Raw genomic sequence first — 72,089 nt, forward strand, 5'->3', positions numbered from 1 at the left:
TGTCAGCGGGCGTTTGAAAAGATCAAGGATTACTTGCAAGAGCCTCCTATCTTAATCCCTCCTGTTCCTGGAAGACCGTTGTTCATGTACCTTACCGTTCTTGAGAAGTCTATGGGTTGCGTACTTGGGCAACATGATGAGACTGGAAGGAAGGAACATGCCATATACTATCTAAGCAAGAAGTTCACTGATTGTGAAAATAGATATTCACTCTTGGAGAAGACTTGTTGTGCGCTAGCATGGGCTGCTAGACGTCTCCGGCAGTACATGATTTGTCATACCACATTATTGATTTCGAAGATGGATCCAATAAAGTACATTTTCGAAAAGCCGACTCAGACGGGGAGGCTTGCCCGTTGGCACATGTTGCTATCGGAATATGACATCCAGTACGTACCGCAGAAAGCTATCAAAGGAAGTATTTTATCAGATTATCTGGCAGATCAGCCCGTAGAAGATTATGAGCCTCTCAAGTTCGACTTTCCTGATGAAGACATCCTATTGATAAAGAGAGATTGTGAAGAGCCAGGTCCTGAGGAAGGTCCGGAACTGGGTCTCTGGTGGAGGATGATGTTTGGTGGTTCTTCAAATTACAGTGGGCATGGTATAGGCGCATTTCTGATGAATCCGAAAGGTGGGTTCACCCCTTTTACAGCAAGGTTAGACTTTGAATGTACAAACAATGTCACAGAGTATGAAGCATGCATTCTTGGCCTTGAAGCAGCTATCGACCTCCGAATCAAACTTCTCAAGGTAAGTGGAGATTCAGCCTTGGTTATTTATCAAGTAAAGGGTCAATGGGAGACGAAGCACGAGAATTTAATCCCTTATAGAGCCTACATCATCGAGTTGATTAAGTATTTTGACGAGATCAAGTTCGAACATGTTCCGAGATTTGAGAATCATGTGGCTGATGCTTTAGCCATGTTAGCATCCATGTGGAAGGTCAAATTGGTCAATGAAGCACCTCTCATTCGAATTGAACGCAAGACCGAGCCCGCGTACTGTCAGGTGGTCGAAGAAAATGAGGTGGATGAAAAGCCCTGGTTTCATGATATTAAGAATTATGTGCTCAAACAGGAGTATCCCGAGGGTGCTTTCTGTCTTGACAAGAAGACATTGAGAAGACTGGCATCCCGTTTCTTCATCAGCAATGGTGTGTTATACAAAAGAAGTTACGACATGGTTTTGCTCAGATGTGTTGACAAGCATGAAGCAGACATGTTACTTCAGGAGATTCATGAGGGAACCTTCGGGACTCATGCCAATGGTTATGCGATGTCTAAAAAGATGTTAAGAGCTGGATATTACTGGTTAACGATGGAGTCTGACTGTATCCAATACGCCCGGAAGTGTCCCAAGTGCCAGATCTACGCTGACAAAATGCATGTTCCTCCTGCACCGTTGAACGTTCTGACTTCACCGTGGCCTTTCTCCATGTGGGGCATTGACATGATTGGGGCAATTGAGCCAAAAGCTTCCAATGGTCACCGGTTCATCCTAGTTGCTATTGACTATTTCACCAAGTGGGTAGAAGCTGCTTCCTACGCCAATGTGACCAAACAGGTGGTTGCCCGCTTCATCAGGAAAGAAATTATTTGTCGTTATGGAGTTCCAAGTCGGATCATAACTGACAATGGTACCAATTTGAACAATAAGACTATGAAGGAGTTGTGTGATACCTTCAAGATTGCACATCATAATTCTTCTCCATACCGTCCTAAGATGAATGGAGCTGTTGAAGCTGTGAACAAGAACATCAAAAAGATCCTACAAAAGATGGTTAAGACTTACAAGGATTGGCATGAGATGTTACCATTCGCTTTGCATGGATACAGAACTACTGTTCGGACTTCAACAGGGGCAACACCTTTCTCACTAGTATATGGAATGGATGCCGTCCTCTCCATTGAAGTTGAGCTACCTTCCTTAAGGGTATTGAGGGAAGCCAAGCTAGATGAAGCCGAGTGGGTTCAAGACAGATTCGACCAGCTAAACCTCATCGACGAGAAGCGTTTGACGGCTATGTGCCATGGGCAGCTATACCAGAAACGGATGAAGAGAGCCTTCGACAAGAAAGTCTGAATCCGTGAGTTTCAACAAGGAGAACTTGTACTCAAGAAGATCTTGCCAGTTCACAAGGACATGCGCGGGAAGTGGATGCCCAATTACGACGGTCCATTTGTTGTTAAGACAGTCTTCTCCGGAGGATCGCTAATTCTTACAACAATGGATGGAGAAGAGCTCGCACATCCTGTGAACTCCGATGCAGTCCGAAAATATTATGCCTAAAGAAAAAAATAATACTATGGCTCGCTAAGTTGAAAACCCGAAAGGGCGGCTTAGGCAAAAATGAGCGTCCCGGTGGATTGAAAACCCGAAAGGGCAGTCCAGGTAAAAGTTAGGGACATGGCATTTCACTGCATCGGATGACACCAAACATCGCAGATACATTTACAGAAGTCCACTTCAAATCCAATCACTCTCTTCATGAGCAAGGTTTTGGGTAGTCTTGGTCATTAGGGATAGTAGGTCGTTGGATTCAATGTAACCTTTCCCATATTGCCAATTTAAAATTGTAATTTTCCATGGAGCTATGCCTTTAGCAAGTTGCCATTCTTCAATAAAATTTACCTTTCGCTATTCAATTTCCTTGTTCACAGTATCTCCGTTTTATTTTGTTATGCAATTTGCTTTTGTTAATAAAATTTGAACGTGAAAAGTGTTTTCAAAACCAAAATAATTTTCTCGGAAATACATTTGGAAACAAAAGTTACTTTGACTCATGGAAATCTGTGAAGGATCTCTTCGCTCCCCGGTAAGTCTCAGTGTTGCATAAGCATTTGATCATTACCATCATATTCCCAGAGACAGTCCCCAGCGAGATTTTAAGTTGACAACATTTTTGTGATTCATTCGATAATCCCCAGTGACTCTCAAGACTGCAGAGCTATCCCCGGTATCCTCCAAGTGATATCTATTCTGGAAGGCCCATCCTCAATGGGATCATATGTTCTTAAGTAGAATTGCCTTACTTGCCTTAGGAATACTTCCCCCAGGAATGTCTGTTGAATTCTCCCCAGTAGGAAGCCGAGGTACTATTCCCAGGAAGTTGCTACGTTGTCTCCATGAAGTTGCCTAATTCCATATCGTCCCCGCGAAGCGGATATTTATCCCCGGAAGTCTCTGATCCTAAGAGTTCTTTGGCTGACTATGGTTCATGACAGTTATCCCCCACGGATAGTCCTGACATCGTATCCGCATGTATAGGTCAAAGATCCCCAGTGGAAGTCATGATATTCTCTCCCTAGGGAAGTTATAATTTGAAGCCAGATTCGGTTCTCCCATCAGCTCTTCTTATCCCCTGAGAGGGGTACTACTGCGGAGGTCCCCGAATATTCCCGTCGAAATGCTTATTTCATCTCAGGTCCTCCGCTCGTCGGTTTGGTCAGCATACTGTTGATTCCTTAGGATTGGCAGTAATTTTAGAAAACAAATAATGTAATCATCTCTGTTGTTTTAATATGTTGGGTTGAAGAAATTCAACATCTGGACCAACATGTCATGTACGATGTCACGACATCAGGTCTGTGACATCGCACATGTGTAGAAGACTGAATTAATTAATTCAGTATATGTCAAGGGATCAGCAAGGATATCTGGTGAATATCCTAACTCCCTTGTGGAGGTCTTGAAGACTAAATCAGAATATATATAGGCTCTAAATATGGAGATATATATGGAGAGAGTTTAGGAACTTGAAGACCTTGTTTGTAGCAGAATTTTTCTGCTGAAGTTGCAACAACAAAGAACAAGTCTGCTGCAATTTTCTGAAGGCCCAAATCCAGTTGGGTGATTAGGTTATAAATAGCTGATTGTAATCTAGTTTTTGTAAGCCTCTTAGAATGAATTTTTAGGGGTGTGTGTAAGGTAAACCTCCCAATCTGTGGGAAGGTTACCATGTGTTTCTCAGTGGTAAACCTGAGAGTGTTTGTTACTCAAAGCCTGTAGGCAAGAGTAATTATGTTCTTGAATGAAGCTGTGAAGCAAGTTCAAGGTGTTTGCACATTACATTGTATTTGTAGTGATAGGAATGGAAACTGGAGGTTTCTATCTAGGAGTTCCTAGGTATAGATTGCATTGGGTAGGGATTAAGTGATGAGTTGTAAACGGGGGAGTTTAACTCTGAATTGATACTACTAATAGTGGATCTTCTTCCTGGCTTGGTAGCCCCCAGATGTAGGTCATGTTGGACTGAACTGGGTTAACAATTTCCTGTGTTTGTTTTCCTTCTGTATGATATAATCATGTCTGCCAAAACTGAGCATGTAATTCAGTCTGTTCAGCAAGATAATAGCAGACCTGATACATAGCCTTCTGTTGGAATGTCAAGCAGAATGTTTTGACATTCATCAACAACAGCACATACTGTATAATAAGCTGATGATTTCAGTTCAGTGTGTAGTGAAGTCTGGATTTCAAAAGCATCACAGACCTGGCCACAAGATCATTGTGAAACTGTCAAACTGGGTGTCTTGACAGTTCTTCCAGTAAGCTGATACTGAAGTAGAGACTGGTTGGTCTTTTACAGTACAGCAAATTTAGCACAGTCTGTTTTCAGGAACCAAACAGACTTAGCATATGGTTCTGGACTTGGATGTCAAACGGAATGTTGTGACATTCACTCCTGACTGCATATGCTAACTTGTTGGATGGTTAGTTTTTCTGTTTCAGGATTTTTCTTAGGCTATTCTTCAGGAATACACCAGCTGATCTAAAATCTAGGAAACTAACAACTAAGCTACAATTAATGAACCTGGCAAATAATCTATTTGTTAGCTCCTTAATAAGTGGAGATTAGTTTAACTTGTTACAACCTTTAATTTAGGAAATACAAGTACATGACCAACAAACTGGAACAATGTAACAGATGATGTTCAAAACAGGATTGAGACATCGTGCAGATATCTGTGTAGGAAAACAACAGAAGTGAAGATTATGGTGCACATAACTAAGTGTTCCTCCTCTCTAGGATGACATAGAAGGAGAGGTCGCGACACTGTGAAAAGGTGCACATTAGTACAGAGTGTAATAACTGTCTTGCTGTAATAAGTACAATGTTAGATCAGATGTCATGACTTGGAGTAGAACATCTGAATACTGACTACGCCAGAATTTCAATTGGTATCAGAGCAGGCATCCTGTTCTGTCTCTGGATGAGATCCATGGGTGATACTTTCTGGTAGCTGGCAAGGAGTTATGTTAGTACTGATGCTGGAACCTGTGTAAGGTTCTGTAATTCCCTGAATGGTCCCTTGAAGTAGGTGGATGGACTGTTCATGACAGGAACGGTGTGTACCTGTCTCTGGAGGTTGGCAATTGGCCTGTGTGTGGGACAGCTGTGCCAGTACTAAATCACATTCAAACCTGGTATGGTCTTGGAGGCCTATCTGGTGAAGTGTGTGTTCATAGGGTGAGTTGTATTATGATTTCCGCTGCATAATACATGGCAAAACTCAAACTCTGATGTAGTTTCCCCTCATGTGGATGAAAGGCTGCTGTGTTCAAGATCTCATCATAATCTACTGAAGATGTCAAAGATACTTGAGTCTCCTCAAGTCCACTCATCATGACGTTCTCACTTCAGGATGGTAAGAGTCACTCAATCACTGATTCTCTTACTCTCTTGAGTAGTGTATATGAAGACCTTGAAGACCTTCAAGGAAGGGTTATTCCAAGGAGGTGGAACCAATGTTCTATGTGATGTTAGAACATGTTGTTCAACAAGTATGCAGCTACTGGTTGAAGAGCAGATGTTTTTAGGGTTCAAACAAAGGGATAATTCTGTTTGGAACCTACTCCTGACCTGGAAGAGGAGACATCTGTGTGTGCTAAGTTGACAAGAGCAGGGTCAACTGGGTGTGTGCTCAAGAAGGTCATCCCTAGAAGTTGAGCTGGTTGAGATGTGACATTGTGCATCTCCTGCTGTTAGGCATCTTCCTGCAATTTGATCAGGATTGGATAGTTGTTCCCTGAAGTACTATGGTGTGTTGGAAGACAAGTCTCCTGGATGTTAGCAGTCAATAATGGGGTAACCTGATTGTGATATCATTTAAGGGGGTTGGAACCATGAATCTTGTTATTCAAACACCACGTTCAGAAGTGGCAGTTCTTACTAGGAGTGAGAATATGAAGATTCAGAGGTTGGTTGAGGTAATATGCTCTGGCAATGCATATCTACTACTGACTGGAGTTGTGTGTCTCACAAGTACTTATGGTCAGCTGAAGTCTGATTGGTCTGATTGGAGGAGTTAGTTGCCACTGGTAGGGATAGTGTATGTCATATTGAGACATATGTACACAATGCATGGATACTAGTGTGGAGTCTCCATGATTGTTAAGTTGAGGGGGAGTTTTGGTTAACCTCTTCAAGTTTGGTCAGCCTTGGGTCTGGTTGGCTGTTGACCTGTGTCACATGGGTTCTGGTTGATGTGTGACACATTTGCAAGGAAGGATTCATCTCTCTCATTCCTAAGGGTGAATCTAATCTGGAAAGAGTCTCAAGACTGTTGAGGTGCTTGCAAGCAGAAGATGTTGACACAAGAAGAGTACTTTCAAAGTATTCCTGTGGTGGAAGTATCTGAAAGGATAATTGGGAAAGGATTTAAGATCAATGTCTACTTGTGTCAAGTACAAGTATTTAATTGATTATCCTTGGAACTCAAGATAACTGATGTTCTTAAAGATGTTGGAACATCTCTTCTTCAAGACCCTGTGCAGAATCACAGGAAGGATAGTACATTGGCTTATGATCTATCTCTTTGGTGGCAGCAAAAGCATATGATCTCTGAAAAGGTTTCATGGCAAGAAACATGTTCAGCCTTGGTATGTACAAGAAGAAGAAGACATCATAGTCTTGATGGTGGTTACTTGGATCAGTTTATTTCTGATCTAGGTAAGGAAGTGCATTAGCTTATGCACACTGTGAAGTCAAGAACAAGTGGCAGCAGTCTTGACATCATGGAAACAGCATTGCCTTAGGATGTGGAATCCTTGGTAGAGCTGAAGGGCTAGTTTCTAACTGGTCCTTCTGAAGACTCATACATCAGAGTGTCTGATGTCTTTGGAGAAGAAGCAGGGATTCATCAAGGTGTGAACTTGGATGACTTAACTGCAAACCTGCAGGATGGAGGTTGTTTACTCAAACTTGGTTCCACAATCAAGTCTATGAGAACATTGAACTCTTGTTCTGTGAAGGGAGGAAGCTCTTTCAAGTGGCAGACGAAGGAGCTGAATTCAACAGCTGGATGTCAAAACACAGTGTTGTGACATTTGGTTCAACATCAGATTCTTAGTTGATGAAGTGACACATCAACTTGAGATAGAAGGGGCTGCAGGGTTGTAGATTGGACACTTCAAAAGGCTTGAAGTTCGAATCTCACCTGGAAGGTCAGAATATCTTTGGGAGAAGTCTGATACACGTGGAGAGGTCAAAAAGCAGCATTTGACTTTTTCATATGAGAATTCATGAAGGAGGTAATCAACCAGTGGCATTTGGTCTATCTCAGAAGTGAGTTCGAAGAATCAAGATAATCAACATAAGGCAGCTGATTATTCTTGAGGAAAGTCTGAGACAAATTACTTTTGAACAGAAAAGTATTAAGTTGAAGACAAAAGGAGGTGTTCCCTGTTATGTGTGAAGGATGTCCTAACGAATGTTAGAACATTTTGTAAAATGGCTTTCTGTTCTGGTTAGAAGAGAGATTGACACAGAGTGTGGATGTGTTCAACCAAGAGGGTTGAAAAGAGGGTGCGCTCTTGAAGACATGAAGATGAGTCTTATGTTTTCCATTCATCAAGTGGATTGAGTTCTTTTTGAATCAGGAAGAAGGTGAAGGTCCAACCATGTTGGACATGTGTGACCTCCAAGAGAGCAGGTTGTCCATGACAGGGGGAGTTGTGCCTTTGTGCTGCAAGCAATCACCAAGCTTGTGGTCTGTGTGTTCTCAGATGACAAGGTAGTTATCAGGATGCTGTGATGTATGTCAAGGCTGAGTGAGCAGAAGAATGTCTGACCGGATGTCATGACATTGCCCTGGACAGTGCTGTTAATTCCTTCTGAATCTTAAAGTCATTAGGAATTATGAGGGTGATGTGGCTAAGTCTGATAAACCAGGATAAGCCTGTTGGCTACAGCTGTGTGGCACAGGGGGAGTAACCATCAACTGAAGTGTGGAAAGTTGGCTGTAGCAGTGCTAGGTGTCAAATCTCTACTGGAGGTGTGACAGAGGTCTTGTTGAATACTGGCTGAATGCAGGAATGTTAAGACATCGCGTGCAACGTGTCTGACTGCATATATGGAATGGTCTCCATGCACTGGAACGGCTGTTTTGGAAAAGAAACAGTCAAGAGCTATAAAAGGTATTCAAAGATAATCTGAGATTTTGTTGGTGATTCTCTGACTGTTTCTCAGCAAAAATAAATGCATCTTGACCAAGCATTTATTTCTACCGGAAATCCCTAAGCACAGGCTGGACTATTTAAAGGATGCAAGAGCCCTCCTCTCCCCACAACAGAAACACTCCAATCTCAGAATCATGGGGTATGTTAAGGTCTGGGCAAGCTGCGCCTGGATCTGGTTTTGTGAAGGGTGCCTTTACAAATGTTTAGCTAAAAAGGGGGAGAGAAAGAAACATAGTCCTGGGGTCGAGAAGCAAACAGATCACTGTGGTAGCAAACAGAAAGTTGGGGTTGGGGTTAGACACAAAATTCACCAACTGAATTGCCACTTGTGTCTTGTGATCTGAGTTAAGAGAACAGTTGTGCCCTGTGATCTGAGTTACATTGTCTATGTACTCAGCATTACATACTCTTCAGGAAGCTCTCCTGTTGAAGGGAAGGGTTCTGGAACAACTGAGCCTTGTTCCTCTACCTCCTCATGTACACCAACATTGGTGTTTGTGGTGGTGGAGCCAATGACGGAGATGAAGAGCATTCCCAAATTGGGATGCTTTGTCCAGTGTATTTTTTATTTGTTTTAGCTAAAATTTGCCAAAGGGGGAGATTGTTGATTCCTTAGGATTGGCAGTAATTTTAGAAAACAAATAATGTAATCATATCTGTTGTTTTAATATGTTGGGTTGAAGAAATTCAACATCTGGACCAACATGTCATGTACGATGTCACGACATCAGGTCTGTGACATCGCACATGTGTAGAAGACTGAATTAATTAATTCAGTATATGTCAAGGGATCAGCAAAGATATCTGGTGAATATCCTAACTCCCTTGTGGAGGTCTTGAAGACTAAATCAGAATATATATATAGGCTCTAAATATGGAGATATATATGGAGAGAGTTTAGGAACTTGAAGACCTTGTTTGTAGCAGAATTTTTCTGCTGAAGTTGCAACAGCAAAGAACAAGTCTGCTGCAATTTTCTGAAGGCCCAAATCCAGTTGGGTGATTAGGTTATAAATAGCTGATTGTAATCTAGTTTTTGTAAGCCTCTTAGAATGAATTTTTAGGGGTGTGTGTAAGGTAAACCTCCCAATCTGTGGGAAGGTTACCATGTGTTTCTCAGTGGTAAACCTGAGAGTGTTTGTTACTCAAAGCCTGTAGGCAAGAGTAATTATGTTCTTGAATGAAGCTGTGAAGCAAGTTCAAGGTGTTTGCACATTACATTGTATTTGTAGTGATAGGAATGGAAACTGGAGGTTTCTATCTAGGAGTTCCTAGGTATAGATTGCATTGGGTAGGGATTAAGTGATGAGTTGTAAATGGGGGAGTTTAACTCTGAATTGATACTACTAATAGTGGATCTTCTTCCTGGCTTGGTAGCCCCCAGATGTAGGTCATGTTGGACTGAACTGGGTTAACAATTTCCTGTGTTTGTTTTCCTTCTGTATGATATAATCATGTCTGCCAAAACTGAGCATGTAATTCAGTCTGTTCAGCAAGATAATAGCAGACCTGATACATAGCCTTCTGTTGGAATGTCAAGCAGAATGTTTTGACATTCATCAACAACAGCACATACTGTATAATAAGCTGATGATTTCAGTTCAGTGTGTAGTGAAGTCTGGATTTCAAAAGCATCACAGACCTGGCCACAAGATCATTGTGAAACTGTCAAACTGGGTGTCTTGACAGTTCTTCCAGTAAGCTGATACTGAAGTAGAGACTGGTTGGTCTTTTACAATACAGCAAATTTAGCACAGTCTGTTTTTAGGAACCAAACAGACTTAGCATATGGTTCTGGACTTGGATGTCAAACGGAATGTTGTGATATTCCTTCCTGACTGCATATGCTAACTTGTTGGATGGTTAGTTTTTCTGTTTCAGGATTTTTCTCAGGCTATTCTTCAGGAATACACCAGCTGATCTAAAATCTAGGAAACTAACAACTAAGCTACAATTAATGAACCTGGCAAATAATCTATTTGTTAGCTCCTTAATAAGTGGAGATTAGTTTAACTTGTTACAACCTTTAATTTAGGAAATACAAGTACATGACCAACAAACTGGAACAATGTAACAGATGATGTTCAAAACAGGATTGAGACATCGTGCAAATATCTGTGTAGGAAAACAACAGAAGTGAAGATTATGGTGCACATAACTAAGTGTTCCTCCTCTCTAGGATGACATAGAAGGAGAGGTCGTGACACTGTGAAAAGGTGCACATTAGTACAGAGTGTAATAACTGTCTTGCTGTAATAAGTACAATGTTAGATCAGATGTCATGACTTGGAGTAGAACATCTGAATACTGACTACGCCAGAATTTCACATACGCATGAGCCTAAGCATGGCATACTCATTGCATGACTTTTTCATACACATTTACATACACAGTAGTATACACTTTGGCATGCGCATTAGCATGTTTGCTATTTATCGTCATCCTTTGTCGTTACCTCCGAGTAACTAGGTTAGTCCGCTCTCTCCAAGTAGATCGTCAGCCTAAGCATAAAATACTATTTATTTCCAGCTAATCGCCACAGAGTTCAACCCTCATGGACGATGGTTATTTCAGCTATCTTTCCGTGTTAGGATAAGATAATCCCCATTTGAGGTTATTTCCCCAATGGAGTCTTTCTAGCCCAGTTCTAGATCGAACTTCGGTCCCGTCGGTCACTGAACCTACCTGGACGTGCATTTATTTTGCACTATCACTATAACAAACAAGACCTTAGACAGCGCTTTTTTTAGCCTTAGACAGCGCTTTAAAGCGCTGTCTAAACCTCCGCTGCTAAAGGTTTAGACAGCGCTTTTTTAAATCTTAAAAGCGCTGTCTAAGCCCCCCCCCCCTCTTAGACAGCGCTTTATAAGACCCTCTTATTTTAAATTTTTTAGGTATACCTTAGACAGCGCTTTTGAAAGGCGCTGTCTAAGCCCCACCCCCTTAGACAGCGCTTTGGCCAAAAGCGCTTTCTAAGACCCTCCTATTTTAATTTTTTTAGGTATACCTTAGACAGCGCTTTTCAAAAAGCGCTGTCTAAGCCCCCCCCCCCCCCCCCCCCCCCTTAGACAGCGCTTTTGCCTAAAGCGCTTTCTAATCCCCCCCTTAGACAGCGCTTTTTACAAAAGCGCTGTCTAAGGTATACGAAAATTTTTGAAGCTTTTGTTTTAAACCACATTTTTTCCAGGTTTATAAACCAGAATTTCTACCTGTTTTCAACCAGATTTTGACAGACAATTATCACATTTTATATATGCCATTTTGGCCTTTTTTCTACCAATTTTTGGCTAACAAATATATATATATATACCAATTCAAACCAATTTTGCCTTAAATGTATCAAAATATATACAAATTTATGTACACATTTAAAAGTCATAACATATACTACAAATGTACACATTAATTACACAAATTTATGAACAAACATTGAGCTTTATCATGAATTGACACCACTCCTCTTTGATTTCGTCCACTTGATCCTTTGTATAAAATGCACACTTGAATTCATCAAAGTACTACATAATAATATAACATATTTTGAATTAATTCCAACTATTTAATTATATGAGATATGTGTAAATATAAAAATAACTCATAAGTTAGAAATACATACATCGGTGGGAATCTTTAATCGGCCCAAAGCAAGAGTATCTCGCATAAACCTCAACATGAAATACCCGCAATCTATTTGATTACGTTGTTGAGGACACTACATATGAAAAAAAAATATGGATTATAAATCCTAATTTTTATCAAGTGTCATCACTAATATAATAAAAAATATGGTAATTAAAAATATACCGCCACTTTAATCCATGTAATGGAGTTGGCGCCCCTCCTTGAGGTTTGGATATCTCGTTGGGCCCGAAAAGCTTGTAGGACGCTAGTAAAATAAAAATGAAGCAATTAGAACAATTCACATAAACTAAGAAAAATTTTGAACATTCTCACTTACGTGTCAATTAGGACCTTCATATCCGGGTATGTTGTCCAATCATTTCCTAACGAGTCAAGATAATACACAATTTCTCGGATAGGATTGATTGCGAGCAACAACCAATGTCCACTGTAATGATTAGGCAAATGTTAGATGGTAACTTGGAAAATAATTATAATAGATGAATTTAGAATGAAATGCTAACCCGGTATTAAACGGTATAAAAAACAACTTCTCCGCATCTTTATTGTCCATGAGGATCCGAAGAACGTACTCTGTCACGGTATCCGGTCTACTTAAGATTAAACCTAAGTTGACGGTCGTGGGTGCTAAGAATCCGAATGACACGTCCAAACCATTGGGGCGCATCAATTTGTCATACAAAAACCTAATATAAAAACATCATTAACACCTCTTTTGAAACATAAAGTAAACCGGATTAACATAAAGTAAACATCATTAACATAAGTTGTTTAATTAATAAAACAAAGTAGACCGGATTTACCTAATATATGTATTGACAACGGTGACGCCGATTTCTTCATGACTAAAAACTTGCATGAAGTCTTCATTACCAATCATTTGGTCGTAATCAAAGCCGAAAATCCCTACCTCCATATGTACAGTCCGAACACCTCCGGTCGGTATATCGGTCATCTCTAGAAATGTCCTGAGGCACGACCTATACTTGGTGGTAGGTTTTTTCCTAGCTACGGTCTTCTTAGCACCAGAACTTTTTACCCGTGCGGAGGCGTTGCTAACCTCCTTTTTTTGTTGTGCGGAGGCATTGCTAACCTCATTTTCTTGAAGCTACATGTCATATAAATAGTTAGATCAAATTAAGAATGTAACAACTTCCATGAATATATGTCATAATTGTATATTACCTCTTTTCTTGAAACCGTGGACTCGGTATGCCGTGGAATCGCATTATCTTTTTATTTGGATTTTGTGGGAGTCTATTTAACATAACCAAGGAAAATATGTAAGTAAAATTTTAAGCATAAATTTTAAACTTTGAATATACACATTAAAGTTAACATAAGTTTTAAGCATACCTCATATCCTACGCATATGAGGTTTGTCGGCCATGCAACAAACGAACCTACTGCTTCGTGCACCGTTGTTGCATCCGAATCATCGCTAGGATATGGTAATGTTGCATTCGGCTCAACTGCAATATCAACTGATACCTTCAAACATCCAGCAGGGAGCTCTCTAGTGTGGAGTAATACTCCGCTAACGTTATGCATTTTTCCCTTGCCAACCATCCGATAGTATGGTGACGACAAATACAGCTGACAATGGGAAATGCCCTAAAACCAATAATAACAAGAAATCGTTAATGTGTATATATGTCAAATACATAATTTAAGCAAATAGTTCAATTTAAGACAATTATATGTAATTACCTCTGGAATGTTCGGCTGAAAGGTACAGTTGATACTGTCTTTGTCCGAAGCATCTCTGTATACTGTTGAGGCGCTAGCCTCTCTTTCTCTCCTCAATGCATCAAGCTCAGCTTGCATGGCTTCCAATCTTGCATGAAGCTCCCGATTACTAGGAGCCTTTCCTTTTTTAATACTCAGGGAGGTCGGAGTGACTCCAAATCCCTTACCCCTCACCCGACCAGAATACTCAGGGACATCTAATGCCCGACTAAGTATGCCCTTAGTATCATCGGGAGATAAAGACTGAGATAGCTCCTCCTGAAAAATCAGATGAATACCGTATACTTGTCAAATATTTGTGTATAAAAATGTTATTCAATTAATGAAAAAATGTTATACTTACACATTTCTGGTATACGTGTAAAACTTCTTCTTGAGGAACTCCAGATTTGCCCACACGGGCTTCCTTCCACAAAACATGTGCAGGAAGAGATGTTTCTGAACTTTCCTCCTTCTGCAGCTACACATTAAGTCATACAATTTGATCAGATAAAACTAATATATGATGAACAAATTTGTTATCGCAATTTATAAATACTTACCATGGATTGTTCTAAGCGTCCATATCCGACACGTCCTTTTCGGTACGGATATGCGGGACTTGATGCTCTTTCCCGATTTGTAGCACTTATTCTTTGAAAAACCGGGTCTTGTCTTTTGGATTTGAAAGCTTCCCATTCTTCAGCCGATATCAAACTTTCATATTTTTTAGGAAGCTCCGCATCCACAAAATTACCATCCGCATCCTTAAGGAACTTGGATGATAAAAATGTCTGAAACCCTCTTAGAAGCTTTCCGGCCAATTTCATACAAAAACCTCTTCTTTCTTCTTCGATGTTAAAACATCGCTAAGAAAAACATACAGATTGATAGTTAGTATCGGTAATTGAAAAAACATAATTGATACCGTATAATTAAGGGCCAAATGATTGTACCTTTATCTCACTCCAAATTTTTTCTTTGGACTCATTCAGCTCTTTGTTTCTCCAATCATCACATGTAATGGGAATTTCATTCCTTACTAGTGCACCGATAAAACTAGTTAAGGTATGCCCATTAGGTTCTATAAGCTGTCCCTGGTTGCTCCAATAGACATCTAGTATGATGCCTCGAGATCTTCCTTGGACCACCCTTCTCATTACTGTGATGCCTCTTCGAATTTCTTCTTCCGCGGATACTTTTTTACTAACTTCCTCATGTTGGTCATCAGCCATGTCTAACCTGTAATAAACCAAGGAAACCATCAAATATCAAATATAACTTATAATCAAAGCAATTGAAAACAAAAAATAAAGAAATCATGCATTATCAGATATAACTTATAATCAAAGCAATTGAAAACAAAAATATAACGAAATCATGCATTATCAGATATAACTTATAATCAAAGCAATTGAAAACAAAAAAAATAAAGAAATCATGCATTATCAGATATAACTTATAATCAAAGCAATTGAAAACAAAAATATAATGAAATCATGCATTATCACATATAACTTATAATCAAAACAATTGAAAAAAAAAATAAAGAAACCATGGATAATTTACCTAAGTCACTAACATCTCTTTCTTTTCTTTGTTGGAATATTAATCACTTGTTTCTTAGCAATGCGTACGGATGAATTGATCCAAATTCCCTCATTATGATCGTTTCTTATATATGACTCATCCGGTATAAGATCCTCAACTTCATCATTTCTATTCAACTCATTCCGTCTAATGCATGACTCATTCTCAACATCAATATCACATTGATCGACACCGCTATCATCAGTCACTTTGTTAGAGAAAAGCACTATAGACCATTTTGTACTCTTCGGGTCATTCACATAGAACACTTGTTTAGCTTGAGATGCTAGAATAAAAGGTTCATCTTTGTACCCCACCCTAGTAAGATCAACTTGCAAAAATCCAGACTTATCCATTCGTATGCCACTACTATTCACCCACTTGCAACCAAAGATGGGAATCTGAAACTTCTCGTAATCAAACACCCAAATGTGCTCAATAACTCCAAAATATGACAAATTTGCATATTTGGGATTTAAGTCCTTCATACTTGATATATGCATTGCTTCAGCTAGCACGGTGACACCACTATTTTGCATAGTACTCTTATCATCTTGTTCTTTGGTATAAAATGTGTATCCATTAATTGAATATGCGCTATGAGAAAACACATGCAAACTTGGACCATATGCCAAACATCTCAACATTTCTGTTACCGAAGAAGGATCTGAAGAGCGCTTCAAATAAATATGATCCTTCAACCATTGTATGAAACTTTGATTGTGCTCTATAACTATCCAATTTTCATTTCTGTTCGGATTTAACCTTCGGAGTACATCCTTGTGCATTTCAACATATGGCTCAACCTCATTATTATTGTGCAGAACATACAAATGAACTTGATCCCGTTCATCCCTTGATATTGTCACAATTTTATTCCCAATTAATTTTTTACCTTCCATTTTGTCGAAAATCTGAGCTCTGGGGAGTCCAATCGATTGAACGTTAGACAAATATTCAGTACAAAACTCAACAGCTTCTTCAATAATGTATCGTTCAACAATACAACCCTCTGGTCGACTTCGGGATTTCACGTACCCTTTTAATATTTTCATATACCGTTCAGCAGGGTACATCCATCTCATATAAGCTGGTCCACACAACTGTGTCTCTTTCACAAGATGAACAACTAAATGAACCATTATGTCAAAAAAAGACGGAGGAAAATACATTTCAAGCTCACACAAGGTAATTACAATCTCTTTTTGTAGTGTTGGTAAGATCTCGGGATCGATCACCTTACTACAAATTGACCTAAAGAAAAAACACAATTTAGTTATGGCACTTCTTACTTTTTCTGGCAAAATAGAACGTATACCTATCGGTAGAAAATGTTCCATTATAACATGGCAATCATGTGTCTTCAAATTCTTCAACTTGAGGTCTTTCATAGAAACAAGTCTTCTGATATCAGATGAGTATCCTTCTGGAACCTTAACTTCACTCAGAGACTTACACAAAATTTTTTTCTCCTTTCTAGATAAAGTAAAAGCAGCAGGTGGTAGATATGTTCGTCTTCCTTTCTTCACGGGTGCTAATTCAGTTCTCATTCCCATTTTTAACATGTCCTCCCTTGCTTTAAGGCCATCCTTAGACTTGCCTTTTATATTGAGTAATGTACCGATAACACTTTCAAATACGTTTTTTTCAATATGCATAACATCGAGAAAATGTCTCACGTACAAAGACTTCCAATATGGCAATTCAAAAAATATCGACCTTTTCTTCCACCCACCTTTCACAATCTTATGTGCAAAAGGCTTGCCAAACTCAGTACGCACATCTTTCACCTTTTCAAAAACTTGTTCACCTGACAATGCGGGTGGAGCTCTACGATGTTCGGTGTCTCCATTGAATGCTTTTCTCCACCCACGGTAGTGATGTTTAGAATGTAAGAATCTACGATGACCGAGAAACACATTCTTCTGGCAAAGTTCCAATCGAATCGTATCGGTTCCGTCTTCACAAACAGGATACGCACGTTGACCTTTAATGCTATACCCAGATAGATTCCCGTATGCTGGAAAATCATTAATTGTGCCAAACAACATCGCCCTCAAATTGAAACTTTCTTTCCTATATCCATCATAAACCTCCACACCGTTCTCCCACAAAATCTTTAAATCTTCGATCAGAGGTGTCAAGTATATGTCTATGTCATTCCCTGGTTGTTTAGGCCCAGAGATTAATATAGATAACATCATGTACTTACGCTTCATACATAGCCACGGAGGTAGGTTATAAATCATAAGAATCACAGGCCATGTGGTATGTGAGATACTTTGAAGACCATGTGGGTTCATTCCATCAGTAGATAATGCCAATCGAAGGTTTCTTGCTTCTGATCCAAACTCAGGATAATCATTATCAATCTTCGACCACTGTGGTGAATCAGCCGGATGCCGATACTTTCCATCAATAATTCTTTCATCTGCATGCCAAGTAAGATGTCTTGCATCGGTTTCACTACGAAACATGCCCCTAAATCTCGGAATTATCGGAAAATACCATAAGACTTTTGCGGGAGATAATCTTTTCTTATATCGAGACAAACCGCATTTAGGGCACTCAGTTAACATTGCATATTCGTTACGAAACAAAATGCAATCGTTAGGACAAGCATGTATCTTATCATAGCTCATGCCAATAGAGCACAACATTTTTTTTGCCTCATAGGTTCGATTAGGAAGAACATTATCATCCGGTAGCATTTCTCTCATAAGGGCCAACAACTCTGTGAAACTTTTATCCGACCATCCATTGCCCGCCTTTAAGTTGTACAACTTTAATACCGCAGAAAGTCTTGAGAATTTAGTGCAACCTTTGTACAACGGTTTCTCTGCATCGCTTACCATCCTCTCAAACATTTCAGGACAATCATGAAGATCTTCTTCCAGTGCTTCTACAATCTCTTCAACTCGATCACAATCGTATGTTTCCGTGTCTTTGTCGTATGAAGCATAGGTCGTATTACTTTTTCCACTCGATTCAACATTCTCGTTAATTTTCTCACCATGAAATATCCAACACTGATAACTTTGATCAATTCCATGCCTCAGCAAATGCGATTTCAATCCATGTGCGTCAACCTTACCAATATAACAACAACGCAAGCAAGGACAATGCATTCGTCTGGGGTTTTCAGCGTGTTGAACAGCATACTTAACGAATTCCAAAACCCCACTCTCGTACTCTTTGGTCATTCGATCGGCACAGATCCATGTTTTATCCATGGTTTTCCTACTTATTAAAGTAAACAATTAATCCAGACGAAAATACATAACTAAGGTAGTATCTTTGAATATCCTAACAATTATAAAGTTCAATTCATTTTAAACTTCAAAAACCTATACATAACCAATGTTAATATAAACTTCAATAACGTATCCGATACGCCAATATACCAACTTTAATTACCTCATCACTTTCATTTTTTATATTACAAGAATCAAACTTTTTCTATTACAATATACCTATAACTATACCTATAACTATATTAGAGTTCGTTCAATCATTTTATGGGAGAAATCTTGTTCCTTTAGAATGAAAGTGAGATGAACAACACTTTCACAGTTAAAAAGAAAAAAAACTACCTATTCAATCTTCAAGTATAATCACTAAGGAAACATGAAGTTTGAACAATATTGAACATCTAAATCCAAAATGATATTTAGAGTTTAAAGTCAAGTAGACACAGACACTGTAACAAAACAATGTATGAAATTTAATACTACCTACCTACCTTTTTATGTGGGAAAACCATGTTTCATGTCCAAAATCTTATGTGTTCAATCTAAAAGTCTATAAATGGACCCCATTACTCGCCTAAACTTTATATTCAAATATTTGGACAAAATACTTGATGTACATGTAGAATAATGCAACAAAAATAGTACTCATAATTAATGTGATATTGTTAGGTATTCATATTTGCATATTAGATGATAAAGAAAGATGCTTGCACTTACATAAAGACAAGAACAAGAATTTTTATTTCTCATTCAGTTAGGGTTGGCAATTGAGCATCAACAGTGTATTTTACAAACAAAAAGAGCAAGCATTGAACCAAACAAAATAACAGAGCATGAAAAATACTGATGAAGTTATTTACAAATACTGATATTTCCCTAAATGAAGAACATACCGAAATGAAGGATTCTTCAAACACTTTCAGAAATGAAATATTCTTCAAACACTTGTAATGCCTGAAACCAAATGAATGAAAATGTTAAGAAATGACGAACAAAACGCAGTAGAAATGACGAACTGAATCAGAAATGAAAAAATGCAGAAATGAAGAACATACCGCAGTAGAAATGACGTTCTGAAACCGATTCTTCAAACACTTTCTGGTATTGAAACCGAATGATTACAATGTATTCTCGTTCGCTGTTAGGGTTCGCTGGAGGGGTTTAATCGCAGGAGGGAAAACAAAAAGAACTGAGAACAAAAATAGAAGTCTGAAATTTAATTTTAATTAGACCTTAGACAGCGCTTTTGTGGAAAGCGCTTTCTAAGATATGCCTTAGACAGCGCTTTCCAAAAGCGCTTTCTAAACCCCCACCTTAGACAGCGCTTTTGGTTTTAATTTTTTTTTTAATTGAAAGACTTTAAACAGCGCTTTCTCAAAAGCGCTGACTAAGGTCTATATTTAAAAGCGCTTTCTAAAAGCGCTGCCTAAGGGGGGGGTCTTAGACAGCACTTTCTAAAAGCGTTGTCTAAGACCCCCCCTTAGACAGCGCTTTCATTATTTTTTTAGAACATTTTCCGTGTTTTATTTTTATTTTAACCTTAGACAGCGCTTTCTTTTAAAAGCGCTGTCTAAGATGCGCTGTTAAAAAACCTTTTTGGCGTAGTGTATATCTTTCAAGGAAATCATTTACAATCCTTTGCAGACAAGCGACAGTTCCCAGCCGAGGAGCGTATCACCTACATCAAACCTTAAGACGTTGAGTCGCCGCACTCATTCTTGAGCATCCCGCCGTGGACATATCCTTTCCTAAACCTTGAGAAGGTGAGTCGCCGCACTCATGCTTGGGTGTCCCGCTGTGGACATATCTTTTCCTAAACTTCAAAACGTGGAGTCGTCGTACTCATTCTCGGGCCTCCCGCCGTGGACCATTTTATCCTTTAGTAAAAGAAGGAGCGGGATCATGTTCAGGGTGCCGACCTTGAAGTATGAAGAAGTCCATTTTATCCTTTAGTAAAAGAAGAATCTGAATCGTATTCCGGGCGCCGACCTTAGATATGAAGAGGTTTATTTATCAGATGAGTGACAATTCCCTCCAGCGGAGCTCATCAATCAATCAATTTTTCATCTATTATCCACAGATAAGCAACAACCTCTTCATTGGAAAGCTTATTTAGTTTGGCATATAAGTCCCTTCCAACGATAAGTGGCAGTTCTCTCTCGAGAAAGCTTATTGGGGCATTTCCCGTTAAAGTCCATTTATTTTGGCATACAGCTGGTTTTACCCCGTATATTTCCTACGGATTCCTAAAAATTCAGTTTGATCCTGTCACGAGGGAGAGTTTCCAGAAGCTCGAAGGTTATGCTTTGCTCAATGCCCCAGCATCTTGTTAATCGATCCTACAGTCGTGCCGATCCTACTTTTTTACCCTAGAGTATCAGCCGGTCACACCTGAACCTGTTGATCATTTACTCTCAGATATTCCCCAGCGGAGGCCGTTCCATCGGTGCCATCTCCATTGAGGATCCCGTTTTACCATTCCCTTTCTAAAAATTACGTTTGGTCGTGCTCGCACCAGTTGACCATCATCTTTAGAATTCCCCGTGTCACGCTGTTTCCCCAGTGCGTCATATTCCCCAGTGTGGTTCGTTCATTGCGTCTGTCCCCTGTGTCGTCGTATCGTCTGTATCATTGCATTTATCATTCCATCATCCGCATCATACGCATCATATCATGGTCAGGATTATTCTATTCCGTTTTGTCCCTAGCAGTGCATATCGCCGCATCTAAGGGCAAAATTTTCGGTTATCTATATTTAAATCCCTTTCACCATGATTTCTCGAGCCTACGTCGCTCAAATCATTCGGCGAAGTTATTTAAATAGGGGCAACTGTAACACCCCAAATTTTGCCCTAAGATTAGTCGAACCATCTCGCGTTCTGTTGCATTTTTGCATTTAACTAATTACTAACAAGTTCTTGTAGTTGGTTGATTTTTGCAGGAAATATCGCGTGGTGCGCTCTTTAGCTTATGAAGGGCAAAACGGTCATTTGTTTACAGCCGGCCGTCAAGTTTGAATTTTGAGTTGTAATCAGGAACTTTGGTTTGTTTGATCTGGTTGGGAGATTTTAATCGGAAATGGTGTCGGAAGCGAAGTTAGTCGGATAACCATATTGCATTGTACCGTCATTTTGTTTTAAATTAATTTTATTTAATTCTATTTTATGTTTCATTTCATTTTAAAAAAATAGATCATCTCATTTTAAGTTTTATTTCATTTTAAAATAACTAATCCCGTTTTAAGTTTTCATTTCATATTAGATAACTTCATTTTAAAAAAAAATATAACTTTATTTCATAGTTTTATTTTAATTCTATTTCCAATATTAAACAAACAGCATATGCAGTGGTTTTCATTTTGTTTTGCATAATCATAATAATAATTTTCCACAAAAATAAGGAATTTTTATTAATTCTTTACACAAAAATAATAATACATAAAATTACAAAAATAATAAGTACATTTTCTACAAAAGGAATCATAAAATTCTTAAGTTACTATACTGTCCGATGTCTATTCGCTCCGATTCTCCGACTTTTCCGACATATCTTCAAACCTGCAAAATGAGCAAAACAAGGAAATTGAATCGGTTAATTTGACACCCTCAGAGATATCATCATCGGATGTCCCGTTCGCGACCTCGGCCAGAACAGGGCAGATGTTTGTTCTTATCGAAAGGCACCGAAAGAGGAAGAGGAAAACTGTATTTTGAGATTGCTTGGCCAAAAAGAGATTATACAAAAAAGAGCTTATTTGAAAAGCCGGTTTGAGAGGAAAACTGCATTTTGAGATTGCTTGGCCAAAAAGAGATTATACAGAAAAGAGCTTATTTGAAAAGCCGGTTTGAGAAGTGATTTTTCTCAGGAGGACGGTTTGCCCCAAATGGGACCTTAACTCCAATCATCCTATGAAAAAACACAATTCCAACAAAAAGTCCAACAAGCTGAAATAGTTCAAACAAAACCAATTCAGAAACTAGTTCAGAAAAACAGTTCAGAAAGCCAGTCCATCGAACTGGTTTAATTAACAAGTTTTCAAATCCACTGGATCCGTTCAACAATCCAAAACAATATCAGCCAGCAAATCCGAAATAAAATCAATAAACGTAAAATCCGGATCCAAAAGCACAACAACAATATAACAAAGCCGTTCAGTCAAAAACTCATTAATAATCTGTTCCGAAAATACCTCAACAAATCTAGCAACAACTTCAGCGGAAATCATGAAAAATCAAAGCCCACAGTGGATTCGAGGGGGATATAAATATTAGAAGGGATCCGAAATCCGGGAAGAAGAAGGAGAAGCCAGAACCGAAGCCTTGTCGTAACGGATCAACGTCGGGAACTTGTGGCGGCTGTGGATCCTTCTGATTGCCACTACCACCGGGACCCATTACCGTCATCGAGCAACGCCTCAGTCGCAAAACATCATCGGCTAACGAACCTCAACAAACGCCGTCAATAACAAACGCGTACAGGTAGGATTTTATCACCGTAAATCGTTTTGCTCTGATGTGTGCATTTCAGGTTTAAGAAGAAGATGTGTAGGATAGAAGAAGGAAACATGGAGCATGCAACAATGGCCGCCGCCGGTATAAGGAGAGAAAGAGAAAGGATTGACAAACCCTAGCAGCAAGCACAAAGCCAAATGACTTTTCTCTTTCCACGTTTATCTTGTCTGTTGGGTTTTGGTAAATTGGTATTAGTAATTGTTTTAAATAAAAAGTTTTCTAATAACTTCTAATTAAGTAAGTTTTCTAATAACTTCTAATTATTAACATAGTAAATTAAAAAGTTTTCTAATAACTTCTAATTAATAAAATTTGTAATGTTAATAATTGCTATTAAGTAAGATTTTTTTATATATAACTTTTACGTACCAAATTTCCTTTGTTAAAAAAAGCTAGGTACATAATTTATAATCAAGCTTGTTTTTGTTATTTAGATTAATTTGTTTTTATTCATAGTCTATAATTAATTTGTTTTAAAAGATAGGTACATAATTTATAATTTGTATTTATCATTCTCCACCGTTTAAAAAAGGATAATAATAGCACAGTTTTTTTTAATATTTAGATTAATTTGTTTTTATTTATTTACCACAAAAGTTAAAAGTAAGTTCTTTTCTTAATCAAAAAAAAACCTTTCAAATTAAAACAATTTTTTTTTAGAAAAAAGGCATTAGTTTTAAAATAACCCTTCCTTATCAAAAATATAAAAAAATATATAATAACTTTTCTTTTCAACAAAGAAAAATCTCAAAAATTCAGTTTTGACTTAGCCGTTTCATTTTCGTCTAACCCCCGTTAATTTGTTTGTTTCAGTTTATCATTACTATTTCATTTGTTCGTTTTTGTTCCATGGATGTAATTTATGCGAGGCCATGGTCGCGGTTTATTTTATTTCACATTTTTGGGGATTTGTAATTTACGCGAGTGGTCGCGATGCTTTCCTTTACTGTTTGCTTTATTTTTATATTTTTTATGCCTGCCATGTAATAATTCTGTTGCTTGCATGTTTTTACCGTCTTGCCCTCCGAAGGAATTAGGTTTAGTAGTGTGACCGCCGAGTCAATAACCCTAAATTTTGACCCTTTTCAAACCCTTGACCGTTTCCAAAACCTCAATAGCCTAGGCGTCCCGCCGTGGACGAAAACGCCCTTTACCCTAGCATTAGGTCAAAGAGTCGCTGTACTCTGCCTTAGGGTTTCCTGCCGTGGAATCCCTAATTTTAGCCCTAATTTCAATTCAACGCCTCAACGTAGAAATAGGAGTTTCAACGCTCCACGTAAGCGTTTCCTTAAGAAATGCTTATGCCCCATCGAAACCTTGACCACAGTCAAGAAGTTTCTAGCCTCTCTTTCAAGGGGAACTACAATTACTCTGATTCCATTCCCGTCAGGATATGTAGGCACAAGATGCGACGTCTTGCCGAGTAAACTTAGGACTAACCCTTAGGTCTCTTTTAGGTCACTTTATCCTTTAGCTCAGTACATATTCCAAACAGATAATAAAAATAAAAAGACATACAATAAACAAAAGGTTCCTGTAGAGTACTACAGAAGTTTAGGGTGCTAGTACCTTCCCTAAGCTTAACTAACCCCTTACCTAGGTATCTCCCCGCATTGTGCTTACGATGCAAGAATAGGTTTTTCCTCTTTTGACCTTTTCCTTCGGATAAATCAAAGAGCGGTTGTGAATTAAGAATTGTGATTCAAGCTAATTAATAGTTTGATATCCTATTTCCACCGCAACAAGACTCATATTCGAATATTGACTTAATTTTCCCGTATCTAATCTATTAGGTATTTGCTCTAATCAGTTATACATTTAGAAAACACGTCCTAATTAATTTAACAATTACTAGATCAATTGGATAGGCTCCAAAAAAACACTTTTGGTGATTTTAATTTAAAAAGAGAGGATTCAAAAATATTTTTTAGTGTGTGTGCGTGTGTGTGTGATTTATCCGTAAAACTTCCAAAAATGTTCTTATGTCTTTATAGTATTCTGATCAGTCAGACTAACACGATCAAGCGAGCCTTAACACTTCCTTTCTTTCATACTCTGAAGCTTCATGTCCATTTTACGGATGTACCAATCATGTAATTATTTTACTTGGGTCTTCTTTTAGATACGACTTGACTTGTTAAGATCTCACTGATGATCATAAACCCTAATTATTTAGCTTGATTCGGAGGAAAAGCTTAATCAACTAACTTGTTCATCTTTGATCACTTGAGATATCTTTAGAAGTTAAGAGTTTTCATCATCAAAACCAAATCATCATCAAGACTAATATTTATTCTTGAGTCTTGCTATCCGCAAACTTTATCATCTTGGATCATTTCTTTATTATATCTTCAAGCACATGGTTCCACACTTGTGTGATGCTAAAATCAAAGATAATTATGCCAAGAATCAAAGCTTTAGAAATTTGAAAGAGATGAAAAGTGAAAGCTCTCCTGATCGTGTCTGTTTAAGAAATCAATGTGTTGTAAAGATATAATGACATTTCATGAAGTATTATGGATAAATCATACACACTAAAAATATAGCGAAACCTCTCATTTTTTAATAAAAATCACTAGAAATATTTTTGGGGCCTAGCCAATTGATTTAGGAAGTTTCCAATTGATCAATAGACTTTTTTGTAACTCTCTAATCGTTTAAATGTTTGGACTAATCGATCAGATGATGCCTAATTGAGTTTATAATCGATTATGATAGTCTATATTTAATAATAAAAAATATTTTATGATTGAAATACTATAAAATTATTATACTAGAATTTAATAAAATTTATTTAAATATTATTGAAATTAAATTATTAAATGAAACATTTTTAAAACTCCTTCATTCCACGCCCTCTCTAGAAACCCTCACGTTCTTTCTAACTTCTAATTCCTTTCTTCTCCAAATTATATCACGCACATATGAGTTCAGATTTCAATAGTGATGTGAAGTCCATTTCAATGGTGATGGTAGTTAAAGTCCGATTTCTATGTATAAGGTGAAGGTGAGGTCCGATCTCAATCGGTTTCTTCAAATCCCGTCGAGTTTGCCCTCAAATCCTTGTGATTCCAACAATTTCCCTAATCCATTTGATTTTGACACGCGTTTGCTGCCTCCAATCCCTTCGATTTTTCCATTCTCCCCTCAAATCTCACAGTATGCTTATTAAATATTTAAGAAATTTCAGCAATTGTCATGGTTGGATTCCCCCTAATGACTCTTTTATATCTTTCTTTTGCTACGCACCATGGTTTTATTAAGAATTTGCAACCATATGAAGCACTAGCTGGGTTTGATATCTTCCTGACTCAATAAGAGATAAAAAGGTTTTAGAATGATTTTGACGAACAACCACCACATGTTTGACTTTTTATTAGGGTGAGATATTTAATGTTTGCCGCTATACATATATATTTTAAAATACACATTATTTACGTAACATATCGATTGAATAAATTGTTTGACAAATATGTTTAGAATCAATGTTCTATATACCGTCTTAACAACTTTTATGGAAGAGCAAACGCGAGTCTTACAAGATAACTATGTGTGTGTGTTTGGATAAACTATTCTGTCAACTTTCTTACGTCGCATGTTGTTTCAACTTTCAAGCACATCCACACTGCGCTAGAAATTCCTTAAGAATATACAATACAAGCAAATTTTTATTGAGACTGAATTCTATTGAAATTACTCTTACAACTTTACTACAAGATCCTCTTCAAACAACCAACAATGCCATTGAACAAATATAACAAAATTTCATATAACTTAAACAAAACTTGAATAATGGCTTCAAGAGAGTCGTGTTGGTGCTGGAATAGTGACGCGGAGGATGAACCTGGAAGGTTGAAATATGCATGAGTTGAAGGATAAACCTAGTGTTAAGAGTAATTGTTAAAAAAACGGCGATGATGGAGGTCGCGGTGGCGGGTGCGGTTTGATAGGCCTCCATGAGCGGCGGGTAAATGAGTGAACTTGGGGTTTAATAAGGTTAGGTACTGGTGCCGGAGTGGTGCTTGGGGAAGAACGTGGAGCAGGAGGCTCATAATAATCTAAGTGAAACTCATGATCTTGGGCAAATATCATCACCAAGATTAAGATTAATGTTAAGGCTTTGGTCATTTTTTAACAATAGAGTGTTGTTGTTGGGGGAGTCTACATGCATGGAAACATTAGGTTATTTATTTGAGAAACAAGGGGAGACAATTCAAAGATATTGGTAGCGTTTTCTCATCAAATTTGACTTAACATATTTGATTTTGAAAATTACCTAAAAAGTTTGTTGACTTTGTTTTTTAATTATAAAAGAAGATTGACTTGAATGTATAGAAATAATTATTTTTTTACATATCTGTCTTAATTAATAAAGTCATTTTCTATTTTGTTAAATATTTTTCAATTCCTATTATATTATTTACATATAAATGGATGGTAATGCGGCCAACAAACTGCGTGATAATATTTTCAAAATAGAAAAAATTTCAATTGCTAATATATTATTTACATAGAAATACATAGGAACAAACGGTGTCGGTATGTAATATTTTTTGTTTTAAAAACAATATTTATATAATTAGAATATAATTAGAAGATACAACGTTGTTATATATGATTTAAAAGAGATTGATAGTGTATTCTCATCAAATTTGACTTAAGATTTGAAAATTACCTAAAACAGAATTGTTGACTTTGCTTTTTAACTATAAAAAAATTTGACTAGGATGTATATAAATATTTTGTTTGTTACATATCTATCTTAATTAATCAAGTCATTTTCTATTTTGTTAAAAATATTTCCAATTGCTATTATTATTTATCTATAAATGAAATGTTAAGCTGATAATAAATTGTGTTGCATACATCTTTTTAATGAGAAAATCAATTATCTTATAAATATTTATGTAAACGAGAGATTAGGAATGTTTTTTATGCGGTTTGAATACTTTTGACGTTAAAAATTATCCTAACCGTAAGAGAAAAAATATGTAGTTCATTTTGATAAAGTTGACTTTTAGAAATAAAATAAAATAAAATAAAATCAAATCAATGCAGTTCAGAGTGTTTGATTGGCATGATTATTTATAAGATTTTAATGAAGTCATACATACAGATATAGATGACAACAATGTTGTTTTTAGTCATTCGTACATTACCAAATACCAAAAAATAGTATCAATGAGTACATGTTAAAACACTATTACACGTTATACGTAACAAAATAACTCAAATAACAAAATAACAATGGCATTGGTGATAGACCCGTTGTAGTGGAAAGAGATTCATATATAGTTTTTATGTAATTTTATCTGATTTTCGATCATAGAAATAGAAGCAACAAAATTGACTTCCTTAACAATAGTCATAACTAAGATTAAGATAAACATCATATTTATAATCAATGCATCATATTTGTGATTTCACTAAATTGATATTTAGCATAAATACATCATATTTGATATTTTATTAAAATGATATTTAGCATCAATACATCGTTATCATTTCATATTTAGAATGAATACATCAATTGAATCCACACTTAATTACTATACTAAAATGACAATCAATACATCTACAAAATCCATCATATTAAGACAACAAATTCCCCATTTACCATACGAAAATCATGTTAGAGAAAGATGGAATTAAAAATATAAACAGTAGCATACAACAATTAAAAACATTATAATGAAACAGAAAAAATAAAGGAGATGCGAGATTATAGAAGATGAAAAAGAATGAACAAGATAAGGGAGAGATTAGGGAAGAAGAGGTGTGATAAAAAAAAATTGGAAGAGAGAACAATAGAATAAAAATGAAAAAATGAAAAAGATAGAACATAACAGAGGATAAGTTAGAGAAGAAAAGGCGAGATATGTCTTGCGAAGAAGCTTTCCCTTAAGCCAAAGAAAATCTGAGGTCAAATGACCTGAAACGTGTAACACCCCAGTTTTTGAGTTATTATTTTAATTGATTTATTTGTATTTTAATTTAATTATTATGTGTGATAATTGAATTAATCTGGGGGATGAGTGTGTGACCTTGAGGTGGGGTTAGAGAGTAAGTAGAGATTAGTGAAGTTTATTTAAAATAATTGGAATTTATTTAATAGTTAAAATAATACTAGTGAATTTATTTAATTAAAAATAATAGTTTAGAGAATTTAGGTTCAATTTGTAAATTTAGAGAAATAAAGGGGAGCAAGGAGTAAGAGTAATTACTAGTAAGGGAGAGAATTATAATTATGACTAGATTACCTTAATTATATAAGGTTAAGAGATAACCTAGGTTTAAGACATTTTTTATTAGTACGTGAAAAGAGGACTTGGGCACAAGGGAGATAAAATGTTAAAGCTTTGGAAGGAGGAAAGAACAATCAAAGACCGTAATTTTGCTATTGTTGCTAGGAAAACCAGGTAAGGGGAGATAATTGATTCAATAATGGGTATATGTTTGAGGGGTAGAATGGAGGAGTCCTTAACCTCCATCAGGATTCTTTGAGTTTTTATAAAATTCCGATTTTGTATTGATTGAATTGGTGTTTATATTGTTGTTGATATTAAATTCGTGCACTATGATATGTATGGAATTCTATTTTTGAGTTGCGGATGAAAGTTCACCATTGTTCTATGTTTGAAGGTTTCAGAATAACATGAATTTATGAAAATCATGAACTAAATGTATTGATTTGATGAAATTGGTTGCTGTTGATGAGTATATAACATGTATGTGCAGTTTTTGGTCAAAATTGTATGGCTGAGATGGGAAATTTTGAGTTTTGCAGTGAACTCCATTTAGCATAACATATTTCGCAACTTTCAGCACCGTGACGGATAACTCGTCATGCTTCCCAGGCTTGTGTTTCAAGTCGGTCGCCACTTGACTGACGGTATAAATGTTTGAAGTTGGTGACGAGTATCACTATTGTGACAGGTAACCTGTCATGGGTTTGCAGTGAGCACATATGATTGTGTTGATGATATTAAGTATTAGATTTCTATTTTTAGACTTTTGTGGATGTTTTGAGCACTGTTATGTTCTGATAATCGCTATTTTAAATGATGGTTGATATGATTTAACGATTAAACATGATTTAATCGAATTTGTGAATTAATTGATGAATGATGGAGATGTGTATACGTAATGGTGATGTTGTAATAATTTTGTGAATTGTGATGATATTGTGTTGTTGTATGAGCATAAATTATGTTGCTGAATTATTAGTATGTTGTTGTGAGATGATAATTCGGGAGGGGAACTATTGTCGTTGGATTAATGCATGTTTTATTTATTGTCACGAGGGGAGTTTAAACATTATATTTTTGTTGCATTGACGTGTTGTGACATTCATTCATTATGTTGTTGTTGTTGATGATGGAGACAAGTTGCAATCCGAGTAGGGTGGATTGGTGACTTGTCTTGAATCCGAGTAGGGTGGATTCGGGGTTCGAGTAGGGAAAATTTGGTTCCTGAGTGAACCAATTGATGATGATATGATACCACATGCATATGAGTCTAGTTGAGATTGAGAGTCTCATTGCATAATTAAATGATGAATATGTGATTCTTGTGTATGTTATTGAATTGTGTGTGAGAATGACATTGCTTGATAGATGTTGGATGTGTAGATGTTTGAATTCTACCTTGCAGTTTATAATGTTAATTTATTAATGTGAATTCTCGTCCCCTTTGATTTGATATTGTCCACCATGGACATCTTGCAGATAATCAGGATTAGAAGTTATTGTGAGTGGAAGATAACTTTTGACGTTATTTCCATTTAGTTTCATTTTTTATTTAGTGGTTATGCTCTGATCATGTAACATCAGGGCTAGGACGCTTGTTTTACTTTTTGAATTTGAATTAATGTTTTGAGGAGTTTTTATGACGCTATTTTGAAGTTGAGAACAAACATGATTTTGTTGAATATTTTAATTTGACATTTCGCTGTTATTTGAATAAAGTTGAGATGTTATGAATTTGGTAACACTTTAATAAACGTATAATCCTTTTTATATAAGTTTTGGGTTTAGGGTGTTACAAGACGCGCAATTATATTTAATTTTAAAAAATGTTTCATCTTTTCCCTCGATTTTGTAGAAAACTGACATGTTATATAGATTAAGGTTTGAGCTTCGATTTCCAGCTCTTGTAAATTTATGTCTTATTTAGAACCAAATTTCGTCTTTATTTTGTAAATCATCTTATGCATCGGTTCTTTAGAAAAACGAAATTATAAGTTGATTAATATTATATTTAAATAAATTAAACACAATTTTTACCTAAGTTGATTCCCTTAGTTTTTCTGAAAATCGAGATGTTAAGTCTAATTATTATTTTACTCTTTCATCTGAATGTTAAGTTTCATTCATTCACTTTTTACATCCTAGAATTTTTCTTCGACTGAAACACCATTCTCTTCACCTAACAAACTAAAACACAATTATCTCCACCTAACAAATTGAAACCACATCTTCTACAAGGAGGAAGGAAGCTCGAATCTCAAATAAACACTTTTTTCACGTTTCTGATAAGTAAAACTCTCTCATGTTAATATTGTTGTTGTTGTTTTCGCCGTTGTTGTTGTTCCTATCGTTGTAATAGTTGTTGTTGTTGTTGTCATTGTTATTGTTATTGTTATTGTTATTGTTTTTGTTTTTGTCTTTGTTGTTGTTATTGTCATGGTTTTTGACACTTAGGGTATAATGTACAATGTTGTTTTTCAGGTATTTGTAGTTGTTGTAGTTTATTATTATTATTGTATTATTTTGGAATATTCATTTTTATTTTATTTTCAGAAGTTGTATGTTATTATGGATGATAGTTGGATAAGAGCCAATAGATTAAGTAAAGAGTATGAGAATGAATTGATTCAATTTCTTGAATTCATGGAAATAAAATATTCCTAACGATAATTGAACTTTTTGGTGTCCTTGTAAAATTTGTCGAAATACGCAAAAACATCCAAGGATTGTTATATTCAATCATTGTGGTTGTGATAAAATTATTCAAAATTATACGGAATGGATATGACATGGTGAAGTGACAAAAAAAAATGCGTCACATAAAGTTGAAGATGGTGAATTCATGAATAATAATCTAGAATATATGATTCGTGATATTGGAGTAGATACTTTTAAGAAATTCCATGTGGTAGATACTTTGAAAAGTGACATGGAAAAGTTGTTAGATCTAGGATGCAATTTTTTTACCAGGTTGTCAGTTGTGTTAAGACTATTTAATCTTAAGGCAAGAGGTGGATGGACGGATAAAAGTTTCACTAAATTGTTTGAATTATTGTAAAAAATGCTTTCAGAAGGTAACACGATGTCAAACCATAGTTATGAGGCCAAAAATATATTATGTCCAATGGATTTGGACTATTTCAAAATACATGCATGTCGTAATAATTGCATATTATATAGGAAAGAGTATGAAAATTTGATTGTTTATTGTAAAAAGGGACAAGAGAATTTCTTGAGGTAATAAGATAATGTACACACAGAAAAACTTTTTAATCCTCTTTTCATTGATAAAATGTCTTAAACCCTTCTGACCATGTGCTTAATTTGTTAAAAGTTTGGTTAATCTATTTTGAAAGAATTTTACAAATGATTAATTAATTAAAGGCCTCATATAATTGATTAAATCAATTTCTAACACCTCTTAATAAATTAAATGAGTTATTAACATATTAGATGATGTTGAAGCTCAAACTTTTCTGATTTGGTTTGGTTAATTGATTAAACAACCATGGTTACTTAATTAAAATATTACAAATGTCAATGGATCATTTATTTTTTGAGGCAAATATTTTTCTATATATAGGAGATTTTTCCTTATTTCAATTTACACCTAATTCCTAAATAAAAATATTTTTACTATTCTTTTTACTCATTTTTCTTCTATTTACTAGAGTTCTCTTAGTGTCTTAAGAGTGACAAGTCCTTATAAAAGTTATGTTGGATTGTTATTGTTCTTAATTTTTTTTATTCAAGAGTGATATTCTCTTACGTAATGTCTTTGTAAAGGATTTGATGTTGCAAGCTAAACCTAAAAAACTCATGGGTGAAGTTTCTTGAGCTAAACCCGTGTAAAAAATATGTTTTGTGTTAGAAGGTTCTTAAGCTAAACATGTGTAAAAACTATTTTATTGGGGGTTGATCTTATGTTAAAGTTTTATATGTTTTTGAAGGTTGTTTGGGCTAATCCTATAAAAGCTCAATATTGATTTTAGTTTAACTCTAATAAGGAAACACTCAGGAATAGAAGTCACCCAAATGATTGGGCTTAACCTGTCTAAATGTCTGGTAAAAAAAGTATATACATTCTCTCTTTACTTGTATTGGTTAATTTATTAAACAACCAACGTTAATTGATTAAAACATTAAAAATATTCACGAATCGTTTCCTTTTTTAGCCAAATATTTTTCTAAGGAGGTTTCTCCTCATTTCATTTTACACCAGATTTTTGAATAGAAACCTTTCTATTATTGTTTCTACTCTCTTTTCTTCTATTTACTAAATTTTCCTCAGTTATAAGAGACTGACAAGTCTAGTGATGTTGTATTGGTGTTGAGCTTAATTTGTTTTATTCAAAAGTGTGATTCTATTGTGTAATATATTTGTAAAGGATTTATCGTTGTAAGTTAAACCTAAACAAATCATAAGTGAATGTTCTTGAGATAAGCCCATTTAAAATCCCTATTTGCTATTAGAAGGTTTTTGCGCTAAGCCTGTTTAAAAGTTTTGTTTATGGATCTGTGGATTGATCTATGTAAAAGCTCAGTGCATTTTTTAAAGTTGTTTGGGCTCATCATATAAAAACTCAATGTTTATTTTAGTTGAACTCTCAAGAGAAAACTATTAATGACAAAATTCGGCCAAATGATTAGGATGAACTTGTATAAAAATCTTGTGCAATCTTTCTATCCATTATCTATTTCTTTTTGTCGTTTATTTTCTTTCTGCTATTTGTTTTCTCTTTTTCTCATTCTTCCACTACTATTTATCGATTTGTTTGTATATACTAACATAAACATTTTTAAAATTAAAGTTTTGATAAATTGTTTTCTATTTTTGAATATCACAATTCAACCTCATTCTTCTCTCCTGTGTTGTGAGTCACTTGGTCAACATACCCAACTGTTAATCTTTCATCCAACAGATCAGTTAAAAAATTTAGGGGGATTCTTTCTTTATAAATATTTTCTCCTACCTAAATCTATTAAAAAAATTACATCAGTAACAAATTCATGCTCAAATTTGAAGCATACAAGCTCCTTACAATGAATTGTGTACTCCTCAATGGTATCCCGGAACGCCTTACTGAAAATAGTGTAAACTTCGTCAATAGAAAATAATGGAATATTGAGATGATACCTTAGAATAATGTGTTATTCTATTGGTGACATATATTGACCTAACAAATCAATAGAAATATCTAGAAAAAATCATAAGCATGTGTTTTTTGCAAGCATTTATATTCCTCACCCTCGTACTCGTCGACATCTCCACCCAACATTTACCTTCCTTTACCATTATCTCTTTAAGAATGAAGGGAAACCTAAAGAGTGAACATTAAATAAGTAGAGTATGAGAAAAAATAAAAATCTTAGGATTAGAAAATAAATTTGGGTTCCCTTTCCTTGATTTCTCGTGCATGATTTTATAAGTTATCTAATTTTGGGGTTATGGAATTTTGAATATGATTTATGAAAATAATGGGTTCATTATGCATTGTTGTAACCTTGAACTTCGTATATACATATTTATAGTAAATTCCAGAATAATATCATATCATCGTTAATTCCTCAAAAGGATTAAATTAAATTAAATATAGTGTTTTTACTTAATTTAATTTTATTACGAAAAGTTAAAGTTATCAAAACTAACATCATTAATTTCCCAATAAAAAGACTTATTTCAACTAAGAACAAAGATTTTATTAGTTTTAGCTTTATTTCAACTAACACTAGAAAGATTAAACAAAACTTTGAAATTTATTATAATCAAAAAGTTAATCCTTATACCAAATGTCTTTAAATACATAAAACAAAGAAAATCTAATGAGTCTTATGGGCTTTTAATTCTAAACAAAATAAATAAATAAAATAAATAAAACATAAATGCAATGGAAAATAACTTAAAATAGGTAACTCTTGAACACAACTCCTTACTTTGATTCTCTTCTTCTTCTAAAATTCTTCTGCAATTTGAGATATCGAAGTGACCGAGAGATTGAACCGTGATGAATTGAAATGAGAGGCTTAACTCAACTCTTATTGAAACTTCAAGGTGAAGCTTCAATGGAGTTTCTGTGAGAGAGCTCAGTGTGAGGGTGAAGAGAGGATTGAGATGAAAATGAATCTTGAGAAATTTAGAAAATGTGAAAAGTGAGTGTGTGATCCCCGATGATGAAGGAGTGATGATTATTTATAGAGGAAGGGTGATTCCGATTCAGTTATCAAATGCAATCGAAATGTGATTGAAATTCACATTAGGTTAGTTGCAAATTCCAAATTATGTTAGGGTGAAATGAGAGTGAAGTTGAGCTAGTTGGAAATGTGAGTTTCAATTAGTTGTTAGTTTTGATTCTGTATGTATTGCATTTCTATGGCTTATGGTGGAACTCAATTTAATGTCTGCTGAAACGAAATTGCAGGGTTATGGTTTTGTATGCTGAAATTATGCAGGGTTGTGTCAATGCGCAAGGCTCTTTGAGTCGAGCTTGGTTTGTGTATTGCAATTTTCAGGGCAATGTTAATGTTCAAGGCTCAGTTCAATTTTCCATGACCTAATTCTGTTTGATTTGCTAAGTTACGTAGGTGGCAAGGTTAAGTGTTTGCAGCAAAGCAATGGTTCAATCTTTCATGGTTGTTGTACCACAAAATTCGCCCTCCCTTTTTCATATTTTCATCCAACCACTTGACTTGGGGATCATTTGCATACATTCGTAACTCATCCATATGTATTATTCATCCATTAGTGGATCACAATAAATTCAAAGCTCTTGGCTTGTGAAGCTAAGGTTTGTGTGTGGATCAAACTTCTAAAGTATGGCTTGGCTATTCATCAAAACATAGGGGATGTAAAACCATAATTGTCTGATCTTGGAGGTGTGGATTCAACAAGGTGTCATCAAAGCAATCCTCAGGGCTTTCAAACCCTAATTCTTGATGATAAGAGGATGGAACCTTATGGAGCTTCTTTAGGCCTTGTCTTGGCTATCAAAACCATAATTGGGGAGGTTCATCTATTGAAGACTTGCTGGTAAAAAATCATGATTGATTCAAAGGCCTTGGTTGAAGGGCATGCTTCAGGTAATCCTAATCAAAGAGGATTTTGTCATAGGGCATGAATTTTCATCTAAATAGCCCCAAACCCTAGTTTCATCCACTTTTCACCCATTGAATGTTTGGTATCTTTGCTTGATCATTATCCCCTTGTTCTTAGTTCATTCATGATGATTACTAGGATGGTTCCATTCATTTGGGCTTAAGGCCATTGGTGTTACCTCAAGTCTTTGGTCCTATAACTTCCATTACTTGCTCCATCCATGCCATTTCATCTGGTCACCCTCATGCCTAGTCCAAGGTCATGCCTTGCTTAGCCTATTTTCAACTAGTCAATGTTCATTTCATTTGTTGCCATGCCTTTGCTCATACAAGCTATGGTTTATTCCTTAAGCTTTGGTAATCCATTCTTAGACATATTCAATTATTGTCAAGTTTGATTCCATTCATACTTAAGTCATGTCCATTTCAAGTCATGTCAAGTTGTTTCATTTCAATCTAATTTCAAACATTTTCATATACAAGATTCATATAATAGAATTTAATCTAATCCATTTCATCCAAAATATCAATCACATTCATTATATACAAGTGTCCATTACAGGAGAAAAATATAAAAAATAAACTTTGACCAGATGTTGACTTTGGTCAACAATTGACTTTTTGGTCAACTTTGACCAAAGTCAACCCAATCTTCCAAAACCCTAAGTCCTAGTTCTAACTCCAATCCTAAGATCAAATTTAGATCCTTGACCTTGAATCCTTGTTCTTTTTCATGTATGTTTTCAAATTCCAATCTTGGTCATGTTGCAAAGTGTTGGTTCAATCATCATCTTCCATGTGCATAACCATGCCAACCAACCTAGCAACACACATTTGGAGGCACCATGTTGTACAAAACCAAGCCAAGGTTGAATCTAGGCAAAAGGAAACACATGAATAAGGTTAGGAACATTGAGCCAAGCCAGCTAATTTCTATCATGCATGCAACAGAATTAAGCAAACCATGCAACAACATTATAGAACCATCCAAACATTGATCAACAAGCACATGATAGCATAAATCAGAGCAACATAGAGTGCAATGTACACTAACATGACTTCACCAGAATCATGAGCAAATTGTGCATACAGAGTCAAGGCATTGAAGAGGCCTGCAACCAATGCCATCAATCCAGCACCATGCAACACATGAATGACAAATAAGGCATGACACATCAGTTGACGTTCATGGTTCTGCAGCAGGCCACATAGTTTTATGCACTTTTGAATGCATCTAGCAGTGAGTCCTGCACTACAACATGTCATTGTAACAGTTAGCAACAAAACAACAAGTTCCAAGCAACAAAAGCTTACCATTCTGCAATGACCCTGCAGAACCAAGTCAAAGTTCAGACTTGCAACATTGCATACCTCAACCAAGCAGTAAACCAATCATAGAAAATCAGTAACAGTCCAAGCACATGCATCAATGTTAAGCTGGCCAACAAACCTGCAACCCTGTTCTAGCAATATCCTGCAATGCAGTCATTGGCATGGATGGTAACAATGGTCTAAGGAAGGATATTCACTAGGCATACATAACAAAGCAACATAGCAATCCCTACATCTTACAACATAAGTACCGGTTCACATACAAGAAACTCTAGAAAAGCCAGTTCAGTTCAAAAGAAACCACCATGCATTCATGAAGATAACCTGCAAACCAACATTCAGTTCACAAACATCAACTTGGTCAGCAGTCCAACAATTAACCATAAAGAGGTCATAAGTAAATAATTCATAAAAACCTCCAACAATTCACCAATCCAATTACCATGACCAGAGTTGCATGGCATGTTGCAGACCAAGCAGTAGTCCTAGAACTTGTGTAGTAAACCTGCATAACCATGACCTATGGGTTGGCAGTAGGCTTAACCACAAGCATTGCATCAGGTATGACCATCCTGCTACAAAAATAGTCCACCCAATGCAAAGCTTTCTTCCTGTAATCACCATTAAAACCACACCCCTGCATAGACCAGAAGCAAGTCAGAATTGACAACATTTAGAAGTCCTACTAGCAGTGTAGACTGGAATCTATCCATAAAAAAATCTCTAATCCTAACATAATATGAGAGCTAATTCTTTTCAAATTAACCAACATAGTTTATCCAAATTAATTGACATGACATTAAGCTATACCACTGACGATTCATTATAACAAGTTTTTATCCCTTCTAAGCCATATTTTAATTCATTCTAATTGTAAATATGGTTACAACCTTGGTTCAGTGACATTTCAAATGACCATGACAGTTGGAGCATCCTATTAGCAATTCATACTAACAAAGGCAATGAGAGTCACCTAACATCAAGTTTCGATTTTTGCTAACATTATAACAATACAACCTTCAATGACACTAACAATTAATAGTCCAACAAGGAATTAACTCATTTCTTTTCTCTTAACTGATTCACATAACTAGTCAGGATTTGGGTAACTAACTTAAACTAATCCAACCAACTAACTACCTACTCAGTGAGTTAACAGATTGAACTCACTGAGTTCATCAAAACTAACTCCTAAGCTGATTCCAAACCTAATCATAACAAACTCCTAAGCTAAGCTGATTCCAAACCTCACTCCTATATATTTCACTCTCATTTACCATTTTGAATACTTTTGGATCGAACCTCCAAATCCTCCACTCTCTGAATTTTCCCTTTCACACTCTAAACCTCACCTACACGCACTATTTAGAATCCATTGAAGCTCATCATTAGAGCTTTAATTAGCTTGTTCTAAGCCCCATCATCAATCCAAATCCACTCAGTCACTCACTCCCGAATTCAGAAGAAAAAGAAGAAACGAGATTGTAGAGATAGAAGAAGGAGAAGAAGAAGGCTTGGAGTAGAGGTTGAGCAAGGAAGAACGTGTTACCTGAACCTCATTTTCACCGGTGAAGAACCACCGGAGTTGCTCCGGTAGGTAATTACTTTCCATTCTTTTTCTCCAATCTAAAGATACTGCAATGTATTGCTTCGTCTTGGGAGCTAAAGGCCCATGCTTTGGTCTTTGTATGGCTCTTGAGCATCATTTAATTTGCATTTTGGCATTTAGGGTTCATATAGATAGGTCTTCGGTATGGTTGATTCGTTCTCGAGTTGGAGAAATGGAAGGTGAATTTAAGATCAGGGCATGGAAACAAGGAGATTGTCATGTGGTTCTGGTAGTGTAGGTCTCCGCCGTCGACGGATTCCGGCGCGATGGAAGATGATAGTTTCTTATTCAATTTTTGAACATGTGAACACATGAGGGAAATCTGAACCTTGACCCTTTCCCTCAATTGCTTATGGTTTGTGCCTTTTTCGTCAGGCCTAACCATTTACCACATCACCCCGAACCAATTCGTACACCCCCTGTATTGGTCCATTTTGGATTTTGAGCTTTGGTTCCATCTGATCCCACATAGTGTGCTTCCAGCCACACTCTGTATCGGGCCTACACCCCCCCTGCAAAGCCCAATTCGGCTGCTGGGCTAATTTTGGCCTTTTTTGTGTTAATTAGCCATTAGTTTTTGATTAACCATTAATAAGTTTGATTAACAATTAGGTTTAGTTTTAGTTTCCTTAGAAATACATTTTTAATTAGGATTTAATTGATTTTAGGATTTAATTGATTTTAGAATTTACATGATTTTAGATTTAATTGGTTTTAGAATTTAATTGATTTTAGAGTTTACTTGATTTTTTTTTAGTTTAGTTGATTTAGATTAATTTCTAACATTAGGATTGTTTTAGGATCCGATTACAATTTAAGGCGGTAGTTAGATTTTGATTAAAGGTAAATTTGTACTTGTAATCCAACATTATTGTGAAATGATGTTTTTACCCTTTAGGGGTTATTTTACTATTTTAGTCATATAACATGATCCCTTAGGAATAGTGTGAGAATAATCGTAACTATTAGATTATGATCAACCTAGTTCCTCAATTGAATCTAACCCTCGATTCAAGTTGATCAAAAGTAATTTTGATCAACTAAATCTTTTGACCTTGTATAATCCTATAGTCTAATTGGAGTGACCAAAAGACCCATGGTCACTTAAATAATACTTTTTCTGTAAGCTGTGGAGCTCGAAGCCTCAAGTCAAACAGTCAATCAAGGCATCCTCAGTCATACTAAGCAACAGGTTATACAAGATAAATCAAAGGTCAACACTTGGTAAATACGATTCAAATTGTACGATACAACCTTAAGTAATAAGGAATGATGAGATGGAGTTTCTCCTATCCTTGTATAGAGAAACTTTGCGTACGGGTTGTAGGCGCTAGCTATTCAAAGCGTTTGCCCTTGTTCATAGACTTTAGTGCAGTACGAATCGAGTAAACTACCAAGTATTCTTCATGCAAAGCAACATCAACACAAGGAAAAACAATGGAGATTCTTCTCCAACAACTTGTCAATTATGAGAAGTATCATCCGGCATGAGCCTTAAGTAATAAGGAATGATAAGATGGAGTTTCTCCTACCCTTGTCTAGAGTGACTTTACATATGGGGCTTAGGCCCTAGCTATTCAAAGCATTTTCCCTTATTCATAAACTTTAGTGTGATTCTTATCAATCATCCGACAAGTCTTTTCCACCAATCAATCAATCACTTCTTTTGCCTCAATCATCTTGTTTTCAGTCCTAGTGGGCTGAACTACGAAAGCTCTGATTTCCTTATTCCACTAGAAGGATACGTAGGCAGGAGAATTCAGATTCTTCGGGAGCTACCTTATTTATCAATCACTTCATTCTTCATTCATTCAATCAATACCATCTTTTTGAGATCAAATATACTTCTCCTTGGACTTCTTGTACATCCTTTTAGGACGATATAGCGCCAGTCCACCTCTTGAATCGTCTCCAAACATTTAATTCATTCTTTTTTGGATAAGAAGTTGATTTAGTCTTCGATTCAGAGTCTATTTCTTTCATGGATCCAAAATACCATTCAATCTTTGATCTCAAATTGTTTGTTCCCCAACAAGTGATACACTATTCCCTATACTATACAATACTACAATCATTCCTTGAAGTGGTGTTTGTCTTGTAAGGCCCTGTTGCTTAGAAAAATCTCTCTCTCTTTCTTCCATGGCAGTTAACCTCTGAAATTGGGTTTGTCTTGTAAGCCCCTGTTGCTTAGACAAATACCTCTTGATACCATTCTGTTGGTGCAAGTTATACTTTTAATCACTTATCTCTCTCTTTGTTCTCGTGGTTCCATGAACTACGATTGCTCTGATTTTCTCTTTGCACAATGAGAATACGTAGGCATGAGGATTCAAATCCTTGGCGAGCATAATTCTAATTATTCCTCTTCCATCTTAGGGCATTATTCATACCTTTCATGATCCATAATCTACATTCAATCATTGAACCACTCACCCTAGTGACATACTATTTCTTTGACACCGAAATACAATTCTTTGGAATTCCATATATACCCTATTAGGACGATATAGTGGTAGTCCGCATTTGTACCTAGAGTTGTTTGGATCATACCCAAACACTTAATTCACCTTGTTTTTGGCCATACCATATAGCGACAACCATGCTAGTCCACATATCGGTTAATGCATGTTTCTCTCTATGGTACAAATCTATTTCTCCAATGGATTCCAATATACCTTCACCTTTGGTTTCAAAGCATACCTCTTCAGTCACTTGTTACCAAAAACGTATATTCTGTGACTTAGGTCATTTATTCCATTCCTCTCCCTGATGCATTCATATCCTACCTGCATTCTTTCCATGTGATATACTAGTTATCTTTGAGCCAAATATATTATCCCTTTGTGCTCCATCTTGCGTCACCTTGTGAACCAAAGTCTGTTTGGATCATCCCCAAACACTTAATTCACCTTGTTTTTGGCTATAGCATATAATGTCATCCATGCTAGTCCACATATCTGTAAATGCCAATTTACTCCTGGGTTCATGCTTTCACCCCTTTTTGGAGTTCAAAACACAATCCTTTGGTTTAGACCATACCTTGATCACAATTCTTTTCACCTCCCACCACTAGTTCTTTGAACTACGGAGCTCTGAATTCCTCATTGCACTATGAGGATATGTAGGCATGAGGGCCCCAATCCTCACCGAGCATTTTATCTATTTATTTTTATTTTCCTTCATTCTTTTGCAAGTAATCTTAGATATTACACCCATTCAAGCGAGAATAATCAAAATGATTCCCATGGAGTACCATGGATGTTATGGGTGCTAATATCTTCCCCTTGCATAACCGACTTCCTTACCTACCATATCTCTTTTCCCTGGGTTTTATCGATGTTTTCCCTTTCCTTCGGGAATAAATAAAGTTCGATGACGACTCTGTTTTATGTTCGAGCGTGTGATACGTTCGGGTATATTTCCGCTAGCTTCAGCTGGCGACTCTGTTGGGGATACTTCGCTACTTGGAGTACTTCCTAGTCGCAAAAAGGAGTCAAGCCTAGTTTTGTTTTTTCTCTCTCGCTAGTTTTAGGTGTTTATCTTTATACCTTACTCGCTTTATAATATTCGCCTTTTATCTTATTATTGTTATATTTCGTATTATGGATATCTGTATATGCTGTTGTTGGGTTGGGATAATGATACATGAGAGAGAAGCTCTATACCTGAGCTTGAGTATAGACATATGATAGTAACGTGACTAGAGTTGTGTTTGACCTCCATGGAGTTATTCTGTGATTATTGTTGACACGAGACGTCACACCTAGAGTAGATCCTTTTGGAAGCATCATTGTTCGACGAGTCATTCGTCTAAGACAATGGTATCTCAAAACGGGTCATCGACTCTAGGGACCTTTTAGGATCACCCTTTTAAGATAGTACATAACTGTGAGAGGGATATTTGTTTTTTCTGCAGGAAACCAAGACCCTTCATACCTGTTTTCTCGTGTATACGTCGAACCTTTGAACTTGCAACAAACAAAATATGCAGTTTATCCAGAATAAGCCAGAATTCTAATTATGTGGAATCTCATCATCATTGCATTATATAGAATCATTACATCATAATGTTAATTCTCCTTGTTACATTTTCATTTTTCAGGGATGTACAATTGTTAGTTGCTATTGTCGATTCAGTTATGGAAAACACAGACAGAAGAAACACATATCAATACAAGTTAAGAGACTCCAAGTTTGATGAACTGAGGAAGCTCGGTGAATTTTTAGTTGAAGATTACAGGGTGGCCTTCAAGAAAGCTTATGCAATCTATTGGAAATCCTATCTACTAGAGAAGACGCTGGATTAATATTCACATTTGCACAGTTCTACGAACCTACATTACATTATTTCACATTTCAGGACTTTCTTCTAGCTCCCACGCTGGAAGAATTTGCTCACTTTCTCCAGTTGTCGGTTAAGACCCAAGCGCCTTACATGAAAGAAGATAATTTCCCAGATTTTGCCAAGATAGCACAAGTATTGCACATGAGGAAGGATTTGATTGAGTTCAGTCTCCGAGTTAAGGGTAATACCCAGGTCCTTCCGTATAAGTTCTTGTTCGAGAAAGCGATTGTGCTTGCCAACATGGGGTTGGGACGCCTTTTATGCTAGCTTTGCATTACTCATATATCGTCTGGTGTTATTCCCGAGTGTCGAAGGTTTCATTGATAAGAACACCATCACCATTTTTATTTCCCAGAACCCAATTTTTGTTTCTACCATTTCTGAAGTGGATTATCTCAAAGAGACTATCAGGAAGTTGGAGAAATGCTACTGCTGTTGTCGCTGCTGTCGTTGAAACTCATGTGGAGACAGTAGCACCGAAAAGTGTGAACCATCACTTGGTTCCTTATGTTGCGAATATACTTACTGTTGCATATCCCTATGGGATGGCCTGAACTTTGCTGCTTAGTTTGCTAATGGGGGTGCCTTTATCCTTCATCAAACTCTTGTCTCCCCCAATGCTACCGGGAATGCTGTCTTCCCATGGGGTGCACCCACGATCTAGACTCCTCCTACGATTGATGCTGCCAACCCCGAGGATATTCAAGGTCAGGTTCCTACTGAAACTCCTGACAATGAAGAAGAGTATCGAGGCCCATGCCTCCACTTTCAAGTTCCTTCCCAGGCTGGTCAACCTGCAAACATGAACCAATTTCAAGCTGCTCCATTTGTCTACCCCGAGGCAACTTCTGTTCCAATGTTGACCTACGCACCTAACAACCCTGCACTTCAGCACGTGCAGACTGGGGCACCTCAGGCCCCTATCGCTCAAGCTGGAGGGAAGTTCCCTCACATGTTGCATATCCTTTAGTGATCCTTACGAATGGGCATGATCAGTGATAGAATCGTTACCTCTTGTGGATATTGAAACCTTTGATGCAGATCTACAGAGCGATCACGAACGTTGAATTGTGACAACGCCTCTACTCAGTCCACACGAATGGATTCCTTCAATCTTAGTGCTAGCTGCTACGAATGAAGGCTTTGAGTGTGTGTGTGTGTGTGTGTGTGTGTAAGAGAGAGAGAGAGAGAGAGAGAGAGAGAGAGAGAGAGAACGGAATTGCAACTGCACAAATGCTTCTGTACAAAGGTTCAATTTATAGAACCACTTGTGTGGGCTGCAATCAAAAAAGCCCACTTAAGTGTATGTGGACCATATCTTATGATATGCCAAAATCACTTAAGCGTGTGGTATCTTACGATATTTCGTATTCTACTTAAGTATACCGTACCTTACGATGTTCTACAATTCACTTAAGTGCGCCGTACCTTACGGTGTGTAAGACCCCAAATTTGACCCTAAGATCCCTCATGCAATTTCATCATAAGCATTAGCATTGGGATCATACCTTGGCATCCTCCTTGCCCCTCTTTCATTGGGTTTGTTTTGGGAGAGATCACCAAGCACCATGTGATTGTATCATACTTGTATATTATCATTTTACTAACCAAAATACCAAAAATATGTCTTTGTATTTGCCTAACTCTTTTGTAGGTAAGGCATGATCACCATTGATCTATCAAGTTCACATCTAGGGTTTGAGACCCTCATGACAAAGATCACAACCATGAAATTGATCCAAGAATGGTTATGAGCATCATATATGAGTGTTCACTGTGAATTTTGGCGAACAACCTCTGGTTTACCAAAACTTGTAGAATTGGGTTACTTGCAGGATCAACCACACAAATCCTAGGACATGTGCAGATCTAAATGACTTTGAAGATATCTAGAACAACTTTTGTGTCTTTCATTTTGTTTCTCTAAATACTTTACGTCGAAAGATGTTGACTAAAAACGTTTAAATAGTTGTAAATTTGACAAGATAAGATAAATGGCAGAAAATAACTGACGAAACATACAGTGTCGAAAAGAAAGTGCAGAAAGATAATTGACTGGAAAACGTAAAGGAGATTTGTGAAGAACTTTAAACTTTATAAAGTAAAACTTTGAAAGAATTGGTGTTTGTTTAGACATACATGTTCCAAATATGACTCTTTTCTCTCACACGGGTACTTTGAGTATTTTCAGGAATTTTGTACAAGTAATTTTTCACACCTTTTTCAGATAACAACTACCCTATTTATATACAAATAACATATCTGTTACTAATGACCAAATCCTAAAACTATGCCATTTGGCTCTTCTGCATGATTCCTTTTCGCCAGATGCTTCCACGCGTCTTCCGCCAAACGTCACAACTCGTTGAATTTGAAATTACACTTCACGTCGAACTGACGTCTTTTTCCAAGCTTTGTCTAATTGTCAAAATACTATAGTATCCTCCATGTCTGTCAAAAACGTCTTTCCATCTGCGGATATCTTGTCGAAATGTCGAAGCTTCATTTTGTCGAAGTGTCGAACCATCATTTTGTCGAAGTGTCGAACAACACTCATCAACTGAACTGTTAATCTCATGAAGTCATTTGTCTAAAGGATCATTCTGGATACTAAATCTCATGGCGTCGAAAACGCATGTATACAAATTGCCCCCTAGCAAAGACGTTTCGACTGTTTTTCTGGAGAAACAGTCATTTGTTGTTAGCCAGTGTTTTGATGCCATGTCATTTAATCTTTATTAAATCCAAGTCTGATAATCTCGATTTCCAACACAGACTTCATCATTTCACTTTCTCCAAAATGTCACGTCTAGCCCACGTTCAGAATCCACTTCCATCATTACCTCACATCATGATTTCTTTTCAACTTCCACCTCTTTAACATCCCCATCAGAATCGGCCACGTGTCCCACTATCATCATTACCATTCTAAAGCGTTTTCATCATCTTCTCCTTATAAATACCCATAAACCATCTCTTTAAACCCTTTTAACGCTTCAGATTACTTTTTCTTCATACCCATTTCTTAAACTTTCAAATTTCTCCTGAGAAACATTCCTAAGTTTTTTCTTAACAATGGCTCCTCAAAAACCTTCAAGCAGCAAGCATTCCAAGAAGAAACAAGACTCAGCTTTCTCGCCTGTACACGATTTGAAAGGACCAGTAACTATTGGAAATCAACAGTATATTCCAGAACCTCCAAATGAGAAAGAAAAAGAATGCATCTATAAATCCCAGGTATTAATCCCTGTTCTTATTTCTGGAAACTGTCATGCTATGTTAGGTCCCCTTCCAAATCCAGAGACTAAACCAGAACGTTTAAAAGAATTTTTCCCATCTTACTTCCACACAAAACCCATAGGCGCTGGAAGAAAACCTCAGTCTAAAGAAAAAGTTGTAGAACAGGATGACCCATCGATTTCGGCGGATGCTGGAGAGTTGAACTTAGCTTATCTAAATTACAATAGGATATTTAGAACCTGTCCATGGTCGAAAGACCCTTCTGACTACGTATCTTGGTTAGATAAAGTCGAAAAGGTTAAAGGGGCTTTTTGGAAAGAAATAGGCATTTTCGACCTTATTCAGTTGTCGAAAGTAGGACCCAATATCTGCCCAAATATGCTTTTGGCTTCTCTCTACTTTTGGGATAGTACTTACAACACCTTTCACCTCCCTTGTGGGATGGTTACGCCTACCCTTTTCGAAGCAGCTGCCATTGTTGGCCTTCATCCCAATGGTATAGATTTCGACCCTACTGTCCTAAACGAAGATACCATTGCTTTCGAGACTAGCCTCGCCCCATACTCTTTATTTATATCCTATTATCATGACAAGAGCACCAATGAAGTTTCAGATGTCGAACACATAGCCTTTTTGACTCTGTGGCTATCCAAATATGTGTTCTTCTCTCGCTCTCTTCAAGTTGCCAAGAGATTCATCACCATAGCCAATCAGCTTCATGCATGCACAAAACTATGCTTGAGCGAAATGATTCTGGCTAACCTTTACGAATCTCTAAGTGAGAGCGTACATTTTTTGAAAAACGCCAAAGCCCAAGGTAAAATCAACTTAGCAGGACCTTTATGGCTCTTGCAATTATGGCTTAATGCCACATTTGAAGTTAATCTTCCTGTAGCACCAGAAGTAGATGAAGGAGAAGTGAACAATAGGACTGTCGAATGGCCAAGGTTGGTGCAAATAACGCCAACTGACGAAGGGATTAGCCTTCGACAAGCTTTCAAAAGCTACGTCATGATGTTTGCCAAGAGGTATCAATTTACTTCGACCATGGCACCTTTTGCTGATAGAAAAATTGGACCTAAGTGGTTTACCCAACAACTGCCTTTGGAAATGCAGAAAGATGAAAATATATTTCTGAACGTTTGGGAATCATTCTTAACCCCTAGGCTCCTTTTTTCTTATCGTAACACCACTAAAAACCAAATTGATTTGATAGTTTATCAACCCAACCTTGTTTCTAGACAGTTTGTCCTAATCCAGATAAAACCTCGACCTATATTTTCCAAGAAAGGGTCCATCATCTTTTACAACTCCCTTCATACTGAAGATGAGGGCAAAGAACTATCGAAGAAATTGACTGATGACTCTCTCGACATTCGACCAGTTATATTTCGACCATCATTCCTATGTACTCCTGAGTTTGATGAATGGTGGAAAGATTATTATTCCAACATATTTTTCGACGTAGCTGCCTTTGCTACACATTTGACAAACGCTTTCGCTTTTGTGCAGGATCGGACTAAAAAAGGTATTCAAAGACACATTAGGGAGATACAGAAATTTCAAAAATATTTCAAAACTGCGTATAGACCTGATGATCTTAGTCGAACCATACACGAAGCAGCAGCAAAATTAAAACGCAAACTGACGAAGAAGTTTGAAAAACTGTCATTGCCTTCAAATCTTCGACCAGAGGCGCGCTATGACCTGGCTTTCAATTGTCATCCACCGAAATTTCCTCCTTTGCCAACTGCTCAATTTGGCGTGACTTTTAGCCCTCCGTTTCCAGATTGGTTCGTTTGTGGGGATTTTATGAAAATTCTTCGTCAACAGTACAAAAAACCTGCTGAGCGTGTGGTTCCGACTAAGTATCATCTAGGCGAATACCAAGGACACCTTCATATTGGAATAGAACACGTTCGCGTGGAAGATCCCATTCTTGAAGGTGTTCACAGAAAACATGATTTTTTCTTTTGTTATTCTAACTGCATTATCATGTGTTTCTTACATCTGTTTCTGAATCTTCTTTCTCTCCTTAGCCGTGAGGATTCCTTCCAAGAAAACTTCTGTCGAAGCATCACCAAGTGTTGTTAGGCAAAATTCGACAAAGGTACAATCCTTTTTTTCTCATTTATTTTCTCCTTTTTAAAACTAACTGGCTTTGGTCTGCATGACTAGGTAAGTCGAAAACCCGCAACATTCCAAAAGAGAAAGAGCGAAGAGGAGAAAGGGAAGGATAATGTTCCTAATGAAGAATCTGGTGACGAATCTCCAGAACTAATCCCCCCTCCTCCTCAGAAGAAAAAACTTACAAAGGTCTCTTCCCAAAGATCCATAGTTAAATCGACCAGGAAGGATTCTGCAAGTACTCCCACTACTAAACAGTCGAAAGACACGGAGAGTGGGAGATCCAGCTTTAACACTGAGATTCCTGAGGTAAGTTTTATTTTGACAGTATATATTCATCTTTCCTGTATTTTCCCTTCTAAACCTTAGAATTATTTTCAGGAACAAGTGGCTGTCGAAAAGTCACCTGAGAAAATTCTGGAGGAAACAGTCCCAGAAGAAGATATCCCCGCAAGTGATCCAGTCAGGTAAACTGTGGCAGAATTCGATGCTACAGTGGGTGAAACTTCTGAGGATGAATCTCCTCTTCATCCAGGATTAGATGCTGCAACTCAGGGTGATGACGCTGACATGGAGGTTGGGGTCGAAGATGATCATGAAGACGAAGCGGCCAAAGATGGGGACAACCAGTCGCAACATGCAGAGGCTGAACAAACTTTAGAGCGAAACACTCCACCTGCTCCTGACCAGACCCAAGGGAGTGGCAAATCAACTGGTTCGACTAGCTTCTCTCGCAAGGAGCTTGAAAATCTCAAAATGCAAAGACCCTTAGAGTATCTGAAGGCTATGCTTAGCGCCCGCTTTAATTTCCAAGATTCTTCTCAGAGCAGTTCAACTACCTCTGGGGCCACTTCTGAAGCACCATCACTTGGCAGCATCTTGACCAAAATTAAAACGAAAATTCTTGATGTTGATTTGTTCAAAATTTTGGAAGAGAACTCCCTTGCTCACCTTGAACTTAAGAAAATTTTAAAGCAAGTGAATGTCTTGGAAGCTTCTGCTGAAGTTGGACGTTTTGTGATGGAGCTGATGACCCTTATTGACTTGGCCACTGCAGATCTTCTTCGTCAAAGAGACCTCACCAATCAAATCTCCTCCAAGTCTGAAACTCAAACTGTTGAATGGGATGCTGTCTCGACTTCGACTGACAAAGTTTCGAAGTTGCAAAAGCTTTTTGAAACTTATGTCAAAGAAGTTGCTGCTTGTGATGACAATATCCAAAAATGGGAGAAACAGATAGCAGCACTTCAAGAAAAGATCTCCCAAGAGAAAAAACGTAAGGCATCCATACAACAACCTAAGAAGAGCGAGATTGACGAAGAATTGAGGGTGGGAATTCGACATGCAGAGAAGGCCCAGCAGCTTAGTCAAGAGATTGAGACTCTCTCGACTCACAAAAGTCTTTGTGATCATCGACTCCAGTTTCAGAGGCAGAAATTCGCCACTTTGAAGGAAACTTTTGCCAGTATTAATTTGTAGCCGAATTAATTTAACAACTCTCAGCCCTTTGAGGCTTTCTTTGTAATAACTATAATGCCATTTTTATTTGGCAAATCTTATCACAATTATGTTTGCAGTTATTCTATTATTATTTTTACTTCCTGCAATATTGGCTTATATTTTTTCAAATACTTGCCATTTATCCTTAGGATTCTCTCATCCTTCCCTATTTCTTCTATCTCATACGCGCCATTTGAAAATATTTTCAAAATCTGGAAAGGTCCTTCCCACTTAGGAGACCACTTTCCCATTAACTTATCTTTTCGATCCATAGGAAGGATTACTTTCCACACAAGGTCACCAATTAAGAAGGTCTTGAATTTTACTTTTTTATTGTAAAACCTTTCGACTCTCTCCTTCTGTCTTCTTATTAGATCTAGCGCGCGCAACCTTTCTTCATCTAGATCAACTAATTCATCCATCATCATACTCCAATATATATCTGATGGGATTTCATGATGCCTTTGCACTCTTACTGACTGCAAATATATTTCGACTGGTAAAACTGTATCATGTCCATAAGTCAACTTAAATGGAGTCGAATTCGTTGCTTCTTTAGGAGACGTTCGACAAGCCCACAAGACTTGATCTAAAGTCTTATGCCAATTTCTAGGTTTTTTCCCTACATGCTTCTTGATCAAATTTATCACTACCTTGTTGGCTGCTTCAACCTGCCCATTGGCTTGAGCATAGTAAGGTGTCGAAGTAAGGAGTTTAAAACCTGTTTCTTGTGCAAATTTCTGCATGTTTTTACCGGTGAATACAGATCCTTGATCTGTTGTTATTGTTTCAGGTATCCCAAATCTGTAAATTATGTACTTTTGGATAAAGTCTATGACTGCTTCTTGATCCACATTTACCAATGGTATAGCTTCAATCCATTTAGTGAAATAGTCTATCCCAACCAAAATGTACCTTTGCCCTTTCGAGGAAGCTGGTCGAATTTCCCCAATCAAGTCTAAAGCCCATCCTCTAAATGGTCAAGGCTTTATAATTGAATGCAACTCACTTGCAGGAACATGAGGTATGCCTGCATGTACTTGACATTCCTGACACCCTTTTGCGAATTCGACACAGTCCTTCAGCATTGTTGGCCAATACATTCCCTGTCGAAATAATAACCACTTCATTTTGTGACCTGCTTGGTGTGCACCACATGCTCCACTGTGTACGTTCGACAAAGCTATGTAGGCTTCGTCCTCACCTAAGCATTTCAACAAGACTCCTTCTGCAGTCTTTTTGAACAATTCATTTCCAAAAAGTACATAACTCAAAGCTCTGTATTTTATCTTTCTTTCTGCTTTTTGATTTGGGTCTTGTAGATAATTCTTGATAGGCTTTCTCCAGTCTGTAATTCCTGAATCATCTATGTTGAATATCTCAAAGTTTTTGTTCGTCACCGTATACTAATCTTATTGACTCCAGATCTGATGGGGACAACTTGGTGGATACGACTCTTCCTCTGACTTCAATGGCTTCTTCTAACTTTTCCTTTGACACTTTATATCCAGATGCTAGTTGAGCAAGATCGTTCGCCTCTTGATTCTCCAGCCTGAGAATGTGCCTAAAGACCACATTGTCGAATTCCTTGAGAAGTCGATTGGCTATTACAAAGTACATGATTAAATTTTCTTTCACGCATTTATACTCCTTCGACAACTGTTTTATCACCAGTTTGGAGTCACCCATTATTTCGACTCTCGTTGCCCCCAATTTCAACAAGATTTCAAGTCCAGCGATCAAAGCTTCATATTCTGTTTCATTATTTGAACACGGACTTTCAACTTTGTACTTGAATTTTGTTGGAATTCTGTCAGGAGAAATAATCAACATCCCAACGCCAGTTCCATTTTTATGTCTGGAACCGTCGAAATACAGTTTCCAAGGTTCTAATTCGACATATTCCACATCTTCGACTATAGAGTGGTCGGCTATGAAATCAGCGACCACTTGTCCTTTCACAGCCTTTAAAGGCAGATATTTCAATGAGTATTCTGTTAGTGCTAAAGCCCATTTTCCAATTCGACTATGTAAAATAGATTTAGATAACATATACTTTATTACGTCGAAATGGGAGAAAATATATACATCAACAGGTTTTATATAATGCTTCAATTTCATACAAGAGAAATACACACATAGACATAGCTTTTCTATAATACTATATCTAGTTTCAGCATCATTCAGGACTCTACTGAGATAATAAATGGCTCTTTCGACGCCATTCTCATCTTCTTGACACAACATACTTCCTAATGTTTTGTCTGATGCCGAAACGTACAATCTCATACTTCTTTTTCTGCAAGGAGACATCAGGATTAGGGGGCTAGCCAGGTATTCCTTGATTTTGTCGAAGGCCACTTGATGTTCTTGCCCCCATGCAAAGTCTTCCTTCTTTAGTCGAAGTAGTGGAGAGAAAGCTTGCGTCTTCCCACTGAGATTGGAGATGAATCTTCTGAGAAAGTTGATTTTCCCTAGCAGAGACTGCAACCCCTTTTTGGTTGATGGCGCTTTCGCTTCCATTATGGCTTTGGCTTTGCTTTCATTTATTTCGATCCCCTTCTTGTGGACCACAAAACCTAAGAAATCACCTGCCTGCACACCAAAAGCACATTTGAGTGGATTCATTTTCAAACCAAACTTCCTCATTCTTTCAAAGGATTGTCGAAGATGGTCTATATGACTTTCTCCTGAAACAGACTTAATCACAATATCGTCAATGTATACTTACATGAAGGTTTCAATGAAGTCATGAAAAATGGAATTCATTGCACGTTGGTAAGTCGCTCCAGCGTTCTTTAAACCAAAAGGCATGACTACCCATTCGTACGTCCCTATTGCTCCAGGACAACGGAAAGCCGTTTTAGGAACATCTTCCTTAGCGATAAAAATTTGGTTATAGCTAGAGTATCCGTCTAACATACTTAAGTACTCATGGCCGGCCGCAGAATCTATGAGCATTTCTGCCACTGGCATAGGATACTCATCCTTTGGGGTAGCCGAATTTAAGTCTCGAAAATCAATGCATACCCTAAGTTTGCCATTTTTCTTAATTACTGGAGCAATATTTGCAATCCATTCGACATACCTGGTTGCGCGGATGAACTTGCATTTTAGAAGTCTTTCAACCTCTTCTTTTATTTTCGACAGAATCTCTGGTGCAAAGCGTCTTGGAGTCTGCTTTACTGGCTTCTTTCCTTCCGTTATTGGCAACTGCAATTCGACCAAACTTCTGTCTAGACCAGGCATCTCGTCGTAATCCCATGCAAAGCAGTCTTTGAACTCTCTCAACAACTGGATTATTTCGACTTTGAACTAGGGATCCATTTTTGCGCTTATGTATGTTGGTCTATGTTCTGCCCCCACTCCTAAGTTTATTTCTTCTAACGGATCCTGCGCCACCATCTTCTCGTTAGTTGACACTGGATCTTTTTCGAACCCTAGAGGTTCGTCGTCATAAATGGCGTCAAGCTTCTGGTGTTGCCATTCGCCCATTTGGTTGTTATCGTGATCTTCTACAACGTCTTTTTGGGGACATTGTTTGTTGGAATTTTCTTTGTTGGCTTCGACAGCCATGTATTTTACTTCAGCCTCAAGGGCCTCTTTGAGTTTGTTTTCGGCTATGTAAGCCGTAATCTTTTCGAGCGCTGATTGTTCACTCGTCATCGTTAAACTCGCTTCCCCATCCTGTTGGCGCTATGTGAGTAGTTCCCCACATGTAAGTTTCGCCAATTACTTCTTTATCCCACTGGAAACCATGCGTAGGATGAAGATACATGGAACAGTAGGCATTGTCTGTCGCCTTTAAGTCGAATCCGGCTGGACTGCATGGAGGTATGTGAGCCAGGTTCTTGTCGAAGCTTTGACTGTTGACATTGTTTATCTCTGTCATGAAGTAGCTTTGATCCGCCTCAATGTTTTCAACGATCCCGTCTGGCCTCCATATGGCTATTCGCTGATGCATTGATGAGGGTACGGCTCCTACGCCATGAATCCACTCCCTTATAAGCAGTAGGTTGTAGTTTGCCCTTGAAGCGATGGCCATAAACATCGTTGGCCTTGTTATGGTTCCAACGGCCAGATTTACTTGGATAACGCCCATGGTGGTTCCCACTTTTCCTTCATAATTCGACAGCACCATGTTGTGAGGTTTCGCGTCTGAATCGTCTTTTCCAATTTTCTTCAGCATGAAATGGGGCATTAGATTCACTGCTGCTCCTCCATCCACCAGTATCTTATTCACGCCCACATTCTCCACCTTTCCTTTTATGAATAGAGGCTTCAAATGTGCTTTCATGGAGTCATCTGGTCTTTCGAAGAAAGCATTCTGCTCTTCGACGCATCCATTATTCATCACGTAGTAACAGACGGGCCTGTGTGCCATTGTTTCCTCTTCCATCTCGTCTTCTTCGTCTTCGACCTCCATGACTCTATCATAGTCTCTAGGGAGAACAGAGACCATGTTGCAGATCACGTTAAAAGATGATTCTGAATCAGACTCGAAGTTGTCGGTTATTTCGTCATCTTCCTGCATCTTCGCCTTCGACGCCACTAGTTCGACAGTGCTGCTAGGATTGATCTGGAGGGGATTCTCTTTTCTGCTCCTTGTCTGACGATTGTTGCTAGATTCCGTTTCTCCTTTGCCGCCAGTGTGTTTTCCATTCATGCTCTTTTCTGCAACCTCTATTTCTGCCCTCTTCTGCCTTTGGAATCTCCTCCATTGGGATCTGGACATGGGGTTTTTGCCTTTGTAATTCTCTGAAGGGTATGGTCTTGGTTTGTGCTTTTCCATTTCCTTCTTGCCTTCCATCGAGGCGCCTCTCTGAACCTCAAATCTTCCCCATTTTTTCTGCCCTTGGGCGTCTCTAATGGGTTGAACCCATTTGTCATCCGTTGCTTTGTTAGACGGTTTATAGGTGTTGTGGCGTCTTTCTCCATGCCTCCACTGATGGTGATCACTTCTCCTTGGGTCATATCTTATTGTTCCCCAATTTTCTTTCCTCTTGGCTTTATCCACAGCTTCCAGGTTGGTTGCTGCCTTTCTGTCAAAAATTGCACTGCAGCGTGGGCATAGCATTACTTTGGTTTTCATCCTTTGGCACCTCTTGATGAATTCTATTAAGTTTTCCTCCTCCTTAGGATACGCCAGCCTTTGGTACTCCTTTCGACGATGATCTTCGCCCACTTCGGCCTGGTCCCTCTGAGATATTTCCACCATGTTTACCCCAACATTTCGTTCGTCAGCGATGCTTAATTCGTTCATCTTTCTAATGAGTCTCTCTTCTTCGCCTTCGACGCCTTTTGGTGTTTGGTCGAACTCTTTCTCTAGGCAACAACACCAAGATATATTGCTGGGACCATCTTTGCAACAACATTTGTTCCAATCCCTTTTGGGGTCTTCCATTACCCTACACATAATCCCACTGACCACTAGCTTCGCAGGACCATTAACAGCTTTCGCTTTGATTTTTGTGACTTCTTCACAGAAAGGCCTCATAGTGTTGACGTAGTTTGCGATATCACCTGTCTTCGTTCGATCAAGATCAAGGCCCTCAGTAGCCTTGTTTTTAATAATGAGGTTTTCAGTAACCTTCTTTTTCGTATTAGGGGGATGCTCAATTGTCTCAACTGTTTCTTCATTGTTGTCTGAGGAAACATCTCCCCAACCGCTTGGTTGGATTGTGTAGATGTCGATCTGAGAGCTTGTCGGTGCATTGTACTTCACGAGATAATCATACTTCCCACTTGGCTGCCCCAGGCGGTCCCAAATTTCTCCTTGTCGAAACTTCACATCTTCGACAGTGTCATCATTGTCCTCCTTGTCGAAACCTTCGGTAGTTTCCATCCTTTTCTTGTTGTCGAGGCCTTCAGTAACTTCAACTTCGTTCTGGCTTGCGAGATCCTCAGCAATCTCGACCATGTTGATATTTGTGTCGAAACCTCCAGGGGCTTCCACCATATCCAAATTGCCATCAGGAGCAACTTCGATCTCCACCATGTTCACGATGGATGGTTCAGCATAGTGGGCTTCGACTGGCTGCATGGGATTCGAATCGATCCTCATCTGTTGTTTTGGTTTGTCACCAAACTTCAGCCTTCCGTCACGGATAGCATTTTGAACGAGATCCCTGAAAAGGAAACAACGAGACATTTTATGGCCCAGAAAATTATGGTATTTACAAAAACCTCTCTTTTTCTGCTGTTCCATAGGCGGTTCTTTAGCGCCTGGCAGTTTTATTAATTGACCATCTTTAACCAACAGGTCGAAAATTTCGTCACATTTGGTGATGTCGAACGTATAAGTCCTTTTGGGGAACTTATCGTTCGTTTCGACTGGGTTTCCGTTCGACGGAGTTAGTACTTTGCACGAATAAGGTGGGCCTTGCTTTAATTCTGCTAGGTCAATCTCTTGTTCGTCGAAGTTACTTGATTCGTTTTCGTCGTACTCATTATCTTGGCGAACCCCTACGTAGGCCACCCTTTCCTTTTTATTCTTATTTGCTCTGAATTTTTCGTCCCTTAACCTTTCGACCTGTCTCACTTTATCTGCTAATTGTGCCATATCCCTCAGATATTGGGTATCTAGTTTCTTCCTTATGGAATAATCTAGTCCCCCTGCGGCCATTTCGACCAACTCATGTTCAGGCACCGGAGTGAAACATCTAGCCTTTAGCAATCTGAACCTATTTAAATAATCGTCTATCGGTTCTGAGTGTTTTCTCTTAACGCTGGCCAGTTCTTTTAGACTTATTTTTGTTTATCCCATGTAGAATTGTTCATGGAACAACCTTTCTAATTGGGTCCACGTATATATTGAGTTTGCAGGCAGAGATGTAAACCAAGTAAATGCGTTTTTTGTTAAGGAACTAGGGAAATATTTTATCTTCAAATTTTCATCACGGGCTATTTCCCCCGCTTCGATCAGATAACGTGCCACATGTTCTATGGTGGACTCACTAGTGTCCCCTGAGAACTTTGTGAACTTAGGAACTTTCCACCTTGGTGGCAGTTCTTCTTGCAGAATATATTCCGACAGTGGGGATGCGTAACTAGGCCTTTGTAATCCCATGTTCATCCCGTTTTGTGCCATTATCGTTTCGACCATGGCCGCCAAGTTGTTTTCGACAGGAGGATTATTATACCGTATCTGTTTTTGCAGCACAGCATCCGCGTCTTGGCCCCTCTGGATTACTATCCTTCTAGGCTCTTGTGGAATAGGGATTTTGACACGAGGCTGTTCGACTACATCCTCTTGGTTTCTCATGTTTACGTGAGGATTGTCTAACGGTGTTTGGTTTATCGTAGGCTCTTCCTGGACCGCTACCCCTGGGTTGTGAACCACTTGTTCTCTGTGTCGAGTTTGAGGGACTCCAAAAAAGTCAGCAATGCGCGTCATCTGCGCTGCCAACAATTGATTTGTTTGGGTGGTGTTTTGTATTAGAGGATTAAACACCGCTCCCATTTGTTGCGTCAACATTTGGACCATATCATGATTAATTTCGTCCATTTGTTGTCTAATTACTTGCGCCGAATTATTTGTTATCGGCGGCACGTAAAGTGGTTGTTGATTTAGTCTACTCATGTTTCCGCCATATCCTGACCCTTGTAAAGGTGAAGACATATTGGCCATAGAATCAGAATACACTACTGGGGAATTATGTAGATTTGCCATTACTGAAGTTGGCATTCCAAACGGTTGTTCCCTACCAGGCAGAGACATGGTGAAATTTGTCACAAAGGGCCTGGAAGTGTTTCCCACAGGAGGGGGTGTCCCAACGGGCATTTGTTGTGCCCTGAAGGACGAACTAGGCGCATTTTGCGATATCGAAACCGCTGGTACCGACCCTGTTGAGGAAGGTACAACCTCTGACACCGGGATTGATCCTCCGTTGCCTCCTGTCGAAGGGATAGGGTTGGATACTGGGATGGCTTCATTTGGATTAGAATTATTTGGATTATTTGGCTGATTCGCCATTTTCCTTACTCTTGTTCTTTTAGGTTTTTCTACGTTGGATACGGCTAATTTACCGCTTCTTAGAATCATATACCGAAGAAAAAACTTTGACTAACGATTATCTAAGTTTTAGATTTCTGCACTGTCCCGCTGGGCGTGCCAATTTGTTCGTTGTGAATTTTGGCGAACAACCTCTGGTTTACCAAAACTTGTAGAATTGGGTTACTTGCAGGATCAACCACACAAATCCTAGGACATGTGCAGATCTAAATGACTTTGAAGATATCTAGAACAACTTTTGTGTCTTTCATTTTGTTTCTCTAAATACTTTACGTTGAAAGATGTTGACTAAAAACGTTTAAATAGTTGTAAATTTGACAAGATAAGATAAATGGCAGAAAATAACTGACGAAACATACAGTGTCGAAAAAAAAGTGCAGAAAGATAATTGACTGGAAAACGTAAAGGAGATTTGTGAAGAACTTTAAACTTTATAAAGTAAAACTTTGAAAGAATTGGTGTTTGTTTACACATACATGTTCCAAATATGACTCTTTTCTCTCACACGGGTACTTTGAGTATTTTCAGGAATTTTGTACAAGTAAATTTTCACACCTTTTTCAGATAACAACTACCCTATTTATATACAAATAACATAACTGTTACTAACGACCAAATCCTAAAACTATGCCATTTGGCTCTTCTGCATGATTCCTTTTCGCCAGATGCTTCCACGCGTCTTCCGCCAAACGTCACAACTCGTTGAATTTGAAATTACACTTCACGTCGAACTGACGTCTTTTTCCAAGCTTTGTCGAATTGTCAAAATACTATAGTATCCTCCATGTCTGTCAAAAATGTCTTTCCATCTGCGGATATCTTGTCGAAATGTCGAAGCTTCATTTTGTCGAAGTGTCGAACCATCATTTTGTCGAAGTGTCGAACAACACTCATCAACTGAACTGTTAATCTCATGACGTCATTTGTCTAAAGGATCATTCTGCATACTAAATCTCATGGCGTCGAAAATGCATGTATACAATGAGTCCCATTAATCTCTACATGTCATATTGATCAAGTTTTTTTCAAGAGTTTGAGGGTGATTTGCCTTGGAAACCCTAGTTTGACTAGGTATCTTGAGTAACTTCTCCAACAAGCTATCTCACCAATTGATCAAATTTCTTAAGGGACACTTCAAAATTCATCATCCTATGCATATATTATCTACCATGAGCCAAGAAAGTCCAAAGAATTGAAGGTTATCAAGTTGGTTGATGGTGGTTGGCCAGATGAATTCATCTGACCAAAATTGGGTCTCCCTAGACCATATCTCCTACAAGTTTCACCATATGAAAATTATTCCAAGATCCAAGTTACTCTAGATGACATTACAAACAACTTTTATGTTTTGACCTAGAGCTAGTTTTGCTTGGCAAATCATTTTATATGTTGAAATATTAATGGTCATTTTGTCTAAACCCTAATTTGAAAAGTCCACTTCCCAAGGCCATGACTTGCTCAATCTTTATGAGATGAAAGATTTATAAGTTGCACAATCACATTCACGATGTCTACTTCAACTTTGATGTTTGGAGTGAGATCTAATTCAACTTTTTTGAGCATGTGATATGAGGTTACATTATAGGTCATTTTTGACCTATACCATTGAACAAGTGATTTTTCCAAACTTCAAAAATGCATAACTCTATCATTCTAAATCCAAATGACATGAAATTGGTGACAATTTTGAATGTATTTTAAATAGCTACAACTTTGATGAAGACATGTTTCTCATTTGAAGCTCACATAAAAAGTTAAGCAAGGTGGAATATTGAGATATATGGTTTGACACTTAGAAACATTTTCAACATGTTGAAATTTCCAAACTTCCACCTCAAAATTCATCATGATACAAGCTTCAAATGTAAAAGTGTTGAACGTGAAAGTTTTTCCTCTTGACCTAACCTTTCTAAAAAGTCCAACTTCATCTATTTTGGACAAGAATTTCTAGGGCTGCGCATGGCATGAACATTGCATCATCATTTGGCAAAAATCAAACTTCAAGTTTCCATGTACAATTGTCTAGCACTTCAATTTGATTTCAGACTTGTTCACACTCAACTATGGATCAAATGGAATGATTTCATGGGCATGTACACGCCCATGCACACATGCATCACTCATTTCCAATTTTGGAAACTCATTTGGAAGGTGCAAATATCACATGATCCAGCTATAAATAGAGCACCATATGCTCATAATTGAGAAACTTTCGTGCCAGCTTTGATCCCAAAAACCAAACCCTTCCATTGGAGAGGATAATCCTGAGAATTTTCTTTAGAATTTGAGTTGAAATCTCACTGTTTTGAGATTCAAAACTCCAGGGATCCAAGAACTTTTGTGCATTCTATGCTACTCCTGCAAGCATCCTAAACAAGATCAAGCACGAGCCAAAGCAAGAACAAGTGAATCCAGACCTGCATTGAAGGTATTTTCCAAAAAATTTCATCTCTTTGATTCTCTCTCAATTCCACTTAATTCTCTTGGATCTTTGGTTGTCTGAAGTCCTACCAATGTAGGCAAGAAGATTGAGTTGCTTAGAGGTCAAATCGAAGCAACTCAGTTGATACACCTCAAAATTCAACTCCTCATATCTTTCTATATATGTGGAGTTAGTTAAAATTGAGGTCAGATTCGTGCTCTACGTCATTTTTTCTTTCATATCATGTTCTTCTTTTTCATTTTCTTGATGGTGATGAGTGAACCAGTCCGGCCAGGGTCATCAGAGAAGATGATCGGCCTTTGGACGTCGGTGATGCACTGGAAGTGTTCAGAGCCATTGACATGGTTCAAATTGTTTTAATCTCTTATGTTGCTTTTAAATACCAAGCCTATGCCGTGTTGACTGTAGTGCACCATGGAACGCGCGCTTCTGGCCAATTGATCTGCCACCTCAATTTATGAGGGAGATCAAGTGGCCCACGTTTTTTCTGATTATTTGAATTTCATTTTAATTGTTTTATTTTCATTAATTCATATTAATTTTAATATTGATCCAAAAAATATGAGAGTTTCACAAAAAAAATTCAAAAAATTTCCTCTTTCATATTCTGAATTAAAATTATTTTTTGGATCATTATTAATATTTTTAATAATTTAATTGATTTTGCATTTGCTTTTAATTGTTTAAAAATACTTTTAAGTCTTTAAAAATTCTAAAAAAAAAATTCCAAGGTCCTTTGACCTTGTTTGTCCTATGATAAATCCCATGGCAATTTATTTGGTGTTTTGATGATGTTTTAGGAATTTGACAAACCATATTTAATTTAAATGCCTTATTTTAGTATTTTTAATTTGAATAAATGCCAAATAATTTTGTTGACCACTTGTGATGACTTGTTTGTGTTTGACGCTTGTTCTTGGGCCTTGGTCAAGGTTGATTTGACTTTGTCATGTTAATATCATTGGAGTTAGGGGATTGATGGAATGTACATTCCATCTCCCAAAATGAAGGGATGATATTAATTTGGTAAAAGTCCTCCTTTGATCAATTTGAGTTTTAATCCATTCCCCTCCCTCTTCATCTCATTCCCCTTCTTTATGCATTCATCTCATTTGACTTATGATATCTCAAAATCCCAAAACTAGTTGATTGAAAAATTAACATGAGTATGGATGAGATTAGGCCACCTCTTTTGCATATTCTTTTTGTGTGTGGTATGTTTCATGAGCATAGTTCATTATACTGTGTCTCTAACATGCATTAACACCAAAGTTCTATTGCCCGACCTCAAATAGTTGAGACTTCTACATAAGTCCAATTATGATTGCTTAACATAGCGCTAAATTTGTGACATAAAAGGCATAGCATTCTAGTTAGTGAGATTGTAAGTCTCCCCTCTTTCATGGTATTGTGTGGAAACTTGGCCTTTTTTCCTTCCTTTGGAAGATGTCTTGGCTTAAGGATTCATGCTTGTGATAAGTGGGTTGAGTGTTCTCCAAAGAATGTCTTATAATGAAAAGCAAAAGAAAAAAAAGACTAACTTCTAACCCATTAACAACTAACTTTTAATTTCAAGCCATTTACTTTAATGTAATTTAATTCTAGCCTTTATTCATTTTCCATTGTTCATATCATTCTAACTGTTTATGTTAATGCAATTTTCAATTTGTCCACTTGGACCATATTGTGTGATATTTCTTGTTTGTATATACTTTGGTTGTTTGTGTGGTCTTTGACCATTAATGTACATAATAACAGCAAAAATCCTAAAAAACTTTTGTGTGGATTTTTGGCTTGATCTTGGACAAATGGACTTAGAACTTAGGCAACATTCCTATGCTAAAGGACTTGGCCAAAGCCAACCTATTGAGAAACCAAGTACTTGCAATTTGAAACTTCATTTGATACATCATTCAAGATCCCTCTGAGTTCATCTGCAACATGATTATTGTGTAGCTGCTATTTTGAACTTGTGACTTGTGGAACTCATCTGCTACATGGGCTAATTTTGAGGAAGATCATGAAATGGATAAAGCTTGGATGTGGATATCTTTATTTGATGTCTTTGCTATTCAAAATAATATAATTGTGCATTTGTGTGTTGCTTGTTTCTAAGTGTCCAAGGGAATTCTAGGTTTCTATTGACATTTTTGTCTATTGGATTACTACCCATTTAGTCAGATCTTTTCAACTCTTAACTTTTAATTTTGTACATAGGATTAGTCTCTTCATCTTCTCCTCATTTCTTTAATTTCAAAATCTCTCTCTCCCTTTTTAAAATCTTCTTTAATTAAACTTATTTTGTTATAAACTTTGACCATTTTGCAAAACAGGATAGAAACTTTGGCCTTATGCCATTGTATTTTCAAACTTCTTTTCTTAGATCAAACTTGTAAATAAACTTAACTATACTTGACTTAAATTTTCAAAAAAAGTCAAAAAAAGAACTAACTCATTAAAACCATTTTTAGGCCTTTGTGCCTTTCAAACTTAATCTTTGTTAAAAACAATGCATCCACTTTGAAATTTGTATAACGAACTACGAGGTTTTGATCCCTCATTTTTATGTTGGTATGTAGGCACAAGTCCGAAGGGCTCGTCAAACACAAAAATATAATTAATGAATTCTTTTCTCATCCCTCAATTCTATTTGTTTGTAAACTTCATTTTGTACAAAATACATATACACACAAAAAGGGTTCCCTAGGAGTACCTAAGACACTTTGGGTGCTAACATCTTCCCTCTGTGTAACCAACCCCCTTACCTGTAATCTCTGACATTTTATTATTTTGATTTGAAAACTTCTTACTTTTGGGTTTTGTTCGTACTTTTTCCCTTTTCCCTTGGAAACAATAAAAGCGCGGTGGCGACTCTTGTTATTTGATCTCTAGATTATCCATAGCTTGATGATCAGGAATTTACCACTACAGAAATAAAGTGGCGACTTTGTTGGGGAGTACTATCCAGTGGGTTTACCTTACTTTTTGTGTGTATATATTTGTATATATGTGATGTTTGTATATATGTATGTGTGATATAATTTTCTTGTTGTGCTTGGTGATCTTTGAGTGGTGAGATAAGTTCTAACCCGAACTTGAGTACAATTAAGATAGGAGGATGGTATAATCATGTTAGACTTGTGTGGAGTAGTCCTTAACAAGTTGACTTGAGATCCATCTGCTCAGTGGAGACTCTTTTAGATTTGGAAATCTCACACAAGTATTTATGGTTAGGCATTACTATCTCTAATTTGGGCCTGAGAAGCTGAGGACCATAGAACATTTACCCACTCTTGGCCTATTTAGGACGTAGTATGGAGACTGCTCAAGTGTAGACTTGATAATAGTTGTTACGCGATACTACACTCAGACGAGTTTCTCTTGAGAATATTATGGGTCGACGAGTCAGTCATCTTAACTTGTAATATCTGATAGATGAAATTAAGACCCCGGGAACTTTTTAGAACATGACCTACAGGGTTTTATCCTTAGTTCACTCCTTTGGGATGGTTCTTACCCAGACTCCATGCTCGTGATTTACAACAAACCCTTGATTTTTGGTTGATCCAATCAAGTCTTGTCAATATCAATGGAACTTTGGTGTTGATAAGGTGTAAACCATAATACACCAAAATGGATGATTGATCTTGACAATGACTTGATTCATCCATTGACCTTTGTTTGCCTTGTGTGTGATCCCTTATTTGTGATTGTTGCATTCATGCGCATCATAACATTCATCACACAAAATTTCAAGGAACTGAGGTATTATTTGCAAATATTTTCAGACCATGGATTATGGATGAAGGAATACTAAGAAATACAGTTTCAAATGTCCAGATTTGAAAGAGTTAAGGATGATAACATCTTTTGTATTAGATCCCTTGGACTTCAAACAACGTCATGGGAAGCTTTTGTCCATCTTGTCTGCTGATGTGGTTGAAGGACTTTTGAGTGTATTGGTGCAGTTCTATGACCCTTTCTACTGCTATTTCACTTTCCCATATTTTCAACTTGTGCCTACCTTGGAGGAGTATTATCATCTCTTGGGGATACCTGTTTCTAGTAGAGGGCCTTTTAGTGGATTGGAAGAGATTCCCAGATCTCATCTTATTGCTGAAGCTCTTCACTTGAAGAAGTCTGAGATAGAGGCTCATTGGATGAAGAAAGGAGGATATTTTGGGTTGCCATCTGATTTCCTCATCAAGGAAGCTATTGCATTTGCTCAAGCCGGTAGTGTGGATGCTTTAGAAGCTATCCTTGTGTTGCTCATTTATGGATTAACTTTGTTCCCTAACATTGATGGTTTTGTTGATGTTAACGCCATTAGACTTTACTTGATTGGGAATCATGTGCCTACTTTATTGGGTGATATGTATTTCTCTTTGTATCTAAGGAATTCTAAGGGTGGTGGAACTATCGTCTGTTGCATTCCTCTTCTATACAAGTGGTTTATTTCGCACTTGCCTCAAACACCTGCTTTTGTGGAGAACAAACAATGTCTAAGGTGGTCTCAGAGACTTATGTCTCTCACTAATGATGATATAGTTTGGTATGATCCTGTCATACACCAATTTTGTCCGGCCATTTTGGTTTATCATGAGATTGCTTTGTTTCAAAAGGGCCATTTACATAGACATGTCCATGATTAATGTTGCAAAATATGGTTTGAATCTTTTTACGACACTGATCCAAAAGTCCATTCGATTATCAGTAAGTATTAAGAGACATGATTATTTTTATGATCACTTGTCATTAAACCCATTTGCACATTTCAAACAAATACCAAATCTCTAAACCGTTCATAAAAAAACCTTAAACTAAACTTGCATCTTTTCTAAATATGACTGTGTTTAGTTTATATCAGGATACCACATATATGAGTATTAGATTGGTTTTTAGGATCAAGTTTGAAATTGCAACATTTTTTTGTAGCATGTTTTATGCTAGACCTTTTGGCATGTTTTATTAATGTGTTAAAGTTAATCGAGTTGAAAATCCATTAAAATTACATTTTTTGGGCCCAATCCATTTTTAAATGTGAGATATAGCTTAGAATTTTCTTTTTTTATTAATACAATTAAATTAATAAGACAAAATTTAAAATTAAAAAAAAAAAAGAGACCAATTGCACAAATAAATAATATTCCAAACAATATTCCAAATAATAGAAAATACACTTTAATAATTCAATTCTTTCCCAGATCCAACAAGTTACAATTGATATTAGACTTGTAATTCAATAAGTTACAGATAAATCAAAATATACACATTTGTATTAAAAGAAAACCTTAAATAATTACATTTTCTAATTAAATAAAAAAAAGTGTTGTTGGTGACCAAAAGCTGGCGCCTCCAAGTTTGGCATTTCATACAAGCCACCTTCATCAAGTCACTTCAAAGTTGTAATATGCAGAGAACAAAAGCAGCTTATTTTAAAAGCACTTTCCAAAAGCTCTTAAGAAACTACAAAACAACAAAATAAATCACTCAGATTAAAGCTTTACCCAGCAAATTAACATAAACATCCAAAAAGCATGTCAAGGTTGATCTAAAACAGGAACAAACTAAATCCCACATAATCTGGGGATGAGAAAATCGAGAAAGGGGGAAGTTGTTTCTAAGATTGAGGTTTCTTCATAAACAGAGAGAGGTTAACAGATGCACGGCAAGAAATTCTTCAGAAAAAAACCAAAACCACAGCAAGAATAGCAACAATACAGTAAAAATATTTTTTCTAAAAAAAAAACCTGAACACACATCAAATATTTCAAAAGAGACTGAATTTCTGCACCGTTACTCTGGAAAAAATCACTCCAAAATCCTCATTAAAAAGCTCCGTTTTGAACTTGTTGAGATTTTCACACCGAAGCTCAACAAGCTCGAGCTAGACCCCTGTCAAAACCGAAGCAAAACCAAATCGTTAAAGAAGAAGGCGAGAGATCAGAAGGGAGAAGGGATAATCTCGAGAGACGCTAAAAACTGCTTACCTCGCCTTGACCGGAGTTCGAACGTCGGACTAGCTCCGATTTGGTATTTAAATTTCTCCTTTGCATGATTTGAGGTTACCATCTTGCTCGCATTACTTCATAGAACGCAAACCCCATGATTATTGCATAAAATTGTTGTTGCCATGGTTTTGATTTTAAGCTGAAAACTTAGGCTTCTAGTTGTTGTTGTTCTCCGATTTGGCTCTTTGAATTTTTTTTTGTTTTGTAAATCTACTTGCTTAGATTTGGGTTTAGGGTTGTTTTCTGTTAGGAGTTTGATGGTGGTTTCCGAGTCTCGTGACGGCACCGCCATGGTTGCACGTTTCGCTTCAACGATTGAAGTGAGTTTTAGAACAGAGAAAGAAACAGGGAAGGAGAAAAAGGAAAAGAGAATAGAGTTTAGAAGGAGAGATAGGGAGAGTTTAGCACGTGAAGAGAAAAGATTAATTATTAATAACTTTTCACTAATAATATATTTAATGTGGGATAATGATCTGTTCAACTCCCATTTGAATGATAACGTTACATTGGGTTACTGGGCATTCATGTTTTTACTGCATATTTTTTTTAATTAATATTTGTTTTGGTTTTCAATGCTTAGATTAAAAGGGATTTATTTATGAATCTGTGGGTTCCTATGTTAAGAAATGGAACGACTATTTTGAAAGATGAGGCTCCTGCCTCTTTGACTTTATTCTTTTTTTACTTTATTATTTTTTTTAGTAGTTAATAAAGATTGGGCCAGATTTAAATCCAGTTTTTCTTTCTACATCATCTTGGACTTGTTCTTACCCCCCTGCGATTTGCAACAAAGAATAGGCTACTCGCATTTTGGGCCAAACACAATTTGCTAATAAGCACCGTTTGTTTATCTTTCTAAATATTTTTGTAAGTTAAGTAAATAAATTACATTTAAGTAGGTAATCTTGTTAATCATTCTAATGATAATTAATCAATTTATTTGTCCATTTGGATGACTATTAATTAAATTATTTAGGTGCTTAGTTGAACTCTTTTAATTAAATAACCTTTGACTAAGTCGTTTTATCGGTTAATCCTATATTGATTAAAAATTAGAAATCATTATGAGAGAAAACTTTTAAGAATCTCCTAACTTAATTTTGAATGAAAAGGAGAATAGTAAGCTTCCGCTTTATTATCTCTCGATTATTCGAATGATTGGCGTACGCCATATTGCTCGGATCTTCGTTATTCATTTAAAACCCTAAAAAACTCCATAAGATTAAAACCACTTCCTCAAAGATAATTATAAATCCTACAAGTTTAATTATTTAAATTAATTTTGAATGAAAAGGAGAATAGTAAGCTTCCGCTTTATTATCTCTCGATTATTCGAATAATTGGCGTACGCCATATTGCTCGAATCTTCGTCATCAAATTAAAACACAATCAAGTAAATCCAAACTATTCTCGCAAAACAAATACAACATCTAAGGACGTATTTTTTACAATTTAAACTTCGGATGATAAAAGAGGAGAGGCGTACGCCTCACCCTCTCTCGATTATTTGAATAATTGGCGTACGCCATATTGCACAAATTATCGACTTCCGACTAAAACACGTTAAATAAACTTGGATGAAGGAATAAGGGGCGTACGCCTCATTATTCTTTGAATAAGCAAGTAGGAGGCGTACGCCTCACTACCGTGTGTATTCAGCATCCACAAACAAACTTCAAAAATAATTCGAATGAAAAAGGAGTAGAAGGCGGACGCCTTATTACTCCTCGAAAGAATTGGACGATTGGTGTACACCACATTGCTCAATCTTTCGTTGTTCTCCAAAAACATCTCAAACAAATCAAATCTAACTTCTCGCCCCCGTGCGATAGAAACCAAACCAAAACACCCAAACACATCAATTCAACTTGTCACCCCCGCGTGACCAAAACCCTTTTTAAAAAGAACACTGTCAATCCTTTCTAATGCGCACAACAAACCAGTGCTTAAGCCTCCACCGAGAGTAGACAAGCCAGCGTTTAGCCTTTAGGACGCGATCTACACAGTCGTTCATTAAAAGACACCAACAAAAATCGTAGTCCCCGAACTACGAATGCTCTGACTTCCTTATTGAACCATAAGGATACGTAGGCACGAGATTGCGAGATCTTGGCGAGCACACTAATAAAAAAACCTCCCCTCTTCTCCTTTTGAGGTCTTTATCCATTTCTATCCAATATTTAATTACTCGAAGAAAGCAAATAACATTAAATTAACATTCAAATAGCAAATTAGACTAAAAGGTTCCCGTTGAGTACAACAGACGTGAGGGGTGCTAATACCTTCCCCTTGCGTAATCGACTCCCGAACCCGAATATGGTTGCGACGACCATTATTCTATTTTCTAAAAGGTTTTATCGATATTTTCCTATTCCTTCATTGGGATGAATAAAGTTCGGTGGCGACTCTGTTCGAACTAAATATTTCCGCGACCATCGCGAGGAATCGTATTTTTCGAGATACGACAGATGGCGACTCTGCTGGGGAAATTGCTCCAAGCAAGAGAGAGTCAAGCCTAACTTAGTCAATTTGCTATGAATGTTAAAATGCCGCTTTTATTTGCTTTTGTACATCTTGGTGTATTATTTATGCTATGTAATTTATTTTGCTATTATGTTGGGTGATCTATGGTGTTTGACACATGTTGTGAGATAAGCTCCGTACCCGAGCTTTGAGAAGAACTTAGATCCCGGAGTTGTGTAGTATTGAACCGGGGGGTGTACACCTCATTGGGACAATACGAGAACTCCGCCTAGAGTAGATCTGTTCAGAGTTTCCATCATAATATGGCTAGCACATCATTGCGAGGAAACGTTGAACATGGTCCATGACTCTGGGAACCTCATCTTAAACCGAAGTCCGTCTTCATGATTGGCGATCGTGTAGTATTGAACCGAAGGGTGTACACCCTGTTCGAACAATACGAGGATCCCACTTAGAATAGACCGATTCAGAACTTCCATTTCAATGTGGCTAGCCCATTATTGCGATGGAAGACTGAACTTGGTCCATGACTCTAAGTTCTTATCATGAAAATGGATAACCTTAAGAGCAATCCTTGATGTGTGGGGTAAAAGACATAAAACCGCTGTTAGGTTGAACCTTGTGTTATATGTGAAACCTGGATCCCTGTCATTGCATAAACATCATGCTGCATTCATTATGAGCATAGCAAAATCATTTACACACTTTTTATTTTCAGGGAATTTCAAAATTTTCAGTTAATTAAGCATTCAAGAACAAATGGAGTCAGAAAAGAAAAAAACATTCCAAATCAAAGCTAAGGTACCATGTGTGAAGAAGTTCATTGCATTCAGAGATGGGTTGACTAACATCCGTCGAGACGCATTCACACTCAAATATGGGAAGATTCTACAGTTGTTGTCTATACCAGTACAAAAGGAAGCTATTACCGCATTAGCCCAGTTTTATGACCCACCACTCAGAAGTTTTCTCTTTAAAGATTTCCAGTTGGCCCCGACTTTGGAAGAATTTGGAAGAATATTGGACTCTCCTAAACAGAAGAAGGGACCATACAAGGGGTTAGGTCAAGTCCCTGAACCCGAAGAGTTGGCAAAAGTATTAAGCATCCCAGTCAAAGATCTAACCCCTAACATCAAAATTTGGGGAAAGGTACAAGGAATTCCACAAGAGTACCTGGAGAAAACTGCTCAAAGCTTTGCTGAAGCCCAGAAGTGGGAAGCCCATGATACTATTATGGATTTACTAATTTTTGGATTAGTGTTATTTCCTAACATGGAGAAGTTAATTGATGTAGCAGCTATTAGCGTGTTTTGGGCCGTCAAGGTTAAGTATGAAGATCCAGTGCCCGCACTCCTAGCAGATGTCTATCACACTTTGCACTTACGCTTTGAGAAGAAGGGATGACTGATGTTATGTTGCATACCACTCCTTTACCAATGGCTTATCTCTCATGTGTTCAAAGAGGTTGATACAATTGAAAGTATGGATGGATATGAGTGGTCTCAAAAGCTAGTAGGACTCACTGAAAATACCATTATTTGGTATCCTTATGGCTTGAATGTGGGAGATACAATTACTAGCTGTGGAGAATTTCCGAATGTACCATTAATAGGGTCAAAAGGGTGCATTAACTACAATCCTGTTTTAGCAGTAAGGCAGTTGGGATATCTTATCACATACAAACCAGATGACCAGTTGTTAGAAGGTTTTGTGTTCCATGATATGGAGGATCCCGCTATGCTGAGAAGGGTCATCCGAGCCTGGGAGAAAGTTCGCTTCAGAGGACAAGACAAAGGAAAGGGTGTCATAGGGGATAGAGAATACTATCATCAATGGGTCACCAGAAGAAGTCAAGAGGTCAAACTGCCATTCATCCTCGATCCTCCAACTCAGCCTCCATCACCAGAACCCATCCCTGTCTCCATGGAAGAAGTGGAAGCGTTGAGAGCTACTATAGCAAGACTTGGACGAGAAAATGAATAGCTACAGGCCAGCTTCCAACAAGTTACAAATGAAAGAAATGAGATAAAGTGGGAACTAGAGAGGAAGAAGGCCCAACTTGAAGCAACTGAGGAAAAGGTCGACAAAGAAGAACATAAGAGAAAGAAAGTGAAAATAGGCATGGAGCAAGCTGACCACTGCCTAGAAACCATTAAAGAGCAGTTGAGACAAGTTGAGAAAGAATGCCTAAAGAATAAGCGGTGGTGGCTACGAGCTACAGAAGAGAAAAAATAGGTTAGAGAGATATTGGAGGCTAAGATACAAGATCTCACTATCTCCCTCCATAATGCTGAGACCCAAGCCGAGCACGAGCGCCGACTTAAGGAAAGAGCCCTGGAAGCTTCTCGAGTCACACCTACGACTTGGGCTGAGAAATGTCAAGAAGCAAAAGATGCTAGAGGAGTTGCTCAACATTGGAAAGATAGATTTGAGGCATTCCATCAAGACAGTGTGATATG

At 37.3% G+C, this 72,089-nt stretch overlaps 1 long non-coding RNA gene across 5 annotated transcripts; it reads right to left on the reverse strand.

The window, feature by feature from the left end:
- Positions 1-37,015: 37,015 nt before the first annotated feature.
- On the reverse strand, positions 37,016-39,857 carry LOC127134925 (uncharacterized). 5 transcript variants are annotated; one of them, XR_007808399.1, is made up of 5 exons: positions 39,407-39,857; positions 38,300-38,494; positions 38,091-38,181; positions 37,580-37,999; positions 37,016-37,400 (listed from the first exon to the last, which is right to left on the reverse strand). It is a non-coding gene; the product is annotated as an uncharacterized LOC127134925 (long non-coding RNA). The 5 variants fall into 5 exon arrangements; XR_007808398.1 differs by having other exon boundaries at positions 38,121-38,181; positions 39,407-39,856; XR_007808396.1 differs by having other exon boundaries at positions 37,580-37,772; positions 37,897-38,181; positions 39,407-39,856.
- Between the last annotated feature and the right edge of the window lie 32,232 nt (positions 39,858-72,089).

The sequence above is a fragment of the Lathyrus oleraceus genome, chromosome 1, assembly GCF_024323335.1.
Source record: "Lathyrus oleraceus cultivar Zhongwan6 chromosome 1, CAAS_Psat_ZW6_1.0, whole genome shotgun sequence".
In the NCBI taxonomy this organism is placed as follows: Eukaryota; Viridiplantae; Streptophyta; class Magnoliopsida; order Fabales; family Fabaceae; genus Lathyrus; species Lathyrus oleraceus.